This window comes from Leptinotarsa decemlineata, unplaced genomic scaffold, assembly GCF_025532065.1.
Source record: "Leptinotarsa decemlineata unplaced genomic scaffold, Ldec_3_MD MMD2_tig00003294_RagTag_RagTag, whole genome shotgun sequence".
NCBI classification, from domain to species: domain Eukaryota; kingdom Metazoa; phylum Arthropoda; class Insecta; order Coleoptera; family Chrysomelidae; genus Leptinotarsa; species Leptinotarsa decemlineata.
The window spans coordinates 241-72,329 of NW_027412585.1; the positions used below are offsets into that span (position 1 = coordinate 241).

The window sequence follows — 72,089 nt, forward strand, 5'->3', positions numbered from 1 at the left end:
TTGATTGTACAGGAGGTGAAATACTAAGCAAAAGGCCTTATCATCATTGCCAATTGATGAAGTGTACATAATTAAAAATATGTCAACTTATTCTACACGATTGGTAAATCAATTTTATTAACTTTGCAAGATGTGAGCAATGATAAATTATTTAAAACATGGCAACCAAAACGTATTTCGTTGCAATTCAGTGATGACGATATATCTTGTATCAACTCATCAGTGTAAATATACGATGATGTATTTAGGACAGAGCCAACAAAGTTTTGCTGGCATGAAAACGCGATCTCTAGTCAAATTCAATATGATTGAATAATAGTAATATTTTATAGTGAATTTCTTTAGGTCATAGCTTACAAAGTTTTTTTGGTGTGAAAACGATAACTCTAGTCAAATTCAATATGATTGAATAATAATAGTAATTATAATGAATTTCTTATTGTTTTATTAATATTCATATATTAGATGATAATTATATGAAATATAAACATTACTAACTTAGTTGAATACACTCACTTTGTAACTACAAGTAAAATGGGAATGTGAGTATTATATCACTGAAAAATTGAGGTTGCTTATTGTTTTTTTTTTTCGATTTCAGTTCCACCATTTAAAGATGTGGATGCAGTACGCAAGTCAAGATTGGGTCGATATTGTAGATCTCAAATCATCGGTTCAACATTTGTCGTCTAAATTGAAGTGTTGGGTGATGGAGCCGAACATGCAAGCGTTTATGATATGAGTGTATGCTATGATGAAAAACAAATCGAATTATGCCTTCGTGATGCTGAGAACTATTGGAGTGGTGCAGAAGTTTGCAACAAATTTTTGGATAATGAATTGGAATTGTGGCAACTTTGTGAGGTTATGATTGAACTGAACTAAGAAGATTCCTGTATAGCCTCCAACCATACTTGCCAGAATGGATTATTCATCACTTTGAATTGAATGATGAAAATCGAGAGGAAATTGAAGATGGTCGCGAAAATGATGATTATGAGGAAGAAGTTATTTAGATAGTCTGTATGTTCCTGTGAATCATAAATAATGTCAAATAAAAAACTTTGTATTATTTTCATGTTTTATTTAATAAAATCTGATGAAATACAATAGAAAATGATTACAAAACAATAAATATGATATAAAATACAATACATGATATAAGTCAGTTACAAATAAAAAAAAAAAAGATCATAAAACAGTACATGATAGAGTGAAAAAAAAGTGTCAATATCTGCTATGAACTGAACCATCCAATGCATTGTATGTTAAAACTGTATCATGCAAAATTAATGCATATACTTTAGTGTTTGTCTGGAAACTTGGTCTTCCTCGTCTCAAACTCAATCTTTATATCAATAGTTGATGATTTTGTTGCATTCGGTTGATGGGAACAATCGATGACGAATAGTGGATTCTCTCTAAATTGTCAATGTCCATCAGAGGTTCACTCATATCTTTATCATAATAACTTCGCTGGAAACTCTCAAAAGCATAATAAGCAGAGCATCAAGTTTTTTATCGAAATTCAAATTCCAACGCTCATATGGATAAACTTCAGAATTCAAGTATACTCGAATACTATTGATATCAGCAGTTGTGAATTTTGTAATATCTTGTGTTCTATCTTCAGATGTGGTAGTACTTGGAATGCGATGATGACAAAACGAGGAGTTTCCAATGCGTTAGTTGTTTTGATGGCCCATATGTCTGAAGAAGTCCCACGTAATGATGGTAGTTCATAGAGGTCCCACATACGATACGCCAACTTGATTTTGGCATTCAGACCGCTTTTGTTTATTCTACTCAAAAGTTTGAGCTTGTGTTTATCATCTGGTACAATATGCCTTATTTTCCATTCGATTTTATTTATTTCCAAATCAGCATCAACCTCACCTATATATGAGTTTTTGAATGATCGAGCGATAATCAAAATCAATTCCTGTTTGGCATTCAAGATACTTTTGTTGTAATCTTCAGCAAAACCCATCAAATATTTCAGTGGTAGTTTTCCACTAAAAACATGACTGTTTGTATCCAAGATATCTTGCTTCAATTGTGAAAGTCCCCAACCAGATGTCAATAATGTGTTAGCATGAGATTGTCCAAATGATATCATGGTTTTCATTGTAGATGTTATCCCAGGTTTTCTAACAACAGCCACTTGTTCACCTCCCATTTCATAACGAATTTCGTCAAAGAGAAATGCAATTGCATTATTCGAGAGATAGCATGTTTTCGCTACATCTTTGGGGGTGAATTTACCTTCTATGTAAATGAAGCTCTCGGCAATATCTAGTAAAACATCTTGATTATTGATTGCAATTCTGATTTCATCCGAATTCCTGAATAGCGGTGATCCATAGGGCTTATATGTGTGCTCATGTAAACTTATGAGAGAATGATCGAGCACTGGTTCATTGAATATATTCAACTTTTCATTGTTTGTTTCGAGCACCATTGTTATTTCTCACTTTCAATCCAATCGATTTCAAAAATTTAAGATCACTCACAGACAGAGCGTTATGTGCTAACTGTTTAGCATACACTTGTGGAATGAGCTTCTTTTTATGCACACCTTTCTTTTGATAGTGCAACTCGTTTGGGATTGTTCAATGCGATTTTGTCTATTATAAATGAAACCCATAACAACAGTTATTCGATTTTCTTCAATTCCAAAATAATGAAAATCTCTTCTTCACTTCCAAAATCGATAAGGTTATTTTTTTCATCCAAAATACGCACTGTAATGTTGTGAATCAATTGACGACCTTCTGGACTGACAGGCATATATATAATACTGTGTGGTTCTTTAGTGAGATTGTAGCCAGGTTCAACATCAATATCGAATGAGAAAAGAATGTGGGATTCTTCACCATTTATATATGAACCAGATATTATATTGCAATCTAAGCGGATAAGTCTCACAGTTGTAATGTTTATTGGTAATGATGATTCATGTATCTGATTTGGTGAAATATTTCATGAGCGAACCCCATCATTTCTGCTATTGAATTTGGATGTGTCAGATCAATTTCATATTTGGATCGCATTTCACATTTGAATGTATTATTATTGGCGTGTAGATAGAAAATATCATCTGCAACGACATCATTTGGTTTTTTATCATGAAACAATCTGAACATGATATGTTTCTGTATGACGGCATTGATCTCTTCTATTTCATAAGCACCACATGGAATTTCAATTGTCAACTTTTGGGGTATCGATGAGTTGTCATTACTGATTCTAAAACTAACTAAGTTATTAGCTTCAGTTATATATTGATTGTATTGCATCCATAGAATCCCAAAAGTCCTAAATCCATAACGACTGTTCCTATCCAATTCAATTGGTGGAAAAAAATCCGCACTCAAGACACTTGTCCCGACAGCTTGTAGCTCGAACTTTCGTGACATGACTGATGAATATTTTGAAACACATTTCAATTTATTATTGTACACAGCAACAGCACATTTGAGACAATTTACACTTTTTGGAAGGTGTTGTATTGTAATAAGTATCATTTTTATTGATACCAATATTCACATCCTCTATATTACAAATACAACACATAGATTTCCGAGGTATAGGACCGTCATTAACATCCGATTCTGAATTTTGATCGTGGTGGTGGTGCTCATAACAATATCTATGTTTCATTATATCGATGTCATCTTGCAGATGCTTAGGCAACTTTTCCCAAACATATGCAATCTCATGTGCAACACATGCAAGTATCACTTCCTTAGGCATATTTGCAAGCATCACTTTATCCATTTTTTTCAAGGTACCATATTTTGAAAACATTCTAAGTGAAAACCCCATTCCCTTGATAGCCTCCCGATCCAGTTTTGGTGTTGAATCCATTTTTATTTGGAAAATTATTTAGAGAGAAACTGCAAGCACAAGTGACCACAGAGAACTGTATTAAATTTCTGTTGTCGATCATAGTTATATTTGATTTTTACATTCGAACATTTTCGAAAGAATCGAGTCAATTCCAATGGTGGGGTAGATCTCCAAAACTATCGAAATATGTGACTTCTTTCCCACATTTTTTATATGCCACCCAATGTGTTCCTGGTCCACTTATTCCATCTAAATTAACAATAGCTGTCTCGTTTTGTTTTGGACCTGAAGATGGTAATCTATCACGCATAAAAACACCACGAAAATGTGGAATTTTCATTTTTGTGCATAATAACTGAGATCGAGATCAGTAAGAGGCCTCTGAGGTAGGGGTTCAATTAGTTTTTTGTTTTGTTTGTGGCTTTGTATGGTTTTAAATATAGTCCTAAACCTTTACGGTATGGTTTGAGATATATTCCACTTCCGCGTTGCCTAATGCTACAGCCTCCATGGTTTTTATTGTGACGATTGGCTTCCATTAAAGCCGCTCTGCTGGCTTTTGCCGAATTCACGGCCTGGTAATACCAGCAGCAGCTCCCGCCAAACTTCCTAGTGCGGATAGTCCAGCAAAAATTGGTATCAATGGTAAAAGTCCACCGATCTTGGGAACAGGAATTATGCGTGGTGTGCGGATTTTCTTCTTTCCACCGGCAGCTTTAAGGTATTTACGTGCCGCCTGCAATGCCACAGTGATAGCTTTTTTGCTATTATTCGTCACAAATTGATTCCCACCAGCTTTCTTCAATACATTTCGCACTTTATGGACTATCCCAGCACCAAATGCAACTTTTTTAATTTTATTTTTCTTCGTTTGTTTCCTCTTACATTTTTTCTTATTGGTACTACAACCCATGCCCATATGTCTTTTCGCTTTCATAATGTTGGTGACAAGTAATGCAGCTGCTCTTTCCCCAATACTCGCGTCCTTCGATTTAACCCTATCCCAAGCGCTGTATTCAAGTTCTTTGTCGGCTAAATGTCTTGCTGCAAGATCGGATGGATGCTTAGAATATTGAATATCGTGTTTTTTGCATTCAATATCTAATTTATTGATTCCAGGGTCGTTACGAGCTAAACGTTGTTTCAATTTTGTACCCGGTCCACAGTATTGATAACCTCCGGTAGATGTAATTCGAAAGGAAGTTTGTTTATTAAATCATTAACAAAACCACAACCTCTTTTAATTTTACGATCACTTTCAATACGTCCGTATCGTTTGATGGTACACATTGAAATGAATAAGCTAATAACATTTATATAGTCTCCAACCACGGCACGATGCGCATTGTAAAACAGAAAGAAAAGTTTGCTGTAGATAATCTAGATGAGAAATTGGTTGTGGATTGAATGGACAAAGGGTATTCAGACATGGTCCACTACTTCCATCATCAGTTCGAGGACTCATTATAGGACCTTCAAATTGTGGAAAGACGAATGCAATGATATCACTATTAACACATCCACAAGGACTGAGATTTAGAAATGTGTATCTCTATTCGAAATCACTCAATCAACCTAAATATCAGTACTTGCGAAGTGTTTTGGAACCTATAAAAGGATTAGGTTTTTATACATTCAGCAATAATGCAGAAATAGTGGAACCCTCCGACGCTAAGCCTAATTCTGTTTTCATTTTCGATGATGTGATATGTGAAAAGCAAGATATTATTAGATCATATTTCTGTATGGGACGTCATAAGGATGTTGATTGTTTTTATCTAGCACAGACATATTCACGGGTACCCAAACAGTTAGTGCGTGACAATACCAATTTCATTATAATGTTCAAACAAGATGAGACGAATTTACATCACATTTATTCAGATCATGTTTCACCCGATGTAACATTCAAACAATTCCAATTGATGTGTGTTAAATGCTGGGAGGACCAATATGGATTTCTAGTCATTGATAAGGATAGAAAAATAGATGAAGTAGATATCGCAAAGGATTCGATAGTTTTATATACCCATGATCTTGTTTTTGGAACTTATTCGATCACTGAATATTGTAGTGGTCACTTCACCAACGAATTAAGCTTTAATTCAAAAAAAAGGCATTATGAATACAAAAAAAGATCCTGAAAATAAAAACAATGAAATAAATTTGAAACGTCAACTAGTAGAGACAACAGAAGCTGTCAGGCAGAAATTCAACTCTATCAAGAATGATAATATTGAAAATCGTACGACACTTGAAAGATTGTATGAGCCCATAATGAAACCATTGAATGTTTTATCATCAAACGCTACTTCTAAATCACCAGTGTTATCACCAAATCATGGAACTGTTCAATCTACTTCAAATTATCCCATGAGTACTCCAATAGGAAGAAAACAATCTTTTGGTAGTGTATCATCTGTGAATAGTGACACGAGCACACTTCAAGACGATATGAGAACAACTCTATTCGAAACACCATCATCGTCCCACATCGATTCCTCGGATCCTGACATCTCACCTGTTATGAATGAAAGTGGTGAAGATGTTTTGATGAAACATTTGAATAATATAAAATCTAGAAATCCAGCATATGATGGAACATTTGGCGTACGTATGGATCCAATTACACAAAAGCTGAAAATGGGAAGTCTAGTGGTAAATTTCAAAGATGGAAACATTTCATTTTGGGATGCTAATAAAGTGAAAAAATATGAATGCGCAGGTAGTCCAGAATTGTATGATATGATTTTTTTGAAGAATCCACAAGATGTTGATAATGAAGAAACTCGTCAAGTATATTCCAAAATATTGAAAATAACGAATGCTCCATATAAACAATATCATCTGAAGAATGGTTTTAAAAATACAAATTCTAAAAAATTTCGTGAAGTTATCAAACCTCTATTAGACTCACGACAATATCCAATAAGAAGTAGAAGTAAAATTGGTGGAGCACTCAAACGAGTGAAAATGGAGAAAATATATAATTCTAAACCTGTGAATTATGTGTACTGGAATTCACCGAAAGAGTTAGTTGCTCGCCTACGACTATTGGTAGCTTCAAAGTCAGCCGGACATACCGGACATGATAATGAAATAATTTCAATAATTGAAGAATTACGTGAAGAAGGTATAATATATTAACATATTCACATGTAATGATCACTGTCACATCATCATTCAATGCAGTAACATTATCACCTTTTCTCTTTAATCATATTGAAATAGAATGACTAATGAAATAAGTGATGTCAAACGACAAGTTGTTAATGAATTACATAAACCTGCAAGACGTAATTTTCGTAGAAGAATAACCACCATCAAAGGTTTTGCAGATCTATGGCAAATAGATTTAGCTGAACTGCAACCTTATGCAAAAAGTAATGAAGGATACCGATATATACTTGTAGTGATAGATTGTTACTCCAAATATCTGTGGACTGTAGCAGTTAAAGATAAAACAGGTAGTACAGTAACTAATGCAATGAAACATGTACTGAAAGAAGCAAATACTCCCCCAAACACATACAAAGCGATCAAGGGAAAGAATTTTTCAATAAAAGCTTCTCATCTCTCATGCGAGAATATAATATCAATCATTATTCAACATTTAGCACAAAGAAGGCAGCTATAGCAGAAAGAGTGATTCGTACAATAAAGGCATGGCTCTACAAGGAATTTTCGATGAGAGGTCACCACAAATGGCTTGATATTCTTCCAATTATAACTAGTAGATATAATAATAAAGTTCATCGTACAATAGGTATGGCACCCATCAATGTTGATTCAACAACAAAATTAAAATTCAAGGGTATCAATGGAATTGGAGGAAGACAAAGTAAACCCAAATTCCAATTAAATGATATTGTACGTATAAGTAAATACAAACATATTTTTGAAAAGTCTTACACTGCGAATTTTACCACGGAGCTATTCAAGATTGTTAAAATTAATAAAACCATCCCAACGACTTATAATCTTGAAGATATGAATGAACAGCCGATTAGAGGATGTTTTTACGAAGAAGAGTTATTACGAACCGAGAATCCTGACGTATATCTGATTGAGAAGGTGTTGAAGAGAAGAAAAAATAAAGTATATGTAAAGTGGTTAGGCCTTCCTAGCGAACAAAATTCTTGGATTGATGAATCAAATATGGTTTAAATGTATATAATAGTGACTTTTATGAATAAAGTAATATTAAAGTTCATTATTGTTTTCATTTCAATTATAAGTATGTGAACTGAAAAATATTGCAGCGGTAAACATTGCCCCAGCCATTCGCAATGTTCTGTGTATACCAAACCAAATTAATTGTATACTCCATTCCCGCTTATATTTTTCAACTCACGATATTGAAAACACATTATCATTCCCAAAACTAATCGCCGTCACTTTGAAATGCAGTATCCAACTCTTTTTGCCAATTATCTCTCACTGATAATGCTGTCTCATAAAGCTTAGTCGACTCCTCAAGCTCAGCCTGAGCTTGCATTCTCGAACGTTGATGGAATTGCTTATCTTTACCAATTTTTGAACGGAGTTCATCAGCATCTTTAGACATTCTAGCCAATTCAACCTTCGCTAATGCAATCTTGGCATCTAATGCTTCAAGAGTTTCATTATTAGCATTAATAGCTCGCTCACTCTTTTCAAGTTCAGCAATAGTCATCTGTGCCTTTACAAGACGGCATTTTGCTTTCCTTTTCATTTCCCCAAACCGATGGAGGGGCTGAAAGAAGATAGCGGTTCAGCTTTCAAATCACTCTTCATTTCTTTAGGAGTACCTTTTGGCTTCCTCTTCGATCTGTCACTTTTCGTTGCGGGTTTTTTCTGTCGCACAACACTTTTGGATTCTTTCTTTTCTTTAAAGTCAGTGACAATCGATGAAGATGCCTTAGTAACCTTCCTCTTGATTGTTCTAGATTTCTTATCAACACCAAGAGGAAGGGTAGATGAAGAGTGTTTGAGTGATGATAATTGCGAAACGATCGGATTTTCAATAATAATTTGCTCATTTGGTTCTGGCACATCTGCAAAGTTAACGAAGTCGTTAATATCAAAATCATTTATCGAATCTTGACTCGATAAATGTAATACTGGAATATTTTCAAAATCAGTCTGATCGATATCAACAAGTGGTGAACCATCTTCAGCAATCAATAGCGGCATAGAGCTCATGATTATTAAGGTCTGAGGAATGATATGTGATAGCAATAGAATGTGGATAGGAAAGGTGATGATGTTACTGAGACCTCACCATTTATAGAAGAAAATAAACTAGCGCATGCGCTCTTTCATCAACTGGCACATGCGCTCTCTCACTAAACTATTCACGCATGTAACAATCTTTGTCATTTAAGAGGAAAACTTTGTGTTGCATGCATGTATTTTTAAATGTTAGAAAATAATACAAATAAATTCAAAATATATATATATTTATTAATAATAGAGGACAATAACGATAATAAAAAATGAAAAATGTTAATATGTCTCTGTGGATGTGGAACGTTCTTTGACTCTATTCCTCAATAGTTGTTGCTCGTGCGTCAAACACCAACATTGAAAAAAATGGATTCTCCTATTGGGTAGAGTTGACCAACCTTCTCACACAGATCCCAAGTACTTCTACATGCATTGCATACATGATTCCAACAATTCATGGAATATGTATCACAACGCAAACAACGTTGCAGTGGAGTTGGAACGGCAGCACAGATACCACAAATATTTCTACAGATACCTATATTGTTAAATATTATAGGTTCGGAACACTTCAGACACTGTAACTGTTGTTGACGATAATCCGATTTTGTTCGCTTCGGTGGATGAGAAGGAGGCGATAGTTGAATCCGCAACACGCAATCACTACACATACCAGTACATGGATTGATTGAATCCTTAGGTCTACTTATTTGACAAAAGTAGCACACAATAGCCCCTGCAATCATCATTGGGTAGACACACACTTTTGGTTTTTCATTCCACTCTTTTGGAAACGGCATTTTACTAATTCGATTAGAAATATAAAGAGATGACTTACAGAAACTCTGAATGCTCTCTCCTATACCTACGATCTCTATTTATACAAATCAACATCATGTGGAAGTATAGTGGGATAACTTCTCCTACTATTCCACTCTAAACGAGTCAAGTGGGAGTCGCATCACCTCCTATATAAGTTGACTTGCAAACCTAGAGTTCATTCATTCACTCTCTACAACTGTGAGCAAACAACAACAAGATGAATTCTGCAAAAATAAATGCTGCATTAAATAGAATAGCTGCTGTTGATGAAAACAATTGGATAGACGAATCAGATGATGAGGATGTCAATGTTCCGCTAGAGGAAGTAATAGTTGAAGCAGAAGATGTTGGAGTCGATGAAGATGAGATAGACGAAGTTGAAAACGAGGCCAACCAAAGCGACGAAGATGATGACGTGATGGAGTTTGAGAGGGTCATGGATGAAGAAGGAGATGATGAAGGGATAGAAGCTGACACAACTGAAGGTGATGGTGCTATGAGGATCGGTATGCGAACACTCAATGTCAGTGAGACACTGGAAGATCCCTTGGATTTGTATTGTGCATTGGATGCATACGTATTGATCAGCACAATAGATGGAGAGAACAAAAAACTATGTTGGTGCTGCTTTCGGTTTTATTCGCATAGAAACAATAATGGAGGGTGGTATGCCCATGTCAACACCCACAACACTGTCTCAATTATGGAAATGGGACAGAATTGGTGTGAAGCTTGCGAGAGGCCACTAACAAACTTCACCCGAGTATCTACATGTATTATATGTAATAATGTCCAACCTGTGGCACAATAACCGTGGACCTACTGGTCAAAAAAAAAACAACAGCCCTTTTCAGGGCTACATTATTCACACAAACAGTAGTTAGTTGTATTAGTATTCATAGATTATGTGACAAATGAATACTTTGATTAATAAAAGTCTAAGTTGGAAATTTTAGTCTTTGAATATCTATACATTATATGACAAATAAATTACTACTTTGACTGAAAAGTCGAAATTTGGAATTTGATAGTCATTGAATATCTATGCATATGATGAGTACTACTTTAAATGAAAGTTGAAGTTGGCATTTGTCAATCATTCATATGCATATAATGATGAATACTTTCACATACATATATTTCGTTTGAGATTATAATGTTAACATAATGTTAACAATGGTATGAATCTGTTTCTGTTTGAAAGTATAATGGTAGCTCTGAAAAGAGCTATTTTTTTTATTGTTTCAGTCTTTAATTGTAGCCCTGAAAAGGGCTGTTATTTTTTTATTAATCCATGCAATGATATGGACTAACGCTCCTCATCATCAGAAACAATAATTATGGTATCGTCATCTGAATCAGATGATATACTAATGATATCATCCTCATAGTAGTCATCTGAATCAGATGATATACTCATGATGTCGTCGTCGTCATAATCAGCTGAATCAGATGATATACTAATCACATCATCCGCATTATTATCGTCAACAGCATCTATGTCGTCCTGAATACCTTGTTCCACTCGTTCTGCGAAATCATCAGAAGATCATAGATTCGCTGCAGAAATTGAGCGAAGGTTGTACTCAAATGATCAGACGTTGAATCTATTTCATGTACTTGGATGGGTCCTGTACTCGACATTGTGGAAGAATGATATAGAACTGGGATTGTTGCTATATTTATATTGGAAGAAATGAAATGGAGGGGGTGAAATGTAGAACAGTGTTTGAGATTCGAAAACATCAAGAATGAAACTCTGAGCGATTATTAGGAGAAATTCTAGTGATTATTATGGAAAAAAAAACTAATAAGAGGGAGAGGAAGGGAGGAAGACACTGCCCCAGCCTCGCAGTGCCTCGTGTACACCAACCAAAAAGTGTGTACTCCGTGGAAGGAAAGGAAAGGAAATGATGGACGAGTAGATGATTATATGTCATCATCGGAATTGAGGACATCATCATCGATTAGGATTGGGGATGGCGGAGGACTATCCTCGATGAGGATAGGGGATGGTGGAGGACGTCTAACGTCAAGCTCGTCATCAGCATCATCACCAGAGTCGTCGTCGTCATCATCGTCGTCGTCGCTACTCATTGGGACAATGTCATCATAAGCAGGGTCCCACCATCCGTCAGGATCTGGATATTCCGAGTCATCCAAGTGTCCTTCGTCACTGCCAGTGACATGCTGAACTTGCATCCTGATGTCGTGATCCCGGTATTCGTATGGCGGACTGTGGGTTCCGTGGTGGAAGAGACAACCTGTACCTGGCTGTTATCCCAGTAATTGAAGTTGTACCCCTGATCCGGGCAGCTATAGGGTTCGGAGGTTGAATCGGGTTCCATCTCGATGCTAGCTGATCAACTGAATGTTTCATCAGATGATTTCTACTTTTATACTTTCGAGAGGGAGTGGGAGAGGAGTGGAACATTGAGTAGGGGTAAATTGTAGTGTGACATAAGACATATTCAATGAGTAGGGTAAATTGCAAAGTGACATAAGACATATTCAATGAAAGAGATACTTGAATGGATAAAATACAAATGAAATATACTTGTCGATTTCACTATGAAACATGTCTATTTTTTTATTTTTTAAATTTTCTTCACATGAAATTATTTACAAGTGATTAGAGAACACAAAAATTGATGTGAGGTATTTGTCTAGAAGAACTTGGAATTGAAATAAAAAAATAATAATAATAATAAGAGGAAGTGAAGAAAAATGCTCCAACCATCGCATTGTTCAATGTGTACCAAACCAAAAAACAGTGTACACCCTTTATTTCACTTCCTTTTCCTTTATTCAATATAAACTTAACAAATATAAACTTAAAACTACCATAATTAAATACTCCTAACTAACCTAAAACTAATCTTACATTTACACTTCATCTACAAAAAGAGTGTCCATAACTGTCACTACTTTTTTGTACAGCTCTATCGAAGAGGTCTTTGCTTTACACCTTTCCTGCAGAGATGCATAATTCCGATCTATTTCGGCCATTTCCTTTTGGAGTTCCCTCCGTCGGTTATCCATTTCAGCCATTTGTCGCTTCATGGTAACCAACGCGGCCTCGCTAGATCGGGCAGCTCGTTCTGCTTTCTTGCATCTCTGCAGAAAAACACTCATCTTTTCACTAACCTCTCCGATAGGCTGTGGCACCAACACCTCAGGATCCGCCGGTGTCGCTGGCAGCGGTGGTAGTCGCGTCACCAACGGCGACAATATCACCAACTCCGGAGAAGGACTCCTCGGAATTTCCACTGCTGCTGGTGCTGCTGCTGGTGTGGAGGCCCTCTTACGAGAGGTCGAAAAACTACCTGCATAAGGATTAGTCCTATTGCAAGTAGCTCGGTACTTTGAAATAGGACCAACCTTTGCTGCAGGTCGTTGGCAAACCTTCTTCACAGCCCTGACTTCCTCCTCCTCCTCGAATAAGTCAGGGCTAGAAGATCTGCACCTAACTCGCGAACGCGAAGTGGTTGGCTGGTCAACCGTCACCGCTCTCGAAGATGCTGCCTCCTCCTGGTCAGCGGACACCGGCAGAATAGACGCCACAGCATTATTCACCTCCTGTGTATTGGTTGCCATTCTGAAAAAGAAGAAATAATACAAAGTTAGTTGATATAAAAAATAACATTCCTAATTTACTTACTCAAATATCAAGTTGGTCGTTGGAACGTACTGCCTTGTTGTGGAGTGGACTGCTCTCGATGAGATGACTTCTCGAACTGAATGTTGTGGAGTGCTCTCCGGAGGGTATCGACTTCGATGCGTGAGCGGTGGGAAAATGGTGGGAGCGCACATGCGCGATGAGGGTAGGGGTGTACATGCGCAAATGTTGGGAGTCGGGGGGCGGGGCTTCGGGGAGGGGAGGGCGGGGCTTCGGAAAGGGGGCGGGGCTTCGGAAAGGGGCGGGGTATCCGAAAAGTTGGTGGCGACGGGGGGGGTGGGGGGGTGGTGGGGGTGGGGGGGGGGGGGCCCTAACGGCCCCGCCCACTGCCTGGGCTCCGCCCAGGTGGGTGGGGCCTCCGGCCCCAGGTAGGCGGGACATCTGGAGAGACATCTACGCCCTCTTCGCGCGCGCGTTCGTAACATAATATGCAACCGAACACCTAACCTAACGTATTAACGTATTAACGTAACCTAACCTAGTACGCTAACCTACCGCTATGCAACCGAACACCTAACCTATCGTATGTATTAACGTAACCTAACCTAGTACGCTAACCTACCGCTATGCAACCGAACACCTAACCTAACCTAACCTAACCTAACCTAACCTAACCTAACCTAACCTACAGTAACTATTAACCTAACCTAACGAGGGAATACTAACCTAACACCTAACCTAACGTAAGTATGCAGCTAACCTAACCTAACGTAGCTATTAACCTAACCTAACGAGGGAATACATTCACCATGTTGGTTCCATTAATACATCATCAGTTGGTTTTGGTTTTGGTTGTATTATTCTATCTATGATTTGGATTAATGTTCAGTCCTGGATATCCCAGTCCACCTGATGATGATGGCCTGACTTTATAGTTTCTCTCCAAAACTTCTTTATGGTTTTTCTCCAATACTTCAACTCTCTGTTCCAGTACATCATACTTTTTCATTGTAGTCCCTGTTATGTTTGACATAGCATCAAATTTTTTATTTGTAGACGCTGTTATGTCAGACATTTTTATGTCTACATCACTTGTAAGTTTGTCAAATTTACGAGTGAAAGTTATCCGAGCCTCTGCAATTTTATCGTCAAATGCTTGCCGGGCGTCCCGAGCAATATTGCCTATTGTGGATTGTATTGCAGCTTGTAGGGCTAGAAGTATAACTTCCTTTGCTCCATTAATTTCCCCCTCAAGATATGATACAGTTACACAATCACTCTTGTCAATTGGTTCACTTGTATTTTTCAATATTTTCCTTTGCATGTCATAATGACCATCTTTTGTTAATTTAAAACCATTCCCAGGAGGACCTCGAATGACATTACCACCCCATTTTCTTTTTCTACCAAACTTATCGATTGTTTTAGACATTGTGCACTCTACGATGATTCTCTTCAAACTGATATTTCTGTCATTTACATTATACTATATATTGCAGTAATTGATTAGGGAAATAGAAATAATACAAATAAAATTTTAATCATTTTATATTCATTACAGTAATACATATACATACATACATAATACATTAATATCACATTACTTCTATCATATATTATTAATTATAAATGGCTACATAAATATCAATATTGAATTTTCCGGTTTTGAAGATATTGAATGATATTTCAATCATTGATCTCGGCAGATAATAAATTAATCAATTGATCCAATGGAGTCTCCTGAGATTGTGATTGTTGAATAATATTACTTATCCAACGAATGTTCTCATTTGGATCGTTTTCATAAAATTCAATATCATTATGACCCCAAGGAAGAGTGTGGGTAGTATTCGGAATGATAAATCGTTTATCATCGTGATATGATAATGCAACTTTATTTTTTAATTCAGTATACATATCATGTAACACGCTTCTAAATGAATTCATCTTTCTGAATATCATACCACCTTGTTCGACGACGATTTTTTGATAATCTTCGCATGTCAATTCATTCTTTATTACAGATCGTTTAACCCCTTTGGCTTTCTTAAATTCACCATCAACAGATTTCACATAATATGCTTTAGCACCTGTACCATAAAAACTCATGATTGGATCATTTGGAAATTCATCTTTGAAGTTACCCAAGACTGAACTTGTTACTGGAATATTGAATTGGTTAACTATACTGTAATTGGATGTATCAAATCTACTTATGTTAGTTTTTATGAATTCATAAAAATTTTCTGTGTTTACTTTAAGAATGAGCGAGTCGGTATCTGTGTAAAGTAAAGAGACATTTTCATCAAAGTGTTGTTTGATGCATCCATAGAAAAAGTCATACATGACTGTTTTAGATAATTCTAATATGGAAAATCCCAAATATAATGGTTTATCGTAATGAACCTTCACTCTACCCAATTGAATGGCAACGAAATTATCAGTGAAAATTGAACAATTTTTGAAATTTGGTTTGGCTATGAGAGTGCTGGCACCTATATTTTTCTTTATATTTTCCCAATGTGTAACGAGTCTAACATCAATTCGATTATCTACATTCTCCATTGTCTTTCCATACACCGCATTATTCATTAGTTTATAGAAATCTTTAACAGATTTGTTGTTAGACCTATTACGCATTTCAGTATTAAGATCTATATAGGGTTTCATCCAGCATGATTGTTTGAATTTCAATACTCTATGTGTATTCATTACAATCAATCCATTTTTGACAGCTTGCTGTAGATTCCTATAATGAACAATATATTTTCTTTTATCATTCAAATTTGGAATTAATTTGGGAATTTTCGATTGTGTACGAGGTGGTATTATTTTTTCGACTAAAAATGGAAGGTCAGAATGTTTATCATGCAACTCTTGTGGATAATGAATGTCCACTTCAAATACATACCCATACGGACTATCAGTACTCACATCCATCACATCGAGATTAAGAATTTCATTTGGTGTCAACCATGTAAATTCACTTGTTGGTAGAGGTTGTGACATACTGTGACCGTATAGATTTGTTGCATCTAAATATGTAATGAATGTGGAAGGTTCGTTGGGATTATAATTGGGTAAAAATCTATTATTTGCTATATGTTTCCTCTCGCTACATTGACTAATTCCACCTCGTATACCTTTTTGAAAAAAGTGAATCATATCAATGTCAGTTAGTAATTCCAATTCAACATTAGTGAACTTCAACATGGCATCCCATGATAATCCAGGTGCAGTGTAATATTGTGCCGGATCTAAGTTATATATCTCTAAACTTGTGGTGCGGAAGTTTTCAAAAATATCACATAGTAGCAATACATCCGACTTCAAATACAAATCAGAGTATTCCCCCAAATTCTGACACTCGAATAAATTCCAAACTTTTCTAGCCCTATCATAATCAGTTTCCGATATATGTTCACAATTGAGTGTGTCATAAAACTGATTTTTTGTCGGAAGTAATGGATAATTCAATTTGTCAATGTCATCAACAAAACTATATGGAAATACACCTTTCTGTCTCATCAAATTGAATTTCTCAATTTGTGGGAAATGTTTGTGCATCTCCAAACATTGATCGGAGGTCAAGTTTGCACCCAACTTCTCCAACGAATTAGTCATAAATTTATAACTATCGATAAATCTCATTTTGAGATAATTCTTCCTAACCACACCATCTTTATCGGTATAGCTGTGTGTAAAGAGATGCTTCGTGAAAGATATATATTTCTCTTTAGTTTGCGGGATAACATCAACTTTCTCTTTATTCCTATACAATTCTTTTATGAATAAATGACAATCATAACCACTTAAATTATGAAAAATGATAGGTATGAAGTTTGGTATTTTGAAATTTAAATTACATTTCGAGTGAGCGGCATGTGATCTTTTCTTTCCTGTGACATGACAATGATCTCTTACTTTGACGTCACCATCAGTAAATGCTTTATTACATATACCACAAGTTCTGGCTGCAACAAACTGTTCTTCTTCTTCGACAGTTTGTGTATCCATTGGTTTAGGGTTTCTGAGATGATTTTCATGTATCTCTTTCAAATCATCTTCAATGCTACTCACAAATTTCTGAGCTGCATCTACACCCCTATATGTAACAAATTTTGTCAAATCATCATTATATGAACACTTTATCAAATAAGCAAATGAATATGGGGCATGTTTGAATGTTTTAATCGTGTATGAACTTCCAGGATTTGGCTCATTCACATGAATCGGTTTAAGCACTGATTCAAAATCAGCATACACTACAAATGGCACCCTCATTTGCCTCTCAAAGTTTTCAAACATTAGTTTATTTTCCGCAACCATTCTACCATATTTATTGATCTTTAAATTAGTAGTTGGTGTTGTGGTACTAATGTGATTACAATCATACATATTATGACGTAAAAGCAATCTCTCATCAGAAAAATATATCAAACATCCGTCACAAAAATATTTTTTCTGTCTATGAGCTGATAGTTGATTAGAAACTAATCTTGAAAGATCTTTGATCCAACAATAGTGACCATTACCGGAGTCATCAGTTATAAACAACAAATTGACATGTCTCCGGAGTCTTCTCTGTGAGTATCGCAATGGACCAATCACTTCATACTTCATTTTACCCTTCTCAAATGTACTCTCTAAACCGTAAACATTAATTGAAATATCATTCCTATCTTCGAATATTTCGATACTCTTATTATTAACTTTAACCGGAAAATCCATACCTGTGACATCTAAAACAGTGGAAAAATGTGGATATGACGTAAGTTCGGACACTCGACTATCTGCAGGATATAATGCTGATGTTATAGCCCAAGCAAAACAATATTGATCTTCATTACGAACATTCACAACAGCTTTCTTCCATTGAATACATTGAGGCAGCTTCACATATGAACGTCCTTCCAGTGGACTGTATTTATTAATGTTGACCTCGAGAAACAATATTTTTTCACAAGTCCAACCTGAATTATAAAAAAAAAAAATATTACTATTCAATCTTATTGAAATTTTTAAAAAATAAATACCTGAGTCACGATCCTGGAACTCAGTCGTTTGTGCCACAATTACATCACGGAATCCATCAAAAACAGCATTCAAATCTGAAGATTGGTCCACTATTTTATTTTGGGAATTAAATGACTTCGTGTCCCTCGAATCATCAGTCTGAAGAATATAATTCCCAAAAACTTCCATATTCACCTTGATGCTTTTATGGATCCTGATGGCTGATTCCAGTAATTCAATGACCTTCTGCCTAATCTTATTGAAAAATGAAATGTAGTCACTGGTTACAATCGAACTCTCCACCTGTATGTAGCAATGCGGCAATTGAATGCATTCGTTATAATTTGAACACCGTCAGACAATTGAACACATGCATTATTTTTATGACTCATGGTTCTTCGGTGAGAATTCACTTGGCTCATAGGAATTGTCACATTACAACAATTGCACGTATACATAGGTGTTGCATTATCCACTCTCACCCGTTTCACTGCAGGCCCTCCTTGGCAACTCTGGAGCTGATGCCGACGAAGATTATCACTACGAGTGAAAGATTTACCACAGTCACAGGAATACATTTTATATAATAGTTCTCACTAACTCACTTGATGTAAACTGACATAGCCAACACTCGTACGCTTCTTCTAAATACACTCTGATAGGACCCGTCAAGACGTCATAGCCAACCCCACTTCTCAACTACATGCGCCAAGATTACCTCCCAACTGAATGCGATAACAGATGTCGATATACGAGCAAGCAGTGGTCGTTGCGGTCTCGGAGAGGACGCTAGGCAAACAGTCCTCGGCTGCCGTTGTGTCACCATCGATAGCGGGGCTAGAGCGAACCTTCATCGCTTCAGGAGAGGTGAGGGCAGACCGATGAATACGCATTACTCTGCCACACGTCGTGGAGTGAACATGTCGCTCTCTAGCCGTTGAACGGTTATTGCTGTGACGTCACTCCACTACTAACTTGGTGCCCTAACACCGATGGAGCATTTATTACTTGGAGGATCTTCGAAGTATGCAGACGTATGTTTGTACACAACAAACAAGCACATGATGAAACCCTGTACCGTGCATTCTCCTACACACACACACACAAATAAACACACAAAATCTCATATGAAAAAAAAATCTGAACGATCCATGCACCAGACACTTCAAGGTCACAACGCCTTGACTTCACTGCACAACAAAAAAACTTCACCAAACAACAACCAATAAAAAAAGCAATTAATACGTCATAGTGGTGGGGGGAGGCCGAGAATCAGCTGTAAACAACTACTAACTTCTTTTGAAACATTCCGTGACTGGTTTCAATTTGGAATTGTTGAACACGAATTCTGAACCTTGTAAGTATCGGAATCATTAATGTTTTCATTTAGAAAAACATCAAACTGAAGATCAGCGGGAAATAAAATAAATAATATAGCTTTATTGTTCAACAGTTCCTATTTATAGGACAATACAAAATTTTTATTCACAATGCTGAATTCAAACAAAAATAAATTGAATGAAGAAAAAAAAATCAGCGTGCTCAGATACAAGACTGAAGCAAAACTTCCTTAGCTCCATCGATTTTCTACAAAAACTGTGGTGATTGTGAGACCGAAACTGTAGGCTAATTGTATCACAAATAAGAACACTGTTGTAAAATCATGTCCTAAAGAAAATAACGCTGGCCCCACTGGTAGCCATAAACCAATTGTGACGTAACTAAGAGCGCGCGAATGTTCGATGTTCGCTGATGTTTTAGTTGAAGTGTTCCGTTATATCGATAGTGAAATAAAGTTGAATTTGATTATGTTCAGTGTAGTCAATTATTGATAAATACACGGAAAAAACGTTACATTTGGTGTCAGAAGTGTGATAATTGACCGAACATTTTTTGTTATAAGGTGTGGTCAATTACTGATAAACCCACGGGAATAACGTAGAAATACATAGTTCTCGAATGGAAATTAAAAAGAATCTGAAAAAAAACTGCATCGATTGTTGCTTCATGTCTTGTGAAGGCTTATTTCGTTATTATTCTTGGGAACAATAAAAGTATAACCAAAACTGAGTTGCTCTGAAAAGAGAGGAGGATTTTATTAGATGAACCAGTTATAACACTTTCACCAAAACATTCTTCATCATTAATATTCACAAACTCACTGAAGAGAGAAACAACATTTAAAGCGTTACCACGTGGTAGGAAATCATAATGAAGAAAAGAAAATCGAAACTTTCTATGTTTTCACCACTTTTATAAAATTTGTGGAAAACACAGAAAGTTTCTATTCTCTTTTTTCATTAACATTTAAAGCTATTGCTTCACCAGTTCCTATTGATTCAATGTTTAGATTACAATATTTTTTACCATAACCTACATAATTATCACATGGAGACATTGACCCAAAGATACGTAGACTTCAACGAGTTCACAGATAAACCAAAGTTATTACGCGGCAAATTCAAACAGTTTTACTAAACGAAGTGTCACTCACTTCGTATACACTCTAATGTATCTTGTAGAAAGTAAAACCATCTTCGGACACAAAATTAACATTGAAATCTCCTTCCGAAGTATTGCAACGTTTGACAGTCTTCTCCTAATTCTTCAGGGCCTACTCGATCGTAAATGTATGCTCGCACCTCTCTCTCTTGCCTTTTTATATCTTCACTTGTCCAAAACTGTTCATTTATTTCAGATGTCCAGATCAGACAGTAAAAAAGTGGTTCATGCATTCCGTTAATTGGAAAACAAGCGGAACCTTTCGTTGCGAAGTATCTGCCCGAGGCTCCTACTTTACCTCAGCTCAAGGTGAAGCTAAAATGGAGGTGATTGGTGAGTGAATAACGTGTATAAAATTAGAGATTTCATTAAACAAATTATTGGATTCGTATTATTATTTCGAATTCTCAATTTGAGAATTCCTGTTATGTCGAATTTTGTTAGAGCCAAATCCTTTCCAGTTATATATTGCCATCTTCAGAGTAATATTCTACAAGAGGATATCAACTTGTTTATGCGCTGATATTCGTTATATCAATATATACAAATAAATGCCCAAACAATTTCATTGAACATAGTCGTACCTGTAAATACATATAGACCCATTGATATATCAGGAAAAAAAATACGACCTCAACTGTCAAAATGATTCCCCACGTAAAACAAAACTGACGCAATTGCAACCTCTCTTCATCACGAGTGTCGAATAGGTTTGTCAGACCGCTTGATTTGGAATATTAGGCTAAAGAAAACTTTCGCCAATTTCTATTGAGATTTTTATTTGTTACCACGGAGGTACATCTTCACCGCAGTAGGAGATTGCATGTATTAATGAGGATCTAGACGTGATTTCGAAATGGGGTGTAAGTAATCAGGTTCAATTCAAAACTACAAAAACCCAGGCATCCGTTTTCTCCAAGAAGATAAATGTCTCCTAACCGGATATAATGTAAGGTCAGACAACTCCGCTTTCTGCTTCGATAAGTTTGTTGGGGTTAAAATGGACACTAATTCGTCTTGGTACAATCATGTCTCTGGAATTGCAAAGACTGCTTCTCAAAAGCTTGAAAAACTGTTCCGAGCCAGAAAACTATACACATATCAGCAACTTTTGATGCTTTATAAAGCTCAGATCAGACCTTCTTTGGAGCTCTGCCCTCAAACATTCCCCGAAGTTGCTGGATTCCCTCCAGAAAAGAGCCATCCGCCTGATTAGAAACGCGGACATCAGGTGCAACCTTGATAGCCTGGAAAATTGAAGAAAGGTTGAAGGTTTGTCTCTCTTTTATAGATACTTTCACGGAAAGTATTCAAGTGACTTGGCACATTTGATTCCACCAAGAGCGGTACATATTAGAAATACGCAACGGACTGTGGCTGCTCATTGTTTTGAGGTCCAACTCAGTACACCTCGAACCTCACTGTTCAAGAACTTTTTCATCTGGAGAAATTCCTGAGAACGTTTTTCCAAATGGATTTAATCTCCAGCGATTCAAATCCAATGTGAATCCCTACTTTCGCACAGGAACCGCTCTGAGAGAGTCTAATGTATTTTTCTCTAGTGAATGTGTTTTGTCCTTGAAAAATAAACCATTCTCAAGTAAACGAGTTTACTTGAGACTCCCAATAACAAAAGATCTACAGTATCTACCATAAATTCAACAGACGATTTTAGATAATTTTAAGACGGAATGTTTATATAAACATGAGTCCGCAAATCCTTCGTTCTCAAGATACAGGGTGTTGAAATAAAAAAAAAGTTATTCGTGAATATCTTAAATATCCTTAACCTGATTTTGTTGTAATTTGACACTGGTATTTATAACATTAAGGAGCTAATTTAGCCCGAACGTGATTCAATTTATCAAGTCCAGTGGCGTTTCGAGCGGGATTTGAACAAATATTTTTGATTTAAAAATGTACGCCACTGAATTTTGTGCAATTTTTATATATATTATTCGGTTGAGCAATTAGAAATACAGCTTTTTTCTCTCTTGAAATTTTTCGTATCTTCCTTAGTTTTTAAGAAAAAAATTTGGCAATGGTATTTATAACATTAAGGAGCTAATTTAGCCCGAACGTGATTCAATTTATCAAGTTCAGTGGCGTTTCGAGCGGGATTTGAACAGATATTTTTGACTTAAAAATGTACGCCACTGAATTTTGTGCAATTTTGATATATTATTTGGTTGAGCAATTAGAAATACAACTTTTTTCTCTCTTGAATTTTTTCGTATCCTGCTAAGTTTTCAAGAAAAAAAAGTCATCCTAATTGCATATCCCTGGACCTCACAAGTAATAATATGGAGAATTAAATGTTTCTTTTGGAAATTATTATTTCACAATTTTTCATTACTAATTATGTAACAATAACAACAAATATTAAATAACATTAACATCTAGACTAACGAATTGCACTAAATTAAGTGTTGGAAATGGCCTCCTTCGACTTCAATACAACCGTCTAGCCGTCGCATCATTGAATTTCGAACTCTTCTGAAAATACCATAAATAATAATCAAGTGTTGCCTTGGAAAACGATTGCAGCATTCAGTAAACAACTTGACAGTTGTTTTCAACTTTATAAGCTTTTAATTTATAATTGTTATAAAAAGTGTGTTCAGTGGTTATTTTTCGAACCGTTTTTGTAAAACATGGTTCAATTTACTAATAGTGAACTGTCAGATATGCATTTCTGTTATGGAAACACGGAAACTTGAATGCTGCAAGACGCATTCACCATCAAAGAAACTTTTGTACGTCTGCATGCACGACTTTCTGAAACAGGCAGCTTTTGAAGATCGACGGTTGTCATTGGGAGGCCTGCAACGGTACGAACAGTTCAAATTGAAGAAGCTGTTTTAAATGAGATTGAAGTAAATCCTCATACCAGTACTCTGAAAATAGCTGAAGAACTGAATATCACCCATGTCACCGTGTGGCAGATTTTAAGAGCCTAGCAGCTATATCCCTATCACATGCAACGTGTGCAAGAGATTTGCCTGTAAGACTATCTTTTCTAATTGGTTACGCGGTAAAATAAGAAGAAATTCAGGTTTCCTAAGTCGAATATTGTTTACAGATGAATCTTGTTTTTCTCGCAATTCAATTATTAACTTTCACAACAATCACATTTGGGCCGAAAACAATCCACATGCCTTGATAGAAAATACTTTTCAAGAACAGTTTTCTTTCAATATTTGGGTTGGAATTGTCGGTGACTATCTCATTGGGCCTCACTTACTTCTACATAGACTCAATGGAGAAGAATACCGAAGGTTTTTAGAATTAGTTTTACCTAGACTTCAGAAGAAATTCCAGTCATGGAAAGATTCGGTATGTGGTATATGCACGATCGTGCTCCACCACACTTTAGCGTAGTGGCACGATGAAAATTACCATAATCGCTGGATTGGGAGAGCAGTCCTACACCTATGGCCACATTGCTCGCCTGAAATGAATCCCCTGGATTATTTTCTCTGGGGACACCATAAAGCGTTGGTATGCAAAACTGCTATTCAAAGTGGAGAGGATTTACGGAATAAAATCATTAATCAATAATATGCGTTGGTATGCAAAACTGCTATTCAAAGTGGAGAGGGTTTACGGAATAAAATCATTAATTCATGTAACATAAAAAAAATACGCCAGGTATTTTCAGAAGAGTGCGAAATTCAATGATGCGGCGGCTAGACGGTTGTATTGAAGCCGAAGGATGCCATTTCCAACACTTAATTTAGTGCAATTCGTTAGTCTAGATGTTAATGTTATTTAATATTTGTTGTTATTGTTCCTTGTGAGGTCCAGGGATATGCAATCAGGTCGAATTTTTTTTCTTGAAAACCAAGCAAGATACGAAAAAAATTCAGGAGACAAAAAAGTTGTATTTCTAATTGTTCAATTCAAATGAAAAATGAAAATTGTACAAAATTCAGTGGCACAAATTTTTAACTCAAAAATATTTGTTCAAATCCCGCTCGAGACACCACTGGATAAAGTGAAACACGTTCGGGCTGAATTAGCTCCTTAATGTTATAAAAACCATTGCCAACTTACAACAAAATTAGGTAAAGGATATTAAGATATTTACGAATACCTTTTTTTTTTAATTTTTATTTTAACACCCTGTATCTTGAGAACATACTTAATTAACACCCTGTATAAGAAATTCTAAAATTGTGATTAATGATGTTGATTTAGAAATTTTACGCAGATGCATAATTCATTTCCATATCAAAGAGAATCAAGTTCCTACGCTTGAGAAGATCAATTAAAACTATCATCCGAAATATTGGATATCAGGGTAGAAGACAGTCTTTTGGAAAAGAAATTCATAAACATGAATTTCGATCGGGAAACGTGAATAATACAAATAGGAAAATATTGATGTAACACCAGCCGATTGGACTGCTTAGGATAGAATTCTTGAAGAAAATGCGGACCTAAAGAAAAGAATCTCGACATATTATTCATATCGGTGAAACGTATATCAAGGATACATACGTATCAAAAAACTATGAGTGATCATATTATGGAAGATGTGAAAAAAACATATCAGTAAAGGGCAACTTCTAATTATAATACATGCATGTGGTAAACATCTGTTTGTGGTAAATGGAAATCAAATTGTGATACAGGTGATTATCACAACAAGATGAATTTTGATAATCATGAGAAATAGATGTCGAAAAAGTTGATTCAGAATTTGCCGTTAAAAAGTGATCGATAATGCTCCATATCATTATAAAAAAATCGAAAAAATGCCAACGACATTGACCAATAAAGCGATATGTAGAGCGTTATGAGAGGAGTGTTAACAGAGAAGGCTATTTTATACGAAAAAAACAAACAGAAACCTTCATTACATGCCCTTATGAACAATTATAATCCAAAATTCAAGCGGTATTTAATGGTTTATATGGCCATATCAACCGGATTTGAATCCGGTTGATATGGCGGTAAATACCCCGTTTGGCCAATATAAAAAGCAAGAGCAACAAGTCAACTTAAAGTCTCCTGATCTATACGACAGTGAAGTTTCGTCTTAATTTTTCTTTGATGTATTTGCTTAAATTATTATTTGTTATGTAAACCAAACATTCCTTTTTTTATAAATCGGGTGATATGAATGAGTTGGGTCCACCAAGATATGACAATGTCCTATAGCGTACGCTATCGTTTCTTGAAGTTGGCTAGACCTTTTTTTTTGGAAGAATGAAGTCGATATTATCTATCTTGTAACTGCGCAGCATTATCTACAAATCAATGCTAGTTAAAGTTCAGTTTTGGACTTTGGGGCTGAGAGAGAACTGAATGGCTTTCAATTAATTGTAGACAAGGATATGGTTGCACCGACTGAACATGCAAAAAAGTTAGGCATTATTCTTGATTCAAACATCACGTAAATAAATGCATCAGTATTTTGCCTATATAAATATCGATCAGATTTATACCAACAGACAATGTCTCAACAAAAAAATAAAAACCATACTCTGTGAATCGCTTGTATTATCCAGATTCAATTTTGGAAGCGCAGTCTATGGGCCATGCATTGGTTATGAAGATAAACGAAGAATTCAGGTTGTTCAAAACAATTCCCTACGTCTAATATACGGCATCAAAGGTAGCTACCACATAAACTCAATCATTACATACTGCTTGTCTATATCATGTCCGATTCCTCTGAATAAGGAAGAAAAACTTTTTTATTAGTCAGTGGGCTATGCTTGAAGGCACATTTCGAATATGCAGTTGGTTAGTACCTGATTATTATGGACTTCATTCCAATAGATTTTCAGTGAAAATTTCAGCAAGCAAAGGATTCAACGGGTTTTCAATTATTAGTTCTTTGCTGCATAAATGAAACTTTTCTTCGAATTGGAAATTATTTTGAAATAGACAAATGATAAGTGAATCTGAAATGTCCTGTTTTATTAGAGGATTTACGTGGTATTCGTCTGAGAGACGCTCAACCACAGCTCAATTGTTTCAATTGGCGAAATACTGGGAAATACATTTTGGACATTAAACAATATTAATTTAGGCTTACCAGGAACAGTAATGTTTTCAATATTTTTCAATAATTCAGGAAACACATGAATAGCATTCTACAAGTATTGTTCATGACGAAAAATTTCAATAATGAGGTTTTAATGATGAACGAGAATGTTTCCTACTCATTCACCAAACTCAAACACCTGTATATGCAGCTGTAGTTTCGTAAGAATGTATCCTCTTTCCCACCAACTGATTTCCTGGAGTCTTTGAAGTTTACTAGATACCTACTCGTTAGGACAACAAGAGGATTGTTCTGAATTCTTGGGGTTCTTGTTGAATACTCTTCATGGACTAAACAATAGCAGAATCAATACCCATGACCGCTCCGTATTGAATGATTCCGTACAGTCTATCTCGTCTTGTGTTTGTAAATCCTCACTTGTTTACTTTGTTCAAGAGGTAGCAAAAACGTATGTGAATTTCTGGAACTTCACCTAGCGTTTCCTAATATGACTAATAACCAGTCCGTGCAAAGCTTATTGTTAAATCATCTGAAAATGGAATTTTTAACAGTTGGTGATCGACTGTATTGCCAAACATGCGCCAGGAAACAAGTATAGCTGAGGCACCAGTCAATCTAATAATAACACTGATGATCTTCAAATAAGACCCAACCTCTGATGGAAGCACCAAACTCTTTCGAAGGTTCGAAATATATGAACACTTCAATCTAGCAGACCACTATTATAATCTTCATGCAGTCATGGTTCACTGTGGTTCTGGCGTTGAATATGGCCATTATTACGCATTGGTCAAAGACGAAACATACTGGTTTAAATTTGACGATAGTCGTGTCAGTAAGTGTTCTGGCGATGTCTAGAATTTATTGGAGCCTCTGGAGATACCCTACATTTTGTTTCATGAAAGAGGAGACAATGGCAAATCAAGATCTTCAGATGATGTGGTGTTGCAGGCTTTTCAGGGTTTTCCTGTAGTTGAAAAAGCAAATGCGCCACTGGAATCAATGAAGTCGCCCCGGAGCGCCAATTAATTTTAAATGTTTCATAATTTCATGATTACAGGGTTCTATTTTGGGTCCTGCGTTATTTCTGATAGATATTGATAGTATTGAAAGACTACGTAGAAATGTTCAAGTTACAATGTATGCAGATACTATCTCTGTTCTTTTGTCAGATCATTCTGATGAAATGAGCTGATCCGATCTTTGGCAACAATTTGGTTTCACAACCATCAAAAAATATGTACAAAAACCTATCTCACTGTAAACGATATACCAGTTTCGAAGTCTGCCACCCATGTCATGGAATGTGTATTGATGAACATCTAGATTGGAAAGTACATTGTTTGAGTTTGATATCAGTGCTCCATTCGTAGTGCTATCTTCTGAAAAATTTGAGAATTGTACTTACACATTCTCAATTGCTGATGGTTTACTACGGGAAAGTGGAGAGTCGTATGTGTTGTGTTACGCCTTGGTCAAAGACGAAACGGATTGAGTTTGAGGATAGTCGTGTCACGAAGTGTTCTGGCGATGTATTGAATTTATTGGAGCCTCTGGAGAAATCTTACACTTTGTTTTATGAGAGAAAGGACATTGGCAGATCAAGATCTTCAGATGATGTGGTGCTGCAGGTTTTTTCGGGTTTTCGTGCAGCTGAAAAACCAAATGCGCCACTGGAATCAATGAAGTCGCCCTGGAGCGCCAAATAATTTTTATAGTTCTTTTATAATCTCACATAAATACAATTCATTTGAAAGTTCGTTATCATAAAAAAAATTGATATGCATTATTGCATATCAATTGATATGATTTATTTTATCAGCATTTCTGAGATTTTTACGGTTGGAGCACGACATCACAGGTCTAATCGGGAAATTGTTTTTAGATAATTCAATGAGAGAATATAATTTCAAGAGAATATGTATCTATGAATATAGTCTTATGTTATTATCAATATTGCAAGCAAGCCTTCAAAAAAGACATTACAGGTCTGATTGGAAAATTGGTTTCAGGTAATTTATTGAGAAAATGCAGTTTGGGTGTTTGTGGGTTCATAAGCACCGACATGTGTTATTTTCATTAATAAACAGCTCAGTTGACTTTACGGTTTCCTCCGACTCTTTCCTGTACAGGGTTGTAGGATTATCCCTCAGAATATCGTAGGTTCTTGAATTGAAGAAATCTAGAATTTTACCAACGTACTCTTTTCTGTCTATCAGAGTTACAGTTGAACCTTTGTCTGCTCTCCTAAATATAACGTCATTATCATCAACTTTTTGTTTAATTGAATTCACTAGTTTCATTCCTAATTGCAGCCACATACCTCTGCTTGGTAGGAACAAGTTTATAAACGCAACGCAGGAGTATTTATTAGTTCGAACTTCCATTATCTAATACTAATATGATGATTTGAAATAACAAATTGGAATTAAAATAAAAAAATAGTCTATTAGAGATCCCAAATTCTTTTTCAATTTCTTTACTTTTTTAATTTCAATTTGTTATTTCAGAGATTTCAAATCATATCATATTAGACTTGTTCGAACCGATGAAATTTACCATGAAACATTGTCAACCAACTTCAAACAAACACAGGAGTATTCGTTTCTGTTTTTTGTTTTGAGGAATAAGATTCGATTTTTCACAAGTTTTCATGGTATCATCTCTATCAGACAATTTTTAATAACATATTTTTTTTCCAAGAAGGAGTACTATCTTTCTAGTACACAACAATTATTAAATTCGCAGTGGATTATACCCAGAAAATTCATGAGCTAAATACATCCGGTAAAAACTTCGTCCTGAACTAATTACACTGAAAGTTCAGTTTGAATTTAGAAGTTGGCAGCACACAAAAAATTATCCTGCCAGAAACAATGAAAGAGTTGTGTATTGAATTAGGAGTTTAGCTGAGCCATGTGGAATAAAAAATTATACGAAGCACTACTGATACAATTGAATTATATCGCAGTTCGAAATCATATACGGCCGTTATAATTAGTTTTCCAATTACCATTTTCGATCATGGGAACTTGTATTGTGCTAGTAACGCTGATTCATAAATGAATTTTTTGGGGGTGAAACTAATTTCTGAATCAGAGCACGTTCCGATGATATTCTTTTGTTATTCAAGTGATGAATCGATTATAAGAAAAAAATCTGGCCTGGTGGACCGTGGTCGAATGGAACTGGGAGTATCAAACATTTTTTCGTCTGTTGCTGCGATAGACATCATCAGTGGTATGTGTGTTTACTGCGGGGACAAATTTTATATTTCGAAGTCTCAACAAAGACTGACTGTGAGCTCCATGTTCACTGATATTTATTATTTAAACAGGAGGTGTATGTGGGGTGTCCTAGCGAATGCTCAATCCTGATTGGTCCTAACTTTTGCTGAATTGTTCTGATTGGTACACGTTGTTGAAAGGTACGCTACTGGTGGAATGTCGATCAGAGTTATATTCTAGTCCATTTCTCGCCATCTTGAGTACTGGATACCAGTACTCAAGAAGTTAAGTCGTATACCTTCTTGATTTTTGTTGAGATTGTTATAATGCTTATAGTTCCAATCACGTTTCTATGAAATCGTGCGGAGTATTGTATTGAATTATGAGGGATGGTACTTTCTACACATTTCATTATGTGATATGTTTCTGCTTCTTGGATTTGCTTTTCTCTATTCATGACTACGTCCGTTAAAGCCTATGTTATTATAATATTACAATTTCTACACTATTACTTTACCAAATATGCGTTCCACTACAAAATAGCTTGTATTCTTTATTTTGATCAAGTTACAGGTCTTGAAACCCTTTCCAACAATCTTGCTTAGTACACAGTACAGTCCTTTTATTAGAAGTTTGTAATTTTTATTGTATATAAATTGCTTGCTTCCTATGATCTAGTGTTTGATAACATGTCCAGCTTTGCTTTCCGTTGATTTCCCCAGCTATTTTCTTCAGATATCCTTCTAGTGGGGAATGCCATATGAGTAGCCATGTGATTATTTTGAACCCATCACTGTTCTTCAGTTTTTTCTTACCATCCCCTTTGTAAAAGTGTCACGAGGCTGTTCCTAGTGCGCTCATGTGATTTGACCTTGTGCCTACTTCTCTTTATTTGCCCCGAAGATAGTAATAACGATAATATGATTATTTATGATGATTATATAATTTTGAAAACATCGAACCACTGAGTACTGTAAAAGTGTCACGAGGCTGTTCCTAGTGCGCTCATGTGATTTGACCTTGTGCCTACTTCTCTTTATTTGCCCCGAAGATAGTAATAACGATAATATGATTATTTATGATGATTATATAATTTTGAAAACAACGAACCACTGAGTACTGGTTTACGGAGAGATGAACTTTTGGGTGGTTTAGGTCAGTTGGAGGACCTCTACAACCCCAGACTCCATAAGAAAAAAATAAGTCAACTTTCACACCGTGCCTACCGCTGAAAGTTGGCCTTTTGTAATATAATCACTTATAACTTTTCCTCTCTTTCGATTCAGAGCGGAACTGGTCTCAACTTCAACTGAATTTTAGTTTTTGAAAAATTATTCTGCACTTGCTAATTTTTTCTTAGATCATACCCTAAAACTTCTCCACCTCTTGTTTCCTACTTCTCCTCAATACAAAAAAAAAATAAGGAAAAATCATATGTAAGAGGCAAACATAGCTGACATTGAAATTAATAGTTATTTCCCGATGGAAGTAATGAGACTACGATCTTTTATAATCATACTCTGGTCAATTTATACATTCGAAGCTAACTAAATGCCCACCAAGCTGAAAATCAGTAAGATTGTTTGAAATATGATTGAAAATAAAATTTGAAAGTTCCTCATCTCTCCCCTGTTTGGAAAAAAATTGTTCAAGGTCAAAGATAAAAAAAATTAGCTTTTCGCGATTTTGAGATATAACGATTCAAAAAGTTGTAAAAGTTGTAGTTGTCATAATATGCACAAATTTCCACGCCACCTATGAGGTAGTGTACTTAACGCATTTTTATACCGTGGTTTCCTCAGTAGGCCTATTTTACGGGTCAGTTGTGATCCTATTTAATTTGAAACTATTGCCAAATAATAGATATTAGCAGAGATTTAAAAGATAAAAGGCAATTTAAGTAATGAAAAGTAGTGAAATTTAATCGTCCAAGTCGTAACTTTCAAATTCCCCTTCTTCTTGATCTTCTTGTTTTTCTTCGCCTTGTTCTTCTTCTTCTCATTTATGTTCTTCTTGTTCTTCTTCATCTTCATCCTGAGTACATGTAAACTGCGTTAACGGCATTCAACAGTAAAATACTGGCAGCGAGTCATCGAGTGATACTTTTCTCTTGGAGTTTTGCAGAATTCCACTCTACTCAATATTTTTCCTCATGATGCGCCCCCAATTCCGGGAGTTACAAAATGAAATTCGAATGAACAAAATGTTTGGTTAATTTACTTGTTTTGGTAAAATTGTATTTCTTTTTTCACTTTCTGCATGTATTAGAGAACAAATTCGATAATGATATTAGTATCAGTATGACAGAAATCAATCAAGTCCTTTTAGTATTAACTATAAATACAGTATAAGACTCACGGTCATGAGAAAGTAGGAAAATATTAATTCAATTTGGGATATTTCAAAATATGTTTGCTTGTAGCTCTTCCAGAAGAAGACCCCATTATTACTGGCGTTGAAGAGGATTATCAAATTGGAGAAGACATCAATTTGAATTGCACCTCTGGAAGGAGTCACCCTGCGCCACTTTTGCAGTGGTACGTGAACGAACAGAAGGTTAGTCAGCAAAATTATTTGTCAATCAGTTGAAAATTCCCTCTGATCTTTATCGGTCATGAGATTGATGACTCGAACTTGAAATTCTGCTTTGTCACCAATATTCTGGTGGTCAACATTACTATAGTCTATTTCAAAAGAGTGTAGAGTAATAAAATCTCATTAAGTATTCAAAAGCGCTACAGGGTGATCCGTCAATAAATTCTGTCACTTCCCTAGTCCGCATTGCAAAATTATGTCGTTTCATAAAGAGCAGGTAGGTATCACCCTGTTTTAAGGGATTTGTCCATTGTTATCGACGGATAAATACTGAGCCAGAGGCGCGCTAGTGGGATAATTGCCAAAAGAATATGCATTCATAAAAATTATATTAAAGGAAATAAAAATTTAATACAGCAGAACAGTGTTATTAAAAAAATATAAAATGTAACAATAAAATATATACGAACCGAAATCGGGAAATACTCACAAACACACACGAACGAACTTTACGTATTGAAACACTTGTGGGGACTTTAAATCAATTTATTCACAAAAACGACAAGAACTTTACTGGATACGTTATTACAATTTGACACTTGAACAATACTAAAACTGTGAACTTCCCTTAACGTTTAACAACACTCTATTTATACCCTAATTGAATGTTCTAGAGATTACTAGGTACAATTTTCGAGAACCTTCCGAGAAAATAATTATTCAGACTACCCTTAATTCTAAACCCTAACCTAAGCAAAAGTGTCACTGTCACTGATACACTGGTCTCTGTCCAGATTGCTTATCCCGCTACAGTATATTTACAATTCAATTAAATTATTCTACATCAGTATAGTCTTCATCCGAAGAACTGTCATCATCCCCTGGTGTTATAATTATAGGGTCAACCACCTGATCGACCAAGTTGTCCAGTTCCCACATTTTATCTTCCTCTTTTAAAACATGCTGGATTGCTTTTTGCCAGTTTTCTGATGTGATTTCCATAATGGCTTGATCAAACAATACCTTGACATCTTTCATTTTAAATGTGGTATTGTGCCTTGCAACATATCCTTTAACTTGTGCCCATATAAGTTCTATAGGATTTAATTCGCAATGATATGGCGGTAGGCGCAGCACAGTTACTTTATACTTTTCTGCTACATCTTCTACGGCATATTTCATGGAGCGAGATTTATGTTGTTTTACTATGGCTAGTAGTTCCTTCTTTACTGAATTCGTCTCAAACTGAATACCTTTATTTGACAGCCAGTTAATAATTTCTTGCTTTCTCCAAGCTGAAGTTGGTACCTTCTCTAAGCGCCTTGAATGGTAGCTTGCATTATCCATAACCACGACCGAATCAGCTGAAAGAAATTTTAACATTTCCCCGAAGTAGTCTTCGAAGACATCCGAATTCATGTCCTCATGATAATCTCCCGTCCGGCACGACTCAAAGCTTAACAAACCTTCTTTTAAAAATCCGTCTTCGCTTCCAATGTGAGCAATTATAAGCCTCTTCCCTTTTCCCGAAGGCACTTTAATACCCGTCGAACGGCCTTCTATGAAAGCTTGGCGAGAACTTGTTATATTTTTATCTTGCCACATTTTTTTGACTATATAACTTTCGTTTATCCACGTCTCATCAAGATAAAAAATTTTCTTTTGCTCTCTGCGGTACTGCTTTATAGTTGTCAAATATTTTCGTCTCCAGCAAACAATTTCATCACTTTCCAGTAATAGTGCCTTTCGATTGTGCTTTTCCCAGGCAAAATTCATACTTTTTAAAGTTTTCCATAAAAGTTTTCTGGATATCAAAGGAATATCGTTATCTTGGCTTATCTCGATAAATATTTTTTCAAGAGTGGGTATTTCCTTTTTAAAATAAAACGAATGAACTTTTCTTCGAATGTCACATTTGGTGTCTTCATCTAAGATTTTTATTGGTCTTCCTGATTTTCTCTTGCATGGACTTACCTGGCCTGATATCTTTCTTTCTCGCAATAATTTAAAAATCGTGGACTGTCCAATTCCAGTCATTCGGGCACATCGCTCAACACTTTCTTGCACAGACAAACTAGGGTGATCGTGTTTTATGCAATCATATACATTTAAAATTATAACTTTTTCGCAAACAGATAGCGGAGAATTTTTTACACTTCCTTTCTTTGGAGTAAATGTCCCCATTTTATAACTTTTTCACTATTTCTATATCACAATATCACTGTACGTTTAATTGGTGTAGTAACAATTACTATTATAACTCGAATGTTTAAGACACCATTACAATATATTTAAACCCTTTTTCTTAATTACCTGGGTTTAATAGGTATTGCATGATTGGTGGGCAGGGTCAAAAAGGGATTATTATAATGACATGGCACCTCGGAACTAGGTGTTAACCCTTTTTTGAGAAATCATGCTCAAGTATATGAACCCAAATTGCATATTAAATAAGTTTACAAGAACCACTAAAATTAATCTTAATCTTTTTTTAAGAAATTTTACTTACCTAAATACATGTAGGTACTTAGTTTTAGACCAAATTACTTCCCAAAAATGGCCTTTTATTATTATCTATGTCTGTAATTTTTAATTTACTTTAATTATTAAGTTTAATAATCCTAAGATTTGCCTACGCCCATGGACGACAACGAAATTCAGGCAAATTTTATGACACTTCATGATTTATTACTCTACACTCTTTTGAAATAGACTATAGAGACTATGGAAAACTAGAATAACATTCGAAAACAAAAAACGATTATTTATATTCCGCATTTCAAATTTCAAAGGAGGCGACATTTCATACTCGATATATAGTTGTTTTTGCAAATCGAATATTTCAATCTTTTCAGTCGTTGTTCTGACTTTATAGAGAACATGTGTGAGTTTAGTAAATTGTTTATAGTTCAGTAGCGTACGATGACTATTAAAAGGGAAAATACACTATTCTTGGATTTCAAGAATGTTAGGAAAAAACCTCCAAATATAAATATCCATAGATGGATTAAACAAGAATTCGATTTCTCAAGAGATCAAATAGAATGTATTCAATATGATCACATACATAAAAGTTATATCAAAGTTGTTAGTAGAAAAAACCCTTCAGAGGTTTGAAAATATGAAATTGTTTTATGAAGATGAGGAAGAGAAACAAGAAATTTATATTAGTGCTGAAGAAGATGATATATGGGTAAGAATTTTTTGATTTCTCCCCGGAACTTAAAAATTCCAAGTTGATAGAGTATTTTGGTAAATACGGAATAGTTAAAACAATAAGAAATGAAATGTGGTCAGGCCAAGATCTTCATCCGGTAGAAAGTGGTGCTAGGTCTATGTTGATTTCAATGAAGAAGAAGATAACTTCCTATGTCACTATCGAGGGAACAACATGTATGTTTACATATAAAAATCGAAAAAAAACATGTATGATATGTGATAAACCTGGTCACGAAAGAAGAACATGTCCTTTAAAACCAAGCAACAGAGTTATAGCAATCAGAAGACCTAATGCACCGGTAATGCCAGCTTTACATAACTTACAAGGAACATCCTACGTTGACGTAACACGGGATAAACCAAACAGAGAAACCACAGACCAAATCTTTGTCCATAAATTGGAAGATCTGATTGATCAAGCTGGGATTTATAACAATCAAATACCGAATGTCCAAGAACAATACTTTGAACCACCTCATTCCTTGCCAGAAGTTATCGTTCACAACCCTGCACAAAAACCACGAGATTGAGAGACTATACATACAACTTCAGTGCCTCAAGAAGAAGATATTATACCAGCCACTCCAAGAAATGACAAACAGGAAAAGAAAGCGGAAAAGAAGAGAAAGAAAAAGGCTAAAACAAACGGAAGTTCGGAAGAAGAAGAGAGAAAAGTCCCTAAGTTACATATAAATCTGAGAAGCAACACCTCACAAAACATTAACGAATATGAAATAGATGAGGAAGAGAAATCTCCAGGGAGCGACGCTGATATGTTATAGAACTTTTTATTGAACCTTTCTTATAACTATTTGTTTTTATTTCAGTCCATAAAAATACCTACAAATTTACTTACTCTTCTTTCGGCTAACTGTATTGGTCTTAAAAATCCAGTTAAACAAGGATTACTTTCTGAATTTATCAGAAAGCATGATATTGATATTATTTTTGCACAAGAATTGACCACAGATTTTTTGAAACTCTCTCCTGGATATACCATGATATGCAACAAAGGTGAAGCAAAACGCGGTACAGGAATTATACCTTCAGGTAGTCAAAAGGATCGCTCGAGAAATGAGTTTTTCAAAATTGATTTGTTTCTACACTTCAACTTTAATTTGCCTGTCATTTTAGTAGGAGATTTCAATTGTGTAATACAGCAAAGTGACTCTAAAAATGATACATCAATTTGCAAAATGTTCTTATGACTCGTACAGAGCTCAAATTTAGTTGATACATGGAATATTCTATATAAAAATAAAAAGAATTCACATTCATTAGAGACAATTGTGCTACGCGTATAGACAGGGCATATATATATATATATATATATATATATATATATATATATGTTAGATCGAAGGTTTTCACGGACAGGAATATGTTGAAATAATTCTTCGGGTTTGTTCCGTGTGGTGTATTGTCATCCTCGGTGGGAATAAATTTCGCAACGTTTCGACAAAGTCTCATTTGTCATCCTCTGGCGATTTTTGTTAAGTGTTCGGGAGTCATCTGACCCTACTCAGATGACTTCTTACTATGTGGGTATAATGATTCTGTTACATATATACCGTTGGTTATTACCTGAATTTGGTACCTGTATGTTTTGGTACCTGAGTTCTTCTTCTTCTCGATATGACCTCTTCTCCCCGTTAAGGTTTGAAATGTTAGATCGAAGGTTTTCACGGACAGGAATATGTTGAAATAATAAACAAAAATCGCCAGAGGATGACAAATGAGACTTTGTCGAAACGTTGCGAAATTTATTCCCACCGAGGATGACAATACACCACACGGAAAAAACCCGAAGAATTATTATATATATATATATATATATATATATATATATATATATATATATATATATATATATATATATATATATATGTAAAGAATACAAAGATTTACTTTATAAAACTGAAATTAAACCAGTAGCATTTTCAGATCATTCGGTGTATCTATTTTACCTTAAAATAAATAACAGGCCTAAAATTACAGATCGTGGATAGGGTCACTGGAAATTGAGAAATTTTTGTCTCAATGAAGGAACTATAAGCGATTTCAAACAAGAAATAATAAGATTAAAACAAAATTTCTCTTATAAAAAAAAAGTAAAATCTTTTTTCAAAAATATTGAAATAACTGATGCAAGAGAACATAAAAGTATTGTTGAATTTTATAACAGGGCATTAATTGAATTGAATGAAAAACTTTTCAAAGGCGAACAGGTTGGGAATGAAATACGTGAAATAAAAAATATCATGATAGAATTGAAACAAGAAGCTTTGGACAAAAAATTCATGAACAAAAATAAAGACCAACTCAATGATCATTACTCCTTATATGACCTGATGAAGGAAAGGAAAAATAGCGCCTCAGTAATCTCAAAAATTAAAACTGAAAACCAAGGAATTTTAAAGACTTCTAAAGTTATTTTATTTTATGCATCTGAACACTACAAACAAAAATTTCAATCTTCCGAGGTCGGAGAACAGGCTGTACGATCTATGATATCTCATATTGTCAAGAAATTGTCGATTCTAGATAATACGCAATTAAACAGGGAAATCGATAAAGATGAAGTGTGGAAAATCTTGAATTCAGTGTCAAAAAAGAAAACACCGGATATCGATGGAATACCCTATGAATTTAACATTTGTTTTTTCAATGAGATAGGAGATCAATTAGCAAAATTTCTTAACTTGATATTCACTAGTGCAGTTTTGCCCTCTAGAGAATTTTCTGAGGCTGTTATTACTCTCATTCCAAAGATGAAAAACCCATTGATAATCAGTGATTGGAGGTCTATAGCTTTATTGAATACGGACTACAAATTATTGACGAAAATTCTAGCGGAACGAATAAAAAATGTGTTGCCAAAAATTTAAGGAGACGAGCAGAACTGTGAAACAGAAAAGTCAATTTTCAACAACCTTCTTTTGATCAGGGATACTATTTTGATTGGGGAACTGAACAAAAAACTGAAGGAGGTATTATAAGTATTGATTTTTTTCAGGCTTTTGCTAGGGTTAATCATTCATATCTTTGGCAAACTATGCATATTATGGGATTCAGTAATAAAATAATACAGGCATTTAAAAACATTTATAGCACTGCAAATTCTTCAGTGATGATAACTGGCTTTCTGTCTAAAAGATTCGATAAAAAGAGCTCAATAAGGCAGGGCTGTCCCCTGTCGATGATTTTATTCAGTATTTCAATGAAACCTTTTTTGAAACTATGTAATGTTTTCCTGCAGGGCATTAAAACTCCAAATGGGATAAGGATAGCTTCGGCTGATGCAGATGATGTCACAATTTTTTTCACGAATCCAAAGGATATCCACGCTCTGAACAACTTGACTGAAATATATTGTGAGGCATCTAATGCAAATGTTAACTATGAAAAATCTGTAATCTTACCTCTAGGAAACTTCAAACATAACTTTTCACAAAATTTTTCTGTTGAAGAAGATGTTAAAATTTTAGGAATGAGAGTATGTGCAGACTTCAATGAAATGATATGGAAAAATTGGGACTCAATTATTCACAATATGCACGTACTCTTGGAAACCAATTACACACGGAATTTAGACTTGATAAAAAAAATTCAATTTGTAAATATGTTTGTGCTCTCTAAAGCGTGGTATTTGGCACAAGTTTTACCAGTTTCTCAGTATCACATACAGAAAATAAAACTTCTAACGGGTAATTACATATGGAGTGGTCATCTATATAGAGTTAGCAGAGACCAACTTTTTTTATCTTATAAACGGTGAGGGTGATTTTGAATTGAAAGCAAAAGCTCTATTCGTCAGAACCCTTCAAAATTCTTTGGCTACCTGTGAAAGAAAAATAACCTAAAAAACATCTTTGAACTATATGTTAAATAATAACGTGAATAGCCCAGTACACAACTCTCTCAAAAAATACAAAAAAAATCATTCGTGAGCCGATCGTAGAATTAGATCAAGATATGCTGCTGAAAACAAAACTTATATACCAAATTTTTATAGAAAAAAAATACATTGAACCGCCCATAGAGTTGACGTTTCCGAACATTAAATGGAATACGGTATGGAAAGTAATCGGAACTTGTAGAATTCTATCAAAGTGGAGATCTGCTGTTTACAAGCCATTAATAGAATATACCCGGTAGGTTCTAAAACTTCACGTCATGGCCTTAGCGACTCCAATTTGTGTTCGAAATGTGACGATATTGACAACATATCGCACCGTATTAAAAACTGTCTAATCTCGAAGGTCCTATGGAAATGGTGCTATCAGCATATAAAAAAAAAGTTTCGTCTGTGTAATGATAGTGGTGATCCAAGACAGATATTTCAAACTTCCTTCAAAAGGGAAACATATACAAATGTGTGGCTTTGGATATACAGTGCTTTACTGTATAACAATTTAGAAAATTTCAAAGATTTGACTGGTTTTATAGATACACTTCGAAGAAGTAGGTGGAATATGATACAGACTGGTAATATTGTTGATTTTTCTCATAAAATTTCTTCCAATTAATTCTCACACTGTGATGATAGTTGAGTTCTACTACTACTATTGTACTACTTTTATGAATTGAATAAAGTGTTTAAAAAAAAATCTTTCGAATGGAAGTGCATTATGTAAATTCTACTTATGAAAATGGGGTAGAATAAAAATTTACAAAAATCATAAGATTTAAATAAAGAAATAGTGAGGGAACATGCAGAAAATAAATTGCACTACTCGTATATTTTGGATCAATTCAAACATATCCACATGATCATCCTTCAGACAGAGTATATCTATTAGAAAACAACCAATATAAATATTAACAATTCCTAGTTACCTCCAATATTCCACGTTGGTGTCGAGGCTAAGGACCAAGTCTACCACGCCGATGATCTGAGTTCAAATCTCGTAGAGATACACTTTTTTTGATTTGGACCATAGACTTGGTACGTTACATGGGGGCCCGAGAGGTGAGGCGGAGTCCCAAGGAGACCACTCTCTTTGAATCTCTCCGATACTCATTCCATCCTTCTCTGCATCGATTACGTCACAAGTTTCTCTCTTCCACTCACTTAATACTTACTGAAACACTTGCCAGCGACGCGCGACCTTGAAGTGGGCCTGAAGTCGCTTTGTTCCTCTACTAGATCAATACAAGGTGAAACATTCAACATTCCAACGTTTCATAGACATTCATCGTGTTCATGTACCATCAGAAATTTTGGGACTGTCCAGAAGAGAAAAAAACATCGTACTATTTCCAGTATTGCGAGAATGAGAACTGGAAATGCTGCATAACATTCTGAAAAGCAACGGAAACAAATATCAAAATATTTTTGGAACTTTGGAAAATTGTTACACTAGAAGAAAGTATTTCAGGGTCATTTCAGAAGGCAATGTCAACAATCCCAGGATATATTATAGGACTATGGAGCAAATTTTGAAAAACTATTGAATCACACCTAAAACAATTGATGGAACAGATTATAATATGAATCTTCAACAAACCTCGAGTTGAGGTCGACTTTCAAAGATAAATTCTGCATAGAAAACTGTACTGGAGTTTGGGGCTGGGACAAATGCTTCTGAAAGAAGAAATAATCAAATAGTTCTAATAAACTGCCTCTCTATATTGAGCCAATGTAGGACTTTCCAAGAAGCACAATTAAATGTAGAGAGAATTCATTGAATGTGGGGGAGAAGATCAGAATACTCGTCGATCGAAGCAATACAGCACAGCAGCAGGAGAAATAGGGAAAATAATGATCTGAAGGCTTACTGGGCTCCGTGGCATTACCTTCAATTGACTTCCAACTATTACGCACGTGGGACAACTATTACGCACGTGGGAGAGCTCAATAGAGGTAACAATGTACACCAATTGACTTTACCAAGAGAACCATTCAAAACTGTGCTGGAACATCTCCATGAGTTGAATAAGAGGATATTTCGGTATTAAACTCTACATGAGTTTACGAGAGATACTATTGGGTTAACTTTCCCACTGACGTTGAAGATTCCTATGAAGGAATTCAATTCCTACTTCGAAAAAAGATTCTACGAGGAAGCCTTGTAGTTTATTCCATAATTCAATATCTGATATCAGTATGGGGAATGATAACAAATTCCTTATCGAAACCAATTCAAAAACATCAGAACAAAATCATAAGGTGTAGGTATATTCAAGATGAACTAAAAAGAACCTACAGTGAACAAAAAAATATTAGATTTGTTATCCATACAAACATTTAAATTATGTACCTTGATTATTTGGTAATAAGCTCAAACATCCAAATCTGAATTTCAATATCAATGTTGACCAACACAACCATTCATTTTTACAATGAGCTAAACTTTAAGAAAATATAAATTCAAATTCCAGTTCCAAATTATATTCTTTTGGTGCTCTGTTCTCACTCAGTTATGTTAGAGTTAGTTTCTGAATTGTTGTTCTTCCCCTGATATATAGTGTCCTTGCTATATAATGGATGTATAAATTGGCCCCCACTTTCGAGCAGTTGTATAAAGGTAATAATTTTCAAGTGTACCATTAATAATCAATGCACCTAGAGCTGTTACAAAAAAGTGCGATATTTTCTTGTTACAGATACAGAAACCAGAAGCTTTGATTCACTATCGGCCGCATTACCACCCGAAAGGGTTGATTTCTTCAACGTTGGGCTTAAGATTCAAGCTGAGCAACCAACATTTTCGAGGAGGATCCATGAAGGTGAAATGTATAGCATCAATAGCACCTATACTGTATCAGAGCGACAGAGAAAAAGTTCTGCAGAAGCAAGACCTTGTCGTCAATGAAATGAGAGAAGCACTTCTGTTGGGTGAGCATTTTAGAAATAGGCGCATTGTCATTGGAAGCAATTATACTGGATTATCTTTCGCTGTTACATATGAGAAAATGAATATTTCGAAATGAAATCTTGAAATATTCAACTATTTTCTCGGCTAATACCACATTCAATATTGAAATACAGGGTGTTTTCTACCTACGGAACGAAACTCCAGAAGGTGATTCGTTAAGTCGTTGTGAGAAAAAAATATTCTCTGAACATATGTCCGAAGTTGCTTTGTTTCTGGGATACAGGGCGTTGAAATTTAAAAAAAATAACGGTATTTACACCGTTTTGGTGTTTAGAGTTTGAGTTTTGATTTTTTGACTGAGAGACCCTGTTAATCTATTTTACCGTATATATACAGATATATATATATATATATATATATATATATATATATATATATATATATATATATATATATATATATATATATACACACATCGGAAAAGTCTAGGGATATTTTTAAAAATGGCAATAATTTTTTTTTAGATCACTTTAGGGAAAAAAAGTGGACGGGTGATTATTAAACGAATGTAACTTACAACAAAATTTATTAAATGGTCAAAAATACTGAGTGCGCATATAAGCAAAACTAAAAAAAATATGGCTCTTCTTTGGCACCCCGAAAAAAAATCATAATACAAAAAAAATTGGAATCAGTACAAAGTATGGCCTCCACGCTGGTTTATTACGGCCCTACATCTATCGTGCATCGACAAAATGAGATTGTCTTGTTGAGGTACATTTGCCCATTCAGCGATTAAAAGCTCTCTCAATTGAAAAGTTCTGTGAATGTTCCCCATATGCGAAGTAATTCTTAGATGAAGCATGTCCCACACATGCTCGATGGGATTCAGGTCCAGTGATTGTGCTGGCCATGGTAATACATCAACTCCTTCGTTGGTGAGCCAGTCAGTTACTAGACGCGCGACATGTGGACGAGCATTATCGTGCATAAGGTGGAAGTTTTCACCAACAGCATCAGCAAACGGACGGACGATAGGTAGAAGAATGGTGTCAAGGTACTGTCGAGCTGTGAGGGAGCGATTTGGAAAAACGAGATCGGTTCTGCCGCCGATCATGATTCCGCCCCATAGCATTACTGTACCACCTTTGTATGTGTGGACTTCCTGGACGTGTCTCAAATGTTCATTATTCCCAGGTCGTCCCCACAGTCTTACTCGACGAGAATCTGGATGAAATCCAAATCTGGATTCGTCTGTAAACAAAACTGTGGCCCTATCATTTGCATCCCAGTTTTGATGTTCTTGACACCACTCTAATCTTCTACCGCGATTGCCTCTCGACAAAGGTGGACATCTAAGTGGCCTTCTATTCTGGAGATCTGCTTCATGCAGTCGATTTCTGACAGTATCACGACCAATGGTTACCTGGTGCGTCTGCTGCAACACGTTAACCAACTCAGGTGCTATGATTGTTGGTTGTCTTCTTGCGGTTTAGACCAAAAATCGGTCTTGAACTGCAGTTGTAGCGCGTCTTCGCCCTGGATGTTGTTCGGCTGGACTGCCAGTTTCACAGAAACGCCGCCACAATCGACTGATAAAACACTTTGGGAGACCCCCAAACGAAGAGCTACATCATTTTGTCGCATGCCACCTTGAAGAAGCCCTACAGCTCTATTCATCTCAGCCAATGGTAAGTGATGGCGTTCCATTTTGAAGTACAATATTTCCAGCTTAATTGCTGAGCAAGAACTGCATAGAATGTACAAACTCGACACTTTCAGCCGAAAACCTACAGTTTGTAAAAAACTTGATAAAAGATTAGTTACCGTTTTTGCAGGCTTTGTTCAACCCATAGAAATCTACAGGGTGGTCGAGCGTACCAATTTAATCAAAATTAAACGACCTCATGCATTTATTTTTTTGATATTTAGTATGTTATACTAAATATACACATCGCCTTTGAAAATTTCTACCGCAGCAGCAGACGAAAGTCAAACAATAACCTGCAGCCCACGGCCAGAAAACCCGAAAAATAGCCTTCATACATTTGCAAGATTAACCCTTGTGAGGCATCTTGCATAACTGTCTGTCGGATATAATTCAAAGTCTAACGTGGTATTGGCCGGGAAAGAGGTTGTTTTTCGGCGGGAATTTTTCAGAACCTACTTTGTAGGTGAGTTGATGAATACTTCGAGATTTTATTACGACTTGTTTTGATTTCTGTTCGATGTCATGCTTCTATTACCAAATAGTTTTTTCTAAATCATACTGACAATATGTTTTTCTTACAGTAAGGAGTTCAGGAGGAGCAGATCTGTGTTCTTGTGTTCTGATGATAACAGCGAGTGTGATTTTTCTACTAATGTAGAAAGTGATTTCAAACTGTGATTGTGAAATGAATCGCGAAATTATCAGTTATGGACTGTAATAATGAACTATTTGATAATATTCATCGTAAAATTTGAAAGTTATTTCCGCTTGAACCCTGCAAATAAGTAATTACTCCATCATTCATCTGAACACGAATTGAAAAAAAAATTGATCACATTGAGAAACATTGCATTCAGAAGGAATCTGTGTTTATGTGCTTTCTATTGTCTTGCTTTTGATTTGAAATAAATGGATTCAAACTATCAGAATAAGCTCGCCTTTTTTTTTATTAAAAACAATCAATTATACCTACTATTCAAATAATCCAATCAATCAAAGAATATGAACCTTCAAGGCCGGAGATAACTGTGTGAAATCTATTTTTCAGTTTTTTGACCGTGGTCTGAAGATTTTTATACATGAAGTTTCGTCTACTACTGCGGTAGACATTATAAAAGGCGATTTGGTAACGGTCACAGTGCCTACGTCTTTGATAATTCTACTGCCGTAATAGACGTAACAACCTTCAGACCGCTGCCAAAAAACCCGAAAAACAGAATTCACACAAGCCAATCAATATGGCGCCCAGAAAACATTTATATAGTGAAAGTCTAGCAGTTTTCACAGAAAACATATCTTTCAAGGTTCCCCCCTCAATAGGTAGTGCAAGGACGTTTTTGGATTCTACTATAACTTTTTTTTTAAATTTTTCAATTTCAATTCATTCAATTCAGTAATAAGATAAAATACATAGTCGTCTATGACAAAAGGATGAAAAATAAAATAAAATGAAAATGAAATAAAATGAATAAATAAAGATACATGAAATGTAGAGATTATACAATTCTATATAATGAAAGTTACGGCTACTCAAGCAAGCTTGTATTGTAGCCAGCAAACTAAATAGTATATCTTTTCCCGTATAACTGAACTACAGACTGTGGAAAAGAAGACATAATAAGAAGAAGACAGAGGACGAGAAAGAGAGACAGAGAAAGATCTGTCTGTGATGCGCTCTTAAAGACACCTCTAATAATAGATATTTCTTATTCAAGTGAAGAAGCATATCATAATTATTGTCAACAAATTTTTTCAACTCTATTTTGAATTTGAGTTTGTTTCTCATGCCTTTCAATGTTTCAGGTAGAGTGTTGTAAAGTTTGGGTTCCGGGTAGGTTATAAATTTTTGATTATGCGTGAGTCTGCATCGTGGAACAATCATGGTCTTACCTGAACTGTTACGATGTTGAAAGCATGTTGTACAAATTTGATTGAAGAATTAGCAGTCCATAATAAATTCTGAAAAATGTAAGTTTTCCTAACACCGAATATCCCACTTTCATCATACAACGACTGGATACTTTTGAGTTAATTAGCGATGTCTTGAAGGTACCACCCCATACTATTATACAGTAACGTATTATGGAGTTAGCCAAGGCATCATACACCATCAGTATCATTTTCGTGTTTAATATATTCCGGAGCTGATAACATTTATATAAAAATTTACGTAGTCTGGCTACTGTATAATCAATGTGTGCATTCCACCGAAGAGATTGGACCACTTATACCCCTAGGTATTTTATTGTATCCGTTTTCTGTATAGAAGTACAGCTACAACTGGGAACATGTGCACAAGATGTTTCGTGGATTTTACTGTTGTTTGTAGCTGGTTGATCTGTAGTTGTTGGAGCAAATGCAATAAATTTGGTTTTTTTCAACATTGACACTCAATAAATCAGAACTCAACCAGTTGAAAATCGTTTTGATACCTATTTCAGACTGAGTGTATACTTCTTCCAACATTTTTTCAACGACGGACATTACACAGCATATTGCAGACACCCATATAGTGGCACATGGCATGAATACAACGATTCACAGGTGTTCCCAATTTCGCCAAAATCAATTGTGAGCAATTTCCTCTTTTATGAACAGGAGGGAACGAAGCAGCATCTTTGATGTGTGTTTTTTTTCTTCTTTCCTTTTTTTTCTTCTTTCCTTTTTTCTTAATAATCTTAGTTCTTTGAATTGATTTGTATTTATAAGAAGATTATATGAATAAAACATACTTTTGATCTCAAAAAAAAATGAAGTTATTTCACCTTCGAAATCAGAAATTTTGGAGATGTTCATATGTATTAGAAATAAGATGGGTCCTAATACAGTTCCTTGGGGTACGCCCCGAGTAATTTTTAGTGGGTCGTTGAGAGAGTCGTTTACCTTGCCAATTTGTGTTCTATTTGTCAAATAGTCTTCAAATATTTTCAAAGCAACACCTTCAAACAAACCCCTCACACCAATGTTAGCTAAACGTTGAAGGAGTTATTATAATCCACAGTATCAAATGCCTTGGCCAAATCTAAAAAGACAGTTATGCATTTGTGTTGATTGATTTTACTGTGTATTTTTTCTGTGATAGAATAAAAAACTATCCAATATGTCACAATATGGTTTCATTTGAGTGAGAAAAACATATTGATTATCGAGATTATCTTCTTCTGAAAGCTGGAAAAAATAATTAAAATGATCGAGGAACACGTCTCAGAAGAATATCTTCTGAAGGAGCTTAGTTTTATTGCCATTTTGGGAAAAATATGGGTATCGAAATGAATGTATAGAGAACAAGGTGAAAATAAATGATAACAGACCTATTTACTGGACATTGTCCATCTGAAGGACATCTAATATTTTGACAAAATGTCTAAAGTATTATAATTTTTGAACAAAAAAAATCTTTTATTTCTGACCGGGATATTATAAGCTTATATCGTCATAGTTACGCTATCAATAAAGAGGGTCATAACTCCCTTCGGACATTATAGATTTTATAATTCCCTCTACCTTTCACAAGTAAAAATAAATAGAAATGAAAACTGAACCATATTTTATTTATTCACGTCATTACAAATAATAAATGTACAATTTTGAAATGTTCCCTGAAAATTACTTCCGCCACTGGAAACAATTTCTTCTTTTGTATGGCTGGAGCTTCTGTTCACTACAGTCGAGGTACTTGCCTCTTCTGATGACAAAGTAGACAACATACGCGCCGTTTTATTTCTCAATTCGATGCTATCCTCCAAATACCCCTCCGCCACCGTGGAACTTTTCCAACCTCCGTGTCTTTTTAAGTTAGTCATAGTTGCTCCTGCATTGGCTAGAGCAGTAGCAGAAGTGCGTCGAAGGCAATGTCCCGTATAGGAAGATGAGTTTGGCAATCCTAAATACATTGCGATTTTGCTGGGGATTTTCCCAAACATGTTTTTTCCAATTGGCTGAGATGTACATTTATTTTGTCGGAAGCTCAAAAAAAATCGTTCAATACCTTTAGGATGCAAAGACATATAAAGTCTTAATAAAGGCAAAGCGGAGAACTCTTTTTCATCCACAACTGTAAATTTCTTCAATACACCAGTTTTACTTTCCGGTACGTTCACTACCATAACGGAATCCCGGTCCTCTATATCCGATATCTTCATATTCAAAAGTTCCTGACTTCTGCATCCTCCAAAATAACCCATAATCAAAACAACCTATAACAAAAAAAAAAGGAAATAAATACACACAAAAAGGAAAATAAGAAAAAAATTACCTTATGCAATAAATGAATATCATTAGGAGCGTCCTTTAGGAATCTGATAACATCTTTAGGAGATAAAACAGCAGACTTTTTCGGCTTATAACTCTTACTCTTCTGTTTCAAAAAAGCCTGTAGTTCATTGAACTTGGTGATATCTCGTTTCTCATGTATAGTCACCATCGATTTTAGCATTGACCATTTACTCCATAAAGAATTCGGACTTTACGTTTCTGACTGAAACGAATAAACACAATTACTACCAAATCTACCGAAAAACATAGAAAATTCCTTACCAGTTCTTGAAAATATGCCAGAAATACAGTTTCAGTGACATCTTTTGGCATAACATTTTTCCGTGTCAGCCAGTCCAGATATATCTTGTATTCTTTTTGGTATACGGCTTCACTTTTCGATGGAATTAATGATTCTCTTGCTTGTTCAGATTTTTTCAAAATATCCTCCATTATATTTGGGGTAGAAAACACGTTTTCACCGCAAACACAGCTTGATAACAAAGTTTGGGAAAGAAAGTTTTTGGCTTTCTACTACTCCATCTGATACAAAAAAATGGATGAGAGATTCTTCCAAAAAAAGGAAGGAAGTAATCAATTTGAAAATAAGTAACTCTATACATGGATATGATCATGCAAAGAAGTAACTTTCAGACACAAATTTTCAGTTTGTGTCTGTTACTAATAATTTCTAACTTTGTTGACCTTATAATAGTTTAATCACTAATCAGTCTATATTGAAGAACACAATTGAACAAGACAGCATTATTCATTATGAATGTTGGCATAGCCTGACTTTATAACTAATCTTACATAATCTTTCAAAGGCTTTTAACAAAACAATTAACAATCTTTTAAAAAACAGTATACAGTGCTAGTCAAAAGTCCCCTCCCCCCCTCGTATCTTTTGAACGGGTATACTTCTAATAATGAAATTTGGAGGGTGGAAATAAACGGATGTAGGCTTCTTAACTGGTCATAACAGGTGACGCAATAGTCATAAATGACGTCACAAGGCCACTGTGACCAAAAATTTTAAATGGGACCCTATGGCAAGTGACAGCTCGTTTGAAATGTATTGAAAATACCTATTTAGTCATACCAATTTTGTTTGGGTTTCGGCTGATTTTGATTGATAAATTGAAGAAATACGAAAATTATTGTTTCGCATTTAATTAATAAAGATTTAAGAACCAGTTCTTATAATAAGTGTTCAAAATGTGCTCCATCTACTTCCTGGCAGTAATGCATCCTATTGCTAAACTCTTGTGGTACTCGTCCCAGTGTGTCAGCGGAAATTGCCCTACATTCTTCAACAATTCGTTGTTTCAGAATGGCAATACTGTCAGGTGCTGTAGCGTAAACCTTAGATTTCAAGTACCCCCATAGAAAAAAAATCTAATGGTGTAAGGTCCGGTGACCGAGCTGGCCATTCGATCGAACCTCGTCGTCCATTCCATCTACCACGATATTCTTCATCTAGGTAACGTCTTACTGCACCGTAATAGTGTGCAGGAGCACCATCTTGTTGAAACATTATTTCCAAGTTGTCGAATTCATCTGGATTATCTTCTAGAATTTCAAGAATTAACGCCTCAATATCAGTTTGTAACATCTCCAGATACAATTCACCGGTTAAGTTAGCATTGAGAAAAAGAGGCCCAACTATGTGGTTTCCCAAAATACCTGCCCAAACATTTACTTTTTCTGGAAATTGAGTATGTTTTTCACGAAAGATGTGAGGATTTGTGTCACTCCAATACCTCACATTTTGAGTGTTAACATTTCCATTGAGAAAGAAAGTACTTTCGCCACTAAAACAAATTGTCTGTATGTAGCCTGGTTGTTGGTTCATTTTATCGGACATAGTTTCACAGAATTCTAGTCTTCGGTCGGGGTCATCATCTGAAAGTTGGTGCACCATTTTCAATTTGTATGGATGAAATTTGTTTTTAGCCAACACCCTATGTACTGTCCTTTGACTGACTTCACAGATAGACGCAACTTGGGCTGTGGAAGAAGTAGGGTTCACTACCATTTCTCCAAGTATGTCAATTTTTTTGTCATCACTAATTGTTGGTCGACCAGATCGTTTGGCATCTTGAACACTACCTGATGCTTCAAACTTCCGAAGAAGTTCCCTCAAATAAACCCTCGATATAGGGCGATCGGGGTACCTCTCATTAAACAGTCGTTCCGCTGCATGGAAATTGTTTCTACATTCACCAATTATTAAGATAGCTGCTACTTTGTCGGCTACAGTACGTACCATTTTGCCTATGTAAACACTTAAACGTCTCGTTAAACAATAGCTTAGGTAAATTTTCAAGGTATAAACACTTTTGACAAGTAGATAATTCAAACACGTCAACCTTTTTGACAATGAACCAGAGGCGTACTTTAAAATCTTTATTAATTAAATGCGAAACAATAATTTTCGTATTTCTTCAATTTATCAATCAAAATCAGCCGAAACCCAAACAAAATTGGTATGACTGAATAGGTATTTTCAATACCTTTCAAACGAGCTGTCACTTGCCATAGGGTCCCATTTAAAATTTTTGGTCACAGTGGCCTTGTGACGTCATTTATGACTATTGCGTCACCTGTTATGACCAGTTAAGACGCCTACATCCGTTTATTTCTACCCTCCAAATTTCATTATTATAAGTATACCCGTTCCAAAGATACGAGGGGGGGAGGGGACTTTTGACTAGCACTGTATACTTCTTTAATCGTAACACAAAAATTATACTCTTCTTTAATTTTAATTTCTACACATTAACCTAGTCAACATTTCTTGGTACCTCTGTTTTATCTTAATCAGACTCATTGTTTTCTGAATCACAATTATTACAAACAAAGAAAATGCAACTTCTGTTTGATATACATATATTTGTGTTGTACTTCTGGCAGCAAATCAAACAGAAGTATTCAGAGCTGGAATCACTATTAACCTTTTTTGGGAAAAAAAATTTTTGGCTTTCTACTACTCCATCTGATACAAAAAAATGGATGAGAGAATCTTTCAAAGAAAGGAAGGAAGTAATCAATTTGAAAATAAGTAACGCTCATGGATGTGTAGATCATGCAAAGAAATAACTTTAAGACACAAACTACACATCCATGTATAGCGTTACTTATTTTCAAATTGATTACTTCCTTCCTTTCTTTGGAGGATTCTGTCATCCATTTTTTTTGTATCAGATGGAGTAGTAGAAAGCCAAAAATTTTTTTTCACAAAAATTAATTACTTCTAAAAATATAACCCCTTTCAATTCACTATTAACCTTTTGTAAAATAGCTTTTTTTTACTTTCTCAACTTATTTAGTCACTTTGCTTTTCTTGTTTAAACTTTTAGCCTTTTTCTAATTCAAGGTTTCTTGTTCTATTCGTAGATTTTCTTTTTCTGGTGTATCCGTCAAAATAGCAGTTTTTCGACGCTTCCTATTAATAGTTGACTTTCTTGGTCCGGCTTTAGGTAGTGGTCGCACGATTTCGGGGGAAAAACATCCACACGGATCAACTGATGTTGATATCTGTGTATCACATGATGTTGATGGCTGCGGGTCTAACGGCGTTAAAGATTGTGGATTAGACAATACTGTTGGCAAAGGAGTGGACAATGTTGAAGGCTGTGGCTCATTTCTGACAGTTTCCATAGGACGGTCCGTTATGACACTAGATGCAAAATCAGCGTCACTAAATTTATGTTGGTTGAAGGGAAATATGCCAGTTTTTCCAATCCACTCGTTATGTTACTCGGTGTCAAAGCTAAATTCAAAAAAGTGCGGACGATACCAGAAATATCGTATATGGTCATGGTTTTTCCAGCGTTATTCCGCATCCAAGCATCTTGAGCTGAAGACAGATATCTTTTAAAAGGGCCATATACCGCTACGTCAAGTGACTGTAATTTGTGAAAATACTGTGGATGGACAGAGAGCATGACCACTCCATTTTCTTTAGCAAAATTTAGTGTTGGTACAGATGAGTGCGAAGAATGGTTGGCTAAAACCAACAGAGAAGAAAATTCTTTAGAAGGTCTAACGTGCTTGATGAAATGCTGCATAAATATGAAAAACTCGTCATTGGTGATCCAACCGCTAGAATTCCTAGCACCAATGCAATCAGTAGGACCATCCCGAATGAAATGGTCTTGGAATTTTTTGCGAAGGAAGATGAACATAGGTGGAACTGATGAACCTGTAGCTGAAACCGCTACTAACAGGGTTATATCAGTTCCACCGTTGACGGTGGATACACCAGTTTCATCCGCATTTCATATGGAAGAAGCTGTAAATTTGAATTGGTCCACTGCGTCAGCTAATTTAGTGTAAAACTCTTGCACATTAGACTTATTGAAACACGTAGCTCTGCTGGGGGTAGTCGCTTCAGGTTTTATTATGAAGAGACTTGAAATACATTTGAGTAAGGCAAACATCCAATCTTTACCGGCCATTTTATTTGTATGCCATGTTTTCAGTATATTTATTTTATATTCAATGGCACAGTCATAAGCTATGCGACAAACTTCTTTAGGACCTATGCCGTGGAAAATTTGTGAAAGTTTGAGCAAGTATTCTGTGAGACTGGCTTCTTGTTCTGTATTAAATATCTGCCGTGGAGAACCATAGCCAAATCTCGAATTATCAGGGTCATTCTTCATTCTTCATTAATAAATTTTGACAATGAAGTTTTACTTAAATCCAAGTCACGACATACCTGCCTCAATGATTTATTTTCAGCTATAATATCCCAAGGACATTGATAACTAACGAAATAATTTTATCACAGTTTTCGAAAGCACGTTATTTGGTAACATCCCGACGCCGAAGGCGGAGGGATGTTACCTAAAATAACGTGCTTGAGGAAGTTGTGATAAAATTATGAGTTATTTATCAATGTTCGAGGGATATTCGGTGAGAAAATTTTTTGCAATTCGAACAAAATTATTTATTGAACACACAGTTATTAAAAGAACAATTCGTATAATGATATTCCGTTGATCTTGCTGTATTTGCCTCGGTTACTGCATAGGTGTTTCCACGCATACTATTGATTATTTGGTTATGATGTTCCTGATCAATATTCAAATAAGGTTTTATGGAATTTCCATTATTGTGCCCAGTAATTTTCAACAATTGCTGTTCTTGAACTCCACTCTTAGCTAGTTGACTGACTGCAGTTGCTCTATTAGAGTGATTGGTTATTTTCCTCTGTTTCGTATCGCATCATTTTGAACACCAAAGCGAGGAAGTGACATTTTCGAAATAAATTGAATTACTGAAATGTCAAACAACTTTATTGTGTTGGTTGCTTAGCAATGTCATGACATAAGTGATAACTACCCGTGAAAACTATCCATGGGTAGTTATCAGTGTAATGATGGTTTCATTGGTTATTTCGACACACATGACTAGAAATAGACAAATTTGATAGGATAATTTTTTTGGCAAGAAATTTTCAATGGTTGCTTGCTTAGCAATGTCATGACATTGCTAAGCAACCAACACAATAAAGTTGTTTGACATTTCAGTAATTCAATTTATTTCGAAAATGTCACTTCCTCGCTTTGGTGTTCAAAATGATGCGGCAATTGACAAAATCATCGAAGAAAATACACCAAAAAATACTGTCAATAGTAAAAAATACACTTGGAAAATATTTATGGAGTTTTGTGACGCCAGAAAATATGAATTGGATGGAAATCGTACTCTCGAAGAGCTTGCATTAATACTCACGATTGGGCGATTAATATGAGAAAAAAGGATAGCACAGAGTTTAAAGAGGCTACTGTTAAAACCGTATGGAATATAACAAGCAAATTATTACAAGAAAAGTATTACAAGGAGTATAATATCATGCTAGACCCCTTTAAAAGTGTTGCATTCAAACAAGCGCGGAATGCACGCGACGCAGCACGAAGAAATTTACAAACAGATCCCACTAAACGCAAAACAAGCTCAGTACCATTAACTTCAAATGAAATCAGTAAAATTATAAAATTTTGGGATGAAAATACCCCTATAGGACTCCTACGCAAATTTTATCACATAGCAGCGGTGGAATTGGCTTGGAGAGGTGGTGAAGGTGCTGCTTGCTTAGTTGATTATTTTCATATCGAAAAGGACAACAATGGATCTCCAACTAATAGGATAGAATATAATCCAATTTTCAGTAAAACCTGCCAAGGGGGTTCAAAGAACTGCGCCTCTAGCAAATGGTTAGTTCAAAATAGTGATAACAATGCTTGTCCTGTCAGATTATTCATTAAATTATTATCAAAACGAGGCACAAATATCAAGACAAATAGACTATTTTTAAGGCCAAATCGTCACTGGAAGACAGGAAGCGATAACTGGTATGACAATATGCCTCTGGGTACAAATATAATCAACGGATGGACGAAATCTTCTGCTGAAGCAATTGGCTTGGATACGAAACAGAGGAAAATAACCAATCACTCTAATAGAGCAACTGCAGTCAGTCAACTAGCTAAGAGTGAAGTTCAAGAACAGCAATTGTTGAAAATTACTGGGCACAATAATGGAAATTCCATAAAACCTTATTTGAATATTGATCAGGAACATCATAACCAAATAATCAATAGTATGCGTGGAAACACCTATGCAGTAACCGAGGCAAATACAGCAAGATCAACGGAATATCATTATACGAATTGTTCTTTTAATAACTGTGTGTTCAATAAATAATTTTGTTCGAATTGCAAAAAATTTTCTCACCGAATATCCCTCGAACATTGATAAATAACTCATAATTTTATCACAACTTCCTCAAGCACGTTATTTTAGGTAACATCCCTCCGCCTTCGGCGTCGGGATGTTACCAAATAACGTGCTTTCGAAAACTGATAAAATTATTTCGTTAGTTATCAATTTCCTTGGGATATTATAGCTGATAACTAAATGTGCTGCACGTAGCATCAACTCAACAGATTTAGTACCACGATCGGATTTTTTTTTATAATTGCGCATACTGTTAACGAACATATTAATGAGGTGCTGAAAGGTCCACATTGGATCTTTTTACCCCAACCACGTGTAAATATTTTCAGAGGTTATAACGAAATTATCTCTAAACCTAGCCCACAACTAATAATAAATCGTGAAAAACAAATAAATCAAGTATACTAATTATCACACCTAAACATAGGTGTAATAAACGAAAAAAAACTGCTCGAAACTAAAAAGAATAATAATGAAAAAATTTATTTACGTTAACATTTTTAGACGTAGTCGTATATCTCCGGCTAGCGACGTTGCTCGACTGCCTGCGATGTCTCGTTACGCTTCCCGTGCTCCCTTCATTTCGCGTACGTAGTTGAAACGAACGATATACCACTAGTTTTTTAGATACTCATGGTGGACCTTTATACCGCGGACCTTTAAGCCCCGCCCCACCCTACTATTCTCAAAATTCTGCTTAGGATTCTCCTGCACACTCTCACAAACAGCTGAAATGATTTCAGCAGAGCTTGCATTTTGTCGACGTACGGGTGGGTGTTGGTCGATCGTTTACTGACCAGGGGGGTTCAAATTTATCCAACACATTGCAAATAGTCCTCTAGGTAGTACCAGTATGGGGACCGTGAAATAGGCGAATCGCGCGATACGTTGACTGACAGAACAACCACTTTGATGAAACCATTGTATTATTTGTACATGTTGTTGAATGCTAATTCCGTCCATGGTGATTTGGCAAAACAGACTGAATAAATAAAAAAACCTTTATATATAACACTTCCAAAATACAAATCATGAAATTATAAAATAACAACAAAAATTAATTGGCGCTCCAGTGGCGCATTTGCTTTTTCAGCTGCAAGAAAACCCGGAAAAACCTGCAGCACCACATCATCCGAAGATCTTGATCTGCCAATGCCCTCTCTCTCATAAAACAAAATGTAGGGTGTCTCCAGAGGCTCCAATGAATTCAATACATCGCCAGAACACTTAGTGACATGACTATCGTTAATCTTAGACCAGTCCGTTTAGTTGTTGACTAATGCGTAATAATGACCAGATTCTACGCCAGAACCACAATGAACAATGACAACTAATTTGATTGATGTAGCTTTATCAACATGGCCGTTATCAATTGTCAAAGTTCGGAAGGCCCAGATGGAAGACCCTTCAGTAATGTGCTTGTTTCATGCTATGGAAAATGATACTGGTTTGCTTATAGACTGATCGAGTTAGGGGTATATTATACTTATCAACCCTAATGGGCCCCAAAATCTCTTTAAATTTGCAGAAAAAAGAATAATTCGGAAAGCAAGAATTTAAATTGGCCGCGTGTCTGTTGACCAATAAAAATTGATCGTGTTTAGAGCGGAGTTACCAAGTGTATTGGTTTTTAATATCCAATCACAAATCTGATGATCTAATTTGACAGACGCCATTTTTATTGTTATTGTTGTCAACTCGCTGTGAATACAACTGTTACAATTATCTAATTGAAGAACGTTTTTTTGTAAAAGGTAGGTCTCGGCGGGTGCCTATTTTGCTGTATATTCCGTGTCATTAGTTTATATTGCGAAGAATATTTTTTCACGTTATTTTTGGATTGATATGTTCTGGAGTGATTCTACATTTCACTGTACATATTTTTGCTTTTCTTTTCAGTCACCATACTGCTCCTTGGCCGAGATAAAATAAAAATTAAATCAAAACTTTCCTTCCTTCGATAAAAGACAAAGTCTGAAATGAATGTCATATAAATAAAAGGGACCTACCTAATAAATTTACCACCTACCGTTTCAATTTTTCATTCTTCATTTCGGTACCAAAGTATTGTAAATTTTTCAAGTAAAATTCATATTCCAAAATCGACTTTTGGTAAGTTGTCGAGAGTCAGCTTTAACAAAATTAGGCTCAACATTCATTTCGAAATTATTTTAACACAAATACGAAGCACAAAACAGCCACACATAGAACGGTAACGGCAATGTTGACGACAGAACCACTTTTCTCAGCGCCTCCAGTGTTTGGCAGCCGAACCTAAGAGATATAGCGCGAAATTCAAATAGTAGCTGTTCGCATTTTACTTTTTTGTTGAAACTTTTCCTAGAGATCAATTACCCTAACACCAAACTGATATTTTTGCACTCGACGCGCGTTTCGCTAACAAGGTTAGCATCTTCAGAAGAAGAAAATTGATACAGTATCAATTTTCTTCTCCTGAAGATGCTAACCTTGATAGCAAAACGCGCGTCGAGTGCAAAAATATCAGTTTGGTGTTAGGGAGATTGATCTCTAGGAAAAGTTTCAACTGTTACACCACAGGTTCCAATCTCATCATTTATTGTTATTGTTGCTTCACTACCGGTCAGGTTTTGATTCCACAGAAATCATCTGGGAAAACCTTGACCAATCAAAAATATCAACAAGTGAAGCAACAATAAATATGTGAACTAAATTACCTCAAATTATGATCAACCATATTTATTTTCAGTTAAATTTGTGTAAATGTGGTAATGAAACTATATGAACTCAGTTCAAAATTTATTGGAAACACGTAAACCTCAACTTACACTAATGTTTTTTCAATAAATGATTCTTTTTCTTCAAAAATTTTTCATGAGCAGACAATATAATTGGATCAATGAAATCGCTGTTTGTCTGGGTGTTCAAAAACCTAATGAATTTTTTTATCTCTTCCCCTAGTAACCAAATTGACTTTTCTACACCAAAAATACAAACAGCATCTAACAATCAGATGACACAGTTTTGAATCATTGTCAGAATGATCTGGACAATTGACTAGGTTAAAGGATAGTTGCTCCAGTATTATTTTCCTCAAAATTTGTGAAATATTTGTAAAATTACACAAACGCTTATTCTATTCCTTGTTGGTGTCCGGAAATGACTTTCTTGCTCTTGCTCAAAAGTGGAAGTTGATGGCTGGTTTATATAGCTATTATCACAGCTTCCATGACCTGAAAAATTACATGAATATATAATTTCTCTTTCTTTCTTTCATATATTGTGTAAAATTAACAAATTGGTGTGTATGATGAACATTCCAAGATTTTTCTATTCATACCTTGGGTAACACTGATAATTTCATTTCTGGAAGGTGTACCAAAACAAATTTCTTGCTCAGGTATGGAAGTGGAGGGCTGACACATGTCCTCATATTGTTCTTGGCCTATAAAATGAAATTGCAGCATTTGTATGGATTTTTTTTCTATAAACTACATATATTTTGGAACTACAGTTTTACAATAATTCTTACCTGCCACAGAAGACCTACTCATCCTTGCCATACCTCTTGGTTCTTCGATAGTTTCTGAAAACATATAGAACACTATTATTCAACCACATGATAACATCTCTATTTTTCTGCAAATTCATATAGCAATACTTATGGTGCACTCGATAAGTGGTTAATCAAATTGTTGTTTAATAATGAGAATATGATGAATAAGATATATAAACTAGAATTGCAAGATATCGAAAGGAGTAAGGATTATGCTTACTTACCAGGAAGAAATAAAACAGGTACAGCATGTCGTTTTAAACCTCTTCTGCTAGTAATTTTGTCTTCAACAGCGAAATGTCTGTCACAAACTCGTGAGTTACAATAAATTGTCTCATGGGGTACATTGAAGAGTTTTTTATCGTTTATATTCTTGAGCTAAACATCGAAAACAGCGGGGTCATCTTTGGGAAACCGATGTTGACTACTCTTCCTATCCTCACAAGAAGGAACGCAGCACTTTTTTCGATATCGTTTATGTTCGGAAGTACTCATTACGATAAATAAAAATATGAAACTGACAGTACACAAGCAAAAACACAATTTCAAAAGGAAAACAGTCCCAAACCATATTTATACATTATTATCACAACAAAACTAACGGACGTCTTACCTAATTTAAGTTCATTCTTCTTCTGTAAACAGTAATATGAATCATGCGCGCGCAGAAGGCAAGTGATTCATTACAGAAAACTGGAGAAAACCCCGATAGTGTCGCCATCCCTGGTTTGGCAGCCGCGTAACATATAACCAAGTGTTGCCATTTAACTTACATTTCTATGTGTGGCTGTTTTGTGATACGAAGTTTGTGGAAATCATTGACATTAGAAAGAGTACATGGTTGCATACACTACAGAGGGCGCTGGCTGACTAGATGACAATATGGCTAATATACCAGTAACGTTGAATTTCTTATTTTTGGTGGGTGGCATGACTGCATAATTCATTTATTTCATCAGGGTTCATGAGCATTCGAAAACCATTTGAAAATACAGCTCGTTTAATTCTATTTAGAATTATATTTAGATATAACTTGTACTATATCAGTTATCAAGGCAACTATTATTGTCCATTTTTATGCTTTATTCGTGGATTCGAGCGATCTTTTTATTGTATATTTATTTGTTTGTTGGCTTTATTTTCGAAAAAAAAAATATTAAATAATTACAGAAAATTTCAATTGATTGTTCATTTTCTCAGAAAAATGGAGTACCCATATCACAATTCATTGGTTTATTCGGCATTGAAAATGTATGTCATATCGGATCCATTCTGCTTGTTTTTGCAAAATTGAGTTTCAACTTTTTCTTAGCTGACAGCTCGCCTAGGAACAATTCGTTTTTTCATCGAGTTTAGTTTGTGTATGTTTCAAAAGTGATTTAGAGACATATTTGAATATTAATATGATGCATTCTTGTGCTGATTTTAATTGTGAGGAAAGGCGCAAGAAAACAGAAAGCGCATTGGTTTATAAGTGAGTTATTTCATATAATGAGTTAAGGTTCCCAAAGGATAACATGATGAGAAAAAAATTTGGTGAAAGTATTGAAAAGAAAGAACTACAACCCTCCTACTCTTCCAAGACTTTATAGAAATCATTCAAAAAGTGACTATAAATGAAAGGGGGACAAAAATATTGAATTTGATGACATTGTTTTCATTTTCAACTTCAAGTATTCTCCAAAGAAAGTTTTATCTGGAGTGAATCCTGTTACTGAAAGTATGAATCTGTATCTGTATCTGTAGAGTAGGGAGGGTGAGTGTAAGCCCACGCACTTAGGCCACATGTGACCCATTGTACATCCTCCCAAGGAGTTGTCCTCCTAGGTCGTCGTCCATCCTGTCCTTTCCAGGAAGGTGGACAGGTCGCTGGGAGACATCTCCTTTATATCGGCAGGTGTAGGCCAAGACTCGCCGAACACACACTCTCTTATTGACGATAACTCCGGGCACTCGCACAGGACATGCCTGACAGTCTCATCTTCCTGTTCACACATCCTGCATAGAGGTGTGTCCACTAGCCCCATATTATGTAGGTGTTTCCTTAGCTGACAATGGCCAGTCAGAAATCCTACTGTATATTTCTTCGGCGCCAGCTTCCCAGGGTCGCCCAAGGTGATCCTGGCAAGATTACATCCTTTGATTTCATCCCATCTCTTTAAAGATTGAGCATGGGTGACTAGTTCCGCAATTGTCGAAGTCATCAGGCCGTGGGTGCCACTGGGTCCTAAAATTCTTAGTACAGCCGCTTCCTTGGCTAAAGAGTCGGCAATGCGATTACCTTTACTCCTTTCGTGCCCTTTAATCCACCGCAGGATAATGTTATTATCTACCGAGGCTTTGGCTAAATCTTGATGGCACTCTAGTGCTAGCCCTGAAGTAACACGGTGTCTGTTCAAGGCTAATAGTGCTTGTCTGCTATCAGTGCAGATTGTTATGTTTTTGTCCGAAATTCTTTTCTTGGTTATTTCTTTTGTGGCGATTGAGATACCAGCCAGTTCTGTTTGGACCACGCTGATATTTCTTCCTATTCCCCATTCGATCCTTAGGCTTAGTGATCTGGAGTACACTCCACATCCTGAACCTTCTTTGGTTTTTGAGCCATCTGTCTGAAATGTCATACCTTCACATAAATGTCATTTCTCAATGGGTATGATGATTTTATAATTTTTGACTCTAAATATTAAAATATGCCAGAAAAATAATAAAACTATAAAGAATTTCAATACTAAATTGAAAAAATATAGCCATATCAATTGAAAGTAGTTTTAATAAAGAACTGACGATTTTCCGAAGTCGTTTCATGAATCTGACAATGGATTTTTGTGCAAAAATTTCATTTCTGTGCACATAAACTTACCCAGTAAGGGGCAGCCCTTTCAAATTATTATTTAAATTAAAAAAAAAATCAGTTTGGGACGTGTGGATATATTAGATCCTAATTTTTTGAGGAAAGTAATTGTTGTATCTGAAAAAACTTTGCTATAATTATAATAATAATACTTTTAATCCAGTAAGCCCATTTTCACATGATGGTAATGTACCAGTACCATCTCCAAAGAAAGTTTTATCTGGAGTGAATCCTGTTACTGAAAGTATGAAATGAAATTAATTAAATTTTAATAACGGTATCATTACCTCAGAAGCTTTTGTGGGATCAGTTCTAGTAAAATCAATTCTGTCTATACCGGACCTCAGTCAACCTTCCTCTCAAGTTTTGGAAGATTTAAGAGATTACCCAAGCTAGCCTATAACGCTTGAATTCAGTAGCTATATTAGAAGGAGGTACGTATGTAGGAATCTTTTTTTTTATAATAAATTGCAGTTGTACAGATTGAGGATTGGAGAATAAATTGAATATTTGAAATGATTCTTTAATCCAGTTTGCTATATGTTTTGATTTTCATAAGTGTATATTATTAAATAATGCATAAAATCATAGTTTAGGTAAATATTTTGTGATCTTTCGACTTAGTGTACAGATTAGATATAGAACTTATTTGCAAACATGATTTTCCGTGTACATTTTATTCCATGTGGAGAATTTTCCATTAATTGAAACCTTAACGGGTTCATATACACTTCCATAATTAAATTGATAATTATAGGCTCCGTAAATTTTACGATTTGGCAATGTTGATTATTTCTATTGTTCCTATTGGTCAATCGATCAAGAAGCGGGAATAGAATCGTGACGTCACCACCTTACCACATTCGATTTTTGATAATTAATTACGGGAAAATTACGGTACTTAAAGAGATGAAACAAAATGCACTGTTTTTCAATTTAAAATTTCTATCAAGTGAACTATGAATAAAAAATCATGAAACGAGCCCATTGTTCATAGTAAAAATGGAAAAATATAAAGAATTTTGGGTTCAGTAAAAAGTATGTTGAAAAACGTCTATACTTGTAATATATGGATGTTCACCAAATTATGGACACTGAATTTTCCAATCTAATTATGAATGTTATTATGTCATCATGTTGAATGTTGTGAGTTCCTCAAAAATTTCACCTTCTGATGAATAAAAACATAATTTATGATTTCTGTTCATATTTACTTGAGTTGCATTGAAATCTTCTACAGTCACTTAATGAAACAATATTCTGCTGTGATTAAACTTTAGTATTTTCATATTTCATATCTGTTACAGAAAAAAGGTCTAGAATGAATAAAAGAAAGACTTATCTTCTCTCGGTCATTGAAGAAAATTCCGTATTCTTGAATATATTTGTGTCAGTGTAATTTTATGGCTTCAGGAATATGGTTTACTTTATGAACTCGGCAAAAAAGGAAATATAATGAAAATTTAATTTTGATGTCTGTGAGCATGAGTTGCAAAGAAATTGTTTTTCAAGAAAGAAAAGATCTGAAGTGGAATAGAAAATTACCTACAATGTACATTTTTCTTGTTTTTGTGAATATTATTGCAGACTTGGATAATTTTTTGAAAGTGAGGTATATCCGTAAAACAACCCGTTATACAGTATACTTCCACAAGTAGCGGAACTGAAAAGTAAACATATTCAAAAACTGAGAAATGGAAATGAAAAATTCGCTCAAGAAGCTATAAAGGTTGAAACTAAATGACCTAACAGATCAGTAGAAAAGATACATCGAAGAACTAAAGAGCCACATACCTACAGGAGTTACAAGAAAAACTAACTGATAAGGAATGTGAAATGAAAAACATCGGTACCCAAATATATTTTCATGTTGATCAGATATCAGCGGTGAACAAGAAATCGGTCGCCAGTGGCGTAGTCGAGAGAAAGCCTGTATTGGTGAATAAAAATGAGCCGAAATCAGGAATACAACATGTGCAAGTGCAGACTTCAGTTACAGTTCAAGATAAAACAACACTCACTACCTTTGGACCGATGAGAAACTATACGGATGGCAATAGAATACTGGTTGTAGCGAGTCACCATGGTAGAGACTTGGCCAAATTTTTGATATTACAAAATGAGTATGAATATACCTATGATTCAAAAAATCCTCAAACCAAATTGTTCCACGGATATCCTGATAGATACCTGAGAAACACTGAAGCATTCACTAAAAAAGATATAGTGATTATATGGACCGAAAGGTTAACCTCGAAAATTGAAAGTAGGCTTATACCAGACATGACGCACACAAATCTAATTATTGTTACCCAACCTTTTCGATATGACTGCGAGGAAATGAACGACTCCATATACTTAAGGAATCTACAACTGAAAAAAAACGGTGCACACTAAAAAGCTGAACACTAATAAACTAGGATGTAATAACATTCTGAGAAAATCAAATTAACACCGAAATGGTTACAGTATTACGGCAAAAAGAAAGCGGTATATAGGTAGAGCTATTTGGAAATTAATAATAACAAAAGAAATCTGCTGCCAACCCAACCAGAAACACGAGAACCATTATGAGCAAAATATTAACATGCACTATACTGAACTACCTAAAACCCTGGCCACTGAACATCAAAAAGCAATAGCAAATCGAGAAGAGGAAGCTCAGTCAAATTTTTTATATCCACGGCTCTCGCAGGTTGCTCCAAAAATGACGCCACAATGAATCAGATTAATATAGATGAGCACAGATATGATAGAGCATAGATATGTTAACAGAAAGTGAACTGATTTGTGATCTGTTAATGATTTCAGAACATTGGCAGAACAAAATACAGATCGATATCATAAAGCTGAAAAACTTTAATATATGTACAAACTTCTGCAGAAGTTTCTCGAAAAACAGGGGTGTAGCAATTTACAAACATGATGAAAGTTGTTTAGAAATTAATGAACTAGACTTAACGGGCTTTTGCGAGGAAGGAGTTTTCGAATGTTGTGGTATTACATTAAAAAATCTAGTACGGTTTGTGTGTGTATTTATAGACCTCCACCAGGTAATCTGAAATATTTTTCAAAACTTCTCATGGGAATTCGAACTGGTGAGTCAAAACTATAATACTGTAACGAATTAAAGAATTAACTGTCTTAAACAAATTTATTTTAACAATACTTCACTAATTCATTTACACCACTCAGTAACTAACGCTTAATTTATCTTCACCGTTTGTTAACCGCTCGATTCGCTTTCTTGGTACAGACTACTCTTCGGGACGAAGAGCGACGTTTTTATATTGTCAACGAACGTTCCGGATCCCTCTGCGGATTTCGGGACTCATCCGCATCCTTCCCGCTCTTTCGCGGTATTCCGTCATGCGTCGGTCAGGGCCGGCTTCAGATTCATTACAATACCATTATCATAGGTGGTGACTTCAACATGAACTTCTCGGTTGCCAGTAGGGAACGCGACCTCTTTCGTGACCAATTAGCAAGTTTCAATCTCGAATATACTGTTGATGAACCAACAAGGATAACTGCTAACTCAAGTGCTTGTCTAGATAATTTTATAATCAATGAAAATATTGACTACGAAGTGGCAATCAAAAACAACAATCTGTCTGATCACTTTGCCCAAATTATTCGAATTCCCACTATAAGAAGTGAAAAACAGGTAAAAAATGTTTCATGCTACGGTAGAGTGTTTTCGGAAAATAATATAAATAATTTCAAACTCTCCTTGGAAAATGAGTCATGGGAGGATATCTACAACGAAATCTGCCCACACAAAGCCTATGAAATTTTCCATAATATAGTTCAACATAACATTGAAGTTGCCTTTCCTCTGAAGCCACCCCACATGAAAAAATTCGACCCCAGCTTACTAACACTAGAACTTCAAGAATTGAAAAACTTAGTGTCCCTATACTCAGACTGCGTGAGAGTTGATGAGCGTTATATAGACATTAGTCGGCAAATAACGCAGACTTATAGAGAAAAACGTGTAAATAATTATAAGCAAAGTGTAGATGACAGAATAACTAATTTGAACAATAAATCGAAAACAATGTGGCAAATTATTAACCGAATCCTGATAAAAACAAACAATGTTCACAATATTATAATTCGTGATGGTGATAAAACTGTCCCTGAAATTGAAATGACCAACAACTTCAATAAAAATTTTTCCGTAGCTCATAAACAAGAATCTATTGACTTGAATTTTTTGGAAAGCAACATAAAAGTATGCCAAAACTCCATTTTCTTACATCCTATAACTAGGCATGACATTGTAGACCTTGTAAAAATATTGAAAAATTCCAACGCACGTGGTCACGACGAAATCTCAAATAACCTTTTGAAAAAATGTGTTTTTCAGGTATGTGAACCTTTGGCATACATCTTGAATATGTCGAAACGAGGAACTTTTCTCGAAAAATTTAAAGCTGCACTCGTTATACCAATATTTAAAAAAGGAGATACTAATCTTTATGATAATTATAGAGGAATAAGCTTGCTTCCGAGCATTTCAAAAATTTTCGAGATGTATATTAAAAAACAATTACTCTCATTTTTTCATGCTAATGAACAATTTTCATCAAATCAGCATGGTTTCACCCAAAACAAAAGTACTGAAACGGCACTGTATGAATTCCACGAACATTGACTTCTCCAGAGCATTCGATAATGTAAATCACATACTTCTACTTCAGAAAATGGAACGATATGGCTTGAGGGGAACCGCATTGAAATTAATGAAGTCTTATTTGCATGGCAGGACCCAAAAAGTAGTGATTCGGAAAACTGTAAGTCAGTCAGCTATCATTGAACAGGGTGTTCCACAAGGCTCAATTCTTGGCCCTTTACTGTTTATTATATATGCGAATGACTTGTTGCAATTCATGAATAGTCTCACAGAAATACATGTGATTGCTCATGCAGACGACACCAACTTCCTCATCAAGGAGAACAATGCAATTGCACTTGCAGAGAAAACAGAGAATGTCTATGAGCAGTTAGTAACATGGGCAAAAAAAATCAACTATCACTGAACATCACGAAAACATCATTAATGAAATTCTCGCTGAATTGAATGAGAACGAGAAGTTGTATGTTGAATCTTGCTCAACAACAAAGATGTTTGGCCTTACACTTGATTACAAGCTCACCTGGATCCCTCACATTGAAACTCTTTGCGACAAACTCCGCAGAAATTGGTATGCGCTAAGATTTATGTCAAACCATTGCAGTAAACAAGTTTTGTTGAATCTGTACTATGGATCAATACACTGTCATATACGATATGGAATACTGAACTGGGGCACTGGATCGTCTGCATTGAGGGTTTTTATACTACAGAAATATGCCATTAGAACTATTGCTCGTATAGGATGGAGGTAATCGTATAGAGACATTTTCAAAGAACTTAAAATACTCACCGTTGCGGGTATTTATATTTATGAATTATGCATATACAAGTACAAGAATGGTAATAATTTTATATCCAATCAGCATAAATACCCTACCCGCTCTAAAAACTTATTAATATCCCATATGCATCGAACCACCATACACCAAAAAAGCCACCTTTATCTTGGACCAAAATTTTACAATAAGCTTGATGATTCGGTAAAGAATGCGCCAAATATCAATATTTTTAAATCAAGACTGAAAACTACATATTTGAGGAATTTTAGGTTAGGTGTTTTTTTTGTCTTCTTTAACATTCTTGTTACTATTTGACATTACCATTATTTTAAACTTTTTAATTATAACCATGACCATCAATTTTTCTGTTGTGGTATTTCCCTACTTTTATTATGTGTATACATATATTTGTCATCTTTTTATCTCAATTCTTTTAAAATATTTACATAAATACTTGAGTTTGAACATATGTATATGAAAAGCACAGATTCTTATGACGTTTTCCTTGTTATTGTCCACTGTTAAGTACTTTTTAACGAGCGAAATAAATGAATTATTATTATTATTATTATAACGAGAAAAGATTTCTCAATATTCTATATGGGGCGCCAGCCGCGGGGAAAAAGGCGTCCTTAAAACAGAATTATCTTCTCATCATTGCAATGGAGAGTATATTGGATGAACAACAAGATTATGAAAAGGCAGAATAACATCTCATGAACGTGATTGCAGATTAAGACCAGAAAGATGTACTTTGAGTAATCACTTAAATCTAACTGACCGCCTTTGAATTTAATTCAGGAGCGAGTCTACAAGGAGGTGGATGTCGAGTTTACGACTCCAACGGACCTCCCTGTAAATTTAGTTCAGGATCGAGTCTACAGAGGAGATCGATGTCGAGTTTACGACTCCAACGGACCTCCCTGTAAATTTAGTTCAAGAGCGAGTCTACAGAGGAGATGGATGTCGAGTTTACGACTCCAACAGATCTCCCTGTAAATTTAGTTCAGGATCGAGTCTACAGAGGAGATGGATGTCGAGTTTACGACTCCAACGGACCGCCCTGTAAATTTAGTTCCGGAGCGAATCTTCAGCAGAGATGGATGTCGAATTTACCACTCCAACGGACCTCCCTGTAAATTTAGTTCCGGAGCGAGTCTACAGAGGACATGAATGTCGAGTTTACGACTCCAACGGACCTCCCTGTGAATTTAGTTCAGGATCGAGTCTACAGAGGAGATCGATGTCGAGTTTACGACTCCAACAGATCTCCCTGTAAATTTAGTTCAGGATCGAGTCTACAGAGGAGATGGATGTCGAGTTTACGACTCCAACGGACCGCCCTGTAAATTTAGTTCCAGAGCGAATCTTCAGCAGAGATGGATGTCGAGTTTACGACTCCAACGGACCTCCCTGTAAATTTAGTTCAGCATCAAGTGCTTCTCAACTCCCCAACTCCTGATTCAACAACTGAACCTTAAAAAAAGTTTTGGTGGTGATGCCAGGAAACGACTGAGTCGTCTACTCAATAACGGGGTATCTTATAAAACTACCTTGCACCAAATTCTTGAGTGGCGTACGCAGTATCTGTCTCAGGTGGGAGAACAAACTCCCCATGAGCGGGTTAGCAAACGTTTGCGCTCAAGTGATGATTCACCAAAACCAGAGGCGAAAAAATCCTGCACGGCTGAATCTAAGGCATCGTCAGGTATAACTGACGTGCAAAAACCCTCATACGGGAAGGTTGTCGTGGGTATCAAGATGGGAATCTTACAACTTGACTATACGACTACCTCATTAACAGAGCATATACTTTGTGCCTGCCCGCTGGGGGCCGAATCAGGTCTTTAGAGTTCAGCAAAGCCGTACTCTTACTGTCTGACCTGAAAGACCACTCACTATACAAACTAATCGGCTTCGTTGAGAAGCTGGATTTATTTGGCCGAGTGTGAATATATATGAGCCACAATAAACCCTTGCGGGTTGCGGTGGACCATACTTTGGACCTAACCTAACCTAATGAAACAACTAAAGAGGGTCATTGACCTTCAATTCTATAAAAATACTGGCATCTGAATATAACTATTACAAAAGACTTTTTTTAGAAATGGCCTTCATCTCACAATATGCCATCATGCTTCAATGAAAAAACTGACATCAACTTGGATCAAGGAAATGTTCGAAACCTTTGTAATGATTTGTTTAATTTGTAACATATATTTAAATGTTAGCTTCAATTTCATTCAATTCCAAGTAGTCCATATTGTTAAATTCATAAATTTATATTCTGATATAACTTTAATTTGATTCAAATAAAAGTTAGGACATCTGTCAATTTCTTTTCCATTGGGTGTTTTAAAATACATTTCAACTTGGTGTTCTATGAAACTGGTTTTTGAGTTGCCTCAACTGATTAGATTGGCACCACTGCAAAAATTTTGATTGATGTATAAAACAATCGTACATCAACTTCAATATCCGAATATTCTTGTTATTCTGTTACTGATTCGAATTGAATTTCAACATTAAAAACTTATTTTGAATATTGACTGAAAGTTTCAAGAGTGTTTTATAGTAATATTATTTTAATTTGTTGCAAAGATTGTACTGTCAACTTTACCAAAATGTTTTGTTGTACATATATTTAATGATTTTTCCACCATTTGCATACAATCTCGTATATATATATATATATATATATATATATATATATATATATATATATATATATATATATATATATAAATAAAAATTAAACAATTTGTGGACACAACACTCCAAAAAGGGGGGCAAACCGCGGACACGTGTTTCTGGCTATTGGCCTCATCAGCGCGGTGCAGCCAAGTGTAAAGATGGGAAACACTTGTTTGCCGAAATCAGGAAACAACACAAACGCACGGAGTCAACAACAGGAGCCAACCGCACATTTGTGGTTCCAGTTAGAAGACCTAGAATTCCTAGGCTACATCTAACATGACCACGGAGGCAGCTATAGTTACCTGCGTGACATCCGGGTCCAGGATATAAATACAAATAGAGATTTTATCGAGTGTGCATGATATAAATAAAAATTAAACAATTTGTGGACACAACACTCCAAAAAGGGGGGCAAACCGCGGACACGTGTTTCTGGCTATTGGCCTCATCAGCGCGGTGCAGCCAAGTGTAAAGATGGGAAACACTTGTTTGCCGAAATCAGGAAACAACACAAACGCACGGAGTCAACAACAGGAGCCAACCGCACATTTGTGGTTCCAGTTAGAAGACCTAGAATTCCTAGGCTACATCTAACATGACCACGGAGGCAGCTATAGTTACCTGCGTGACATCCGGGTCCAGGATATAAATACAAATAGAGATTTTATCGAGTGTGCATGATATAAATAAAAATTAAACAATTTGTGGACACAACACTCCAAAAAGGGGGGCAAACCGCGGACACGTGTTTCTGGCTATTGGCCTCATCAGCGCGGTGCAGCCAAGTGTAAAGATGGGAAACACTTGTTTGCCGAAATCAGGAAACAACACAAACGCACGGAGTCAACAACAGGAGCCAACCGCACATTTGTGGTTCCAGTTAGAAGACCTAGAATTCCTAGGCTACATCTAACATGACCACGGAGGCAGCTATAGTTACCTGCGTGACATCCGGGTCCAGGATATAAATACAAATAGAGATTTTATCGAGTGTGCATGATATAAATAAAAATTAAACAATTTGTGGACACAACACTCCAAAAAGGGGGCAAACCGCGGACACGTGTTTCTGGCTATTGGCCTCATCAGCGCGGTGCAGCCAAGTGTAAAGATGGGAAACACTTGTTTGCCGAAATCAGGAAACAACACAAACGCACGGAGTCAACAACAGGAGCCAACCGCACATTTGTGGTTCCAGTTAGAAGACCTAGAATTCCTAGGCTACATCTAACATGACCACGGAGGCAGCTATAGTTACCTGCGTGACATCCGGGTCCAGGATATAAATACAAATAGAGATTTTATCGAGTGTGCATGATATAAATAAAAATTAAACAATTTGTGGACACAACACTCCAAAAAGGGGGCAAACCGCGGACACGTGTTTCTGGCTATTGGCCTCATCAGCGCGGTGCAGCCAAGTGTAAAGATGGGAAACACTTGTTTGCCGAAATCAGGAAACAACACAAACGCACGGAGTCAACAACAGGAGCCAACCGCACATTTGTGGTTCCAGTTAGAAGACCTAGTGGTCATGTTAGATGTAGCCTAGGAATTCTAGGTCTTCTAACTGGAACCACAAATGTGCGGTTGGCTCCTGTTGTTGACTCCGTGCGTTTGTGTTGTTTCCTGATTTCGGCAAACAAGTGTTTCCCATCTTTACACTTGGCTGCACCGCGCTGATGAGGCCAATAGCCAGAAACACGTGTCCGCGGTTTGCCCCCCTTTTTGGAGTGTTGTGTCCACAAATTGTTTAATTTTTATTTATATCATGCACACTCGATAAAATCTCTATTTGTATATATATATATATATATATATATATATATATATATATATATATATATATATATCAAGACACTCGATAACCTTCGTGTTTATATATATATATATATATATATATATATATATATATATATATATATATATATAAAACACACACGCACACACATATATATATATATATATTTTTGATTGATGCAACTAATTTTCCTTTATTTTGAGTATTTCAATATTAAATTCTACAAAAA

General features: G+C 35.5%; 3 protein-coding genes across 4 annotated transcripts; 1 reads left to right on the forward strand and 2 right to left on the reverse strand.

Annotated features, from left to right (window-relative positions):
* Window positions 1-21,318: 21,318 nt before the first annotated feature.
* Window positions 21,319-45,472, forward strand: LOC141483296 (uncharacterized). Its single transcript, XM_074177791.1, has 4 exons — window positions 21,319-21,352; window positions 32,688-32,821; window positions 42,629-42,860; window positions 45,133-45,472. The coding sequence occupies exons 1-4, from the start codon at window positions 21,340-21,342 to the stop codon at window positions 45,207-45,209; spliced, it is 456 nt and encodes a 151-aa protein (XP_074033892.1). The 5' UTR covers window positions 21,319-21,339; the 3' UTR covers window positions 45,210-45,472.
* A 2,609-nt stretch (window positions 45,473-48,081) lies between these two features.
* Window positions 48,082-49,328, reverse strand: LOC141483297 (uncharacterized). Its single transcript, XM_074177792.1, has 2 exons — window positions 48,807-49,328; window positions 48,082-48,747 (listed from the first exon to the last, which is right to left on the reverse strand). Exons 1-2 carry the CDS (start codon window positions 48,984-48,986, stop codon window positions 48,100-48,102), a joined length of 828 nt encoding a protein of 275 aa, XP_074033893.1. The 5' UTR covers window positions 48,987-49,328; the 3' UTR covers window positions 48,082-48,099.
* An 8,901-nt stretch (window positions 49,329-58,229) lies between these two features.
* LOC141483298 (uncharacterized) lies at window positions 58,230-59,730 on the reverse strand. 2 transcript variants are annotated; one of them, XM_074177795.1, is made up of 4 exons: window positions 59,315-59,728; window positions 59,067-59,120; window positions 58,875-58,979; window positions 58,234-58,767 (listed from the first exon to the last, which is right to left on the reverse strand). In XM_074177795.1, exons 2-4 carry the CDS (start codon window positions 59,095-59,097, stop codon window positions 58,628-58,630), a joined length of 276 nt encoding a protein of 91 aa, XP_074033896.1. In that variant the 5' UTR covers window positions 59,098-59,120; window positions 59,315-59,728; the 3' UTR covers window positions 58,234-58,627. The 2 variants fall into 2 exon arrangements, with proteins under 2 accessions (XP_074033894.1, XP_074033896.1); XM_074177793.1 differs by having other exon boundaries at window positions 58,230-58,767; window positions 59,067-59,730.
* Window positions 59,731-72,089: the final 12,359 nt, after the last annotated feature.

Bases quoted from the DNA above. Each gene is read 5' to 3' on its own strand.
- LOC141483296 (XM_074177791.1), top strand. The intron at 32,822-42,628 runs GTTAGTCAGCAA...TTCTTGTTACAG, and splicing joins GGTACGTGAACGAACAGAAG to ATACAGAAACCAGAAGCTTT. The intron at 42,861-45,132 runs GTGAGCATTTTA...TTTTTCTTACAG, and splicing joins GAGAGAAGCACTTCTGTTGG to TAAGGAGTTCAGGAGGAGCA.
- LOC141483297 (XM_074177792.1), bottom strand. From the start codon at position 48,986: ATGCTAAAATCGATGGTGACTATACATGAGAAACGAGATATCACCAAG. The intron at 48,748-48,806 runs GTAATTTTTTTC...TTTTTGTTATAG, and splicing joins ATATTCATTTATTGCATAAG to GTTGTTTTGATTATGGGTTA.
- LOC141483298 (XM_074177793.1), bottom strand. From the start codon at position 59,130: ATGTTTTCAGAAACTATCGAAGAACCAAGAGGTATGGCAAGGATGAGT. The intron at 58,980-59,066 runs GTAAGAATTATT...TTCATTTTATAG, and splicing joins GAGTAGGTCTTCTGTGGCAG to GCCAAGAACAATATGAGGAC. The intron at 58,768-58,874 runs GTATGAATAGAA...GTAATTTTTCAG, and splicing joins AATTATCAGTGTTACCCAAG to GTCATGGAAGCTGTGATAAT.